This window comes from Panthera tigris, chromosome D2 (genome assembly GCF_018350195.1).
Source record: "Panthera tigris isolate Pti1 chromosome D2, P.tigris_Pti1_mat1.1, whole genome shotgun sequence".
Taxonomy (NCBI): Eukaryota; Metazoa; Chordata; class Mammalia; order Carnivora; family Felidae; genus Panthera; species Panthera tigris.
The window spans coordinates 51,243,627-51,315,715 of NC_056670.1; the positions used below are offsets into that span (position 1 = coordinate 51,243,627).

General features: G+C 42.1%; 1 protein-coding gene and 1 pseudogene across 1 annotated transcript; one reads left to right on the top strand and one right to left on the bottom strand.

Moving 5' to 3' along the window:
• Window positions 1-1,273: 1,273 nt before the first annotated feature.
• Window positions 1,274-5,957, bottom strand: PPP1R3C (protein phosphatase 1 regulatory subunit 3C). The gene is made up of 2 exons (XM_007080077.2): window positions 5,855-5,957; window positions 1,274-3,737 (listed from the first exon to the last, which is right to left on the bottom strand). The coding sequence occupies exons 1-2, from the start codon at window positions 5,866-5,868 to the stop codon at window positions 2,798-2,800; spliced, it is 954 nt and encodes a 317-aa protein (XP_007080139.1). The 5' UTR covers window positions 5,869-5,957; the 3' UTR covers window positions 1,274-2,797.
• Window positions 5,958-42,831: 36,874 nt separating this feature from the next.
• LOC122231754 lies at window positions 42,832-50,388 on the top strand (annotated as a pseudogene).
• Window positions 50,389-72,089: the final 21,701 nt, after the last annotated feature.

Below are 72,089 nucleotides of genomic sequence, written 5' to 3' on the forward strand. Positions count from 1 at the left end.
TTCTTTGTAAGAAGGGTTGTATTATTTTCTTGGTGAAGTTGTATCCTTTCTTATCCCAGTTATGCTAGATATTCACTGGGACCACCTCCCAGCTTAATGGGCACTTACCTTCGTTTCTGTCCCCTTAGCAGTTATTGATGTTAAAGACTAATGTTGGTCACCAGGGGATTAAAAAGTGACTTCAGGACAGGTCCAGCTTTGGTACACATTTACTGTCTGGGGTCCTGCTTTTGCTTTTTATTTAGGGGACAAAGTAGGCCTTTAAGGCCACCCTTCCTTTCTTCTTAGCTCAGCAATGCTTTTAAAATATTATTATTATTATTATTATTATTATATTAAAGTATAATTTAAAAAGCTTCTGTATCATTTTTAGGTGTTTTGTACCAGAGGAGTTTTGAGGGGAGTAATCTCGACTTTAATTTTTACATTTTCAAGGCCAAGGTCATCTTGATCATATTGTACAGGGTATAATTTTGAGCATGCTAGGAAGCACTTTTTTAGGTACTAGAAAAACTCCTAAAATTCTTCCAAAGGGAAGAGGTGAAATATCTTCCTATCTAGGCTAAGATCCTGGTTATAGACACTGTGTGTCAAACAAATTACACCTGCGGCCAGATAACAGCCTGCAGGCCTGTAGTTTACAACTTCTGATGAAAAAGAGGTTATAAAATTCGTTCTTCATAATTGGGCCTTTTCCATAGGTTGGTCATTTGTTTCACCTTAAGTTTAAGATAGCCCATGCAGAATCCTTTCTGGAATTTACACGAGAACTAGAACTACAACTAAGTTTCATAGACCTCCTGCCTCTCACTGCAAGGAGCCTAGCCTCTCCTTTTAGTCCAGGGCTGATGCCCACTGTGCCCTCTGTGCAGCTCCAAGCTTTGCCCCTTCAGGAAGGTGCTGGAGCTGATGAGGTAGAAGCCACTCCAGCTCTTCCCACGTGATCTCCTTCCCCATTTTAAAGCTGAGAAGCGGCCACCAAGAGAACCCTGCCCCAGCAGAGTGTGTGTGAAGAGCAGTAAGCACAAATGGGGACAGTCAGGGGGACAGTCACAGCAGCTGAAGTCACTGCCCCTGGACCCTAGCCCTAGTGGTCAAGTGGTAGGAAGTGACCTTACTATTGAGTCTGGAACCATGTGAATACCTTCAGGTGAATCCAATTCCCGGTCCAAACTATCTTTGCTCAGTTGTTCTAACACAAAACAGGAGAATCTCAGTTGAAGATTTCTTATTTGACTAGCTGTGACTTTGAGAGAGAAAACATACTCAGATCTTGTATCAAACACTTTTATTCTTCAAGTGAGAAGTTCACAAAGGATAGCTCTAGGAGAGTGAAATATTTAGAGTAGAAAAATTGTGGGTGCTAGCCAAACCTCAAATACTGTCACGGCAGAATTATTCCAATAGTACTTTTCCAGCATGGCAGATCGTGTGTTAAAATTAACTGCATTCTCTGAATACCTCTCAATGGACGTGCCCGATGACAGAAGCAAACATTCAAGGACTACTGTTGTTAGGATCTTACAGAGTGGATTTATGCACACCCCAAACAAGTATATTACAACACATCCAAACAATCCACATCCATTAAAAAAAATTTTTTTTTTTTACTTCAAAGAAATTGGTAGAAAGACTTAAAACAACAAGACAAATATAGGCAAGAAATACATTGCTACTTGCATGTGTAAGGTACTGGATTCTTGAATTGAGAATCAATGTCAGTCCTCATTTCCAACATCACATCGAAAAAGTGTGGCAGAAAAATGAGTCACCTTCAATATGAAGGATGCAAGTTGTGTATACTGATGACACTCCCAAAGATATGACAGTATTGCGAAAGGGAGGCCAGTATACAGAGTGGACTTTCTCACAAAGTCAAACACTCAAGAGTTATCAGATGACCCTTCAGATGTTTGGGAACAGCACAATATTCTGGCTTCATCAAGGCACTTGCAAAGAGCTGTCCTTGACACGACAGAATCCCCACAAGGTGTTAACCATTGATGATGGTGTGGGGTTTTGGTCAGGCAGCATTTTGTACTGAGAATCTGAGCGTGATGCCTTGGTCACAAACAAGATCACTCATAACATGAGGACTGCAAAGCCAGATTCGCTTAAACTTTCCCCAAATCATGCTTTCTTACAAATCATGTTTGAAAAGAAAGACTTCATTTAAAATCTTGATTCTCCCGAGTTATAATTCATTCACCTTTCTCCAATACCACCCAACACCCCTAAAGTTTGTTTGGTTTTTCTCCGCAAGAATACATAAGATGGAATCTCTCCTCCACCTCTACACATTATTTCCTTAGGAGAGAACTGTAAAACCAACTTAAAAATACAAAGTAACCTTACATTTTTCTCACCACAGCAAAATACCAGACCTCCCGCTCCTCCTCTGATGAGCTGCAGAGCCCTTTGTGTGCACTTTTTAGACATTCCTCATACCATTAACACAGCTTCCCATCACCATCAGCTGTCCTTTCTCAACCTTTCCTTGCCCAACATGAAAGCTAGTGAATTGAGAGGGAAGGAGAAAGGGCATTGGAACAGTATTGCTTTTATAAAAATAGGGTTCCGGGCTGTTACTTGATCCTCCAAAGCAAAATTGGGCAGTATCATCGTAGAGACCCCAACACTAAATTCTCAAGTGGCTATCTTTTTGTAGCCAGGTCTCGGAAGCTCAAAACTAAACCTACTGAAGGAAAGTAGCCAAGACTTCCTAATATTGAGCAATATAGACCTAGAATTACATGGGAAATATGCCAGGTCAGAGCCAGTCACCAAGGTTACTTAATCATCGGTAAGAGGCCAAGTTCTCCATTCTCCCCCAGCTCTGCCATTCTGGGAAGAGCCCACTGGCCAGCCTCGGACTGCCAAAAATGGATGACTCCGACTCAGTCTTGGGGGGCACCTGGTGGAATGCACAGTCCTGAGGTGCCATCTGTGTCTGCACTCCGTCAGGTTTCCATTGCACATGGACAATTCTATAATTCTGACCCTCGTTGTTGTCCCAGAAGACCTGCCCATTAGCATGGTAAGAAATGCAGAACTCAATTTTCTCCTCAGTTGGAATGATGGAGGGTAAGTCAATGGCAAACGAGAAGGTGTCACTATCTGAGCCACCATACACATTTTTCATGTAGACACAGTCCACATCAGTGTAGCTCTTCCAGGTATCAAAAGTGATACGAATCTGAACCTTCTTCTCAAAGCTCATGTTTTTCACTTTCACAGTCCCAGCCACTGTTCGCTCTTGCAAAGAGCAGTTCTCCAGACAGACAAAATTCTTCTGAAAGTGGTTCCGAAAACTTAAGTAATCCGTTGAAGGCTGGGGGAAATCTAAAATCAAGTTCTTCTCCTCATGGAGTTTTAAGCCAGAAGAGATATCATTAAGGTCCAAGAGATCAAACTGAAGATCCCACTCTGGTTCCTCTGGGAGGTCCGAGAAGACGTGGATGGCGGTGAGAGAGAGCCCCTTGGAGTCAGCAAACACAACCCGCTTCTTGGCTTGCTCGTGTGAACGCTTCCACTCATTCTGTGATTTGGCTTCCTGTTTTATATTGAGACACGGTTTCAGAGGCTTTAATTTGTTCACAAAATTTCTTCTCTGGAGGTCATCATAAGGGCCCAGGAAACTCTTCAGGGGTGGCGAATGAGCCAAGCAGAGCCTCATGGCCACATCCACTGGCATGACTGAACTTGTCAAAGGCCGTGGATCTAAAACCTGGATCATTCTGGAATACAAAAAGAAGAGGGGTTATCACCTGGATCTGGAATGCTCTTCCCTGGTCTCAAGTATGTGTGTGTGTGTATATATATATATATGTACATATATATATATATATACACACACACATATATATATATGTGTGTGTATATATATATATATATATACACACACACACACACACACATACTGTTTCTATATTGACTAAACTATACCAGCACAGTAAATATCAGGGATGTGCTATCATATGTAGTAAAATAAAACAGTATTAGACGATCAGATTTGCATCCCATGTTTGGCTGTGCCCTTGACTGACTACAAGGCCATGGGTTAACTGCCTAAAACACTTGAGCGTCTCAGTATCCCCATCTGAGAAATAAAGGGCTGGATATGATAATCTCTAATACAGCTCTCAGAACCATTTTCTCTGTTCTGAGCCAGTGGTTCTCAAACCTGTCTAGTCACAATGGCCTAGAGAGTTGGTTTTCTTTCTTTTTCTTTAATGTCAATTCCTGGGACTTACAGCCACTTGAGGCAGAACCCATCCACAGGGAGGGTAGATATTCTTAAAGCTTCCCAGGTGATTCTAATGACCATACAGGTTCCAGAACCATGGTTCCAGACTCTCTGCTCCCTCTGGCTGCTCTGCTAATTTTGCTGTTAAATTGATTACACTTCTCTGGAAAGGTAATCCCCTTGAAAAGAAAAAAAATTGCCATAAAATTCTCATGGAACAGTTTTGAAAGTGACAAGGCTGGAAAGAATGAAGTCAGAGGATTATCTGTGCACTTTGTCACGTTCTCCCTCATTATTCACAAGTAACAAACTGAAATGCAAGTCAGCAATTCATGCACTTAAAGAAGTGCATATCCCATAATCTATATTTCATATAGAGATATTCATGACAAATCCACATTTAGGTGGAAAAAACTGAAAATTGGACTTTTTAATATATATTATATATATGAACTTATAAAAAACTTAATAGGAAATACACCAAAAAGTTACTTATCTCTGTGCAGTAGGATCATTGGTGATCTATTTTCGTCTTTGTACTTTTTTGGTGTTTTCTAGTGTTTTGCAGTGGATATTTATAACTAGCAAGATAGTGAAGCTATTTAAAAATTTAAACATAACTATGCTCAGCAATATTAAATTAAGAAGTGGCCATCAAGTTTTTTCCTGGCCTTTCGCCCTCCGTACATATTGCCAAGCTTATGGATTCCCCACCCCCCATCCTTACAGGTAGGAGGCTTGTGTGTACTGTACATGACATTTCTCAATCTGGCTTCAATAACTCTTCACAGTAGCTCTAAGCACATAGGCAAATGGTCTTTAACACAAAATGGATAATAAAAGAACATTCACAGAATTTATTAGTCCTGGGATTTTTCTGGAAGGCCTACAAACTTAGAACAAACAAATCTAAGCTAAAGCTATACTTGCGAGTCTAATAATAGTTAACAGCAGGATTTTGGGAGAAGTCTTCTGCTAAGTGAGTTATGTCTGGAGGAGCTATTTAAAGTAGTTTTGTGGAAGGTTTTTTGTCTTGTAGTTTTGTTTTGTATTTTCACTTTTTGCACTTACAGAAAGACAGTTTTAGGATTTGGCAGTTTCCCTGGAATTTTAAATCCTGGCCAAGAGTTAAAAACTCATTTGCTCAAACTCCACAAGGCTGAGTTTACTATGGCAAACCGTGATAAGAAGGGTGGAGAAGGGCGAATGAAGGCAAAACATTCTACTGCAGTTCTCCCCCCAGGCTCAGCTATCCAACCAACGTCGTCAAGGTGCTGTTCCCACAAGCTGCCCCAGTGCTTTGGGACGTTTGTTCGGGATTAAGGGATAACAGTCGGAATCCAAAAGGGAATCAGAACCACAGCAGACTCACGTTAAGAGATTCTGTTTGGGGATGCTTACTACCAAAATGAGCTTTGCCTAAGAAGCACCGAGCGCATCTCCACACCTGCGAGGCTTCCCTGGGACCACAGTCAACTCAGCCATCAGCCAGCTAGCCATCCTCCGGGGTCTCCACTTGCAGTGATGCCCGAAGGACGACGCAGCCCAGCCTCCCTGCACCCGTGCGCTCCCCTCTGCTCTGAGGCGGGGAGTCTGCAGTGAACCTACCTGGTGCAGCTCATTAGGCAGAGAGGCGGCGGCGGACCGTGAAAGCCGGCTCTCCGCTGCCCGCGCAAGTTCGGACCCAGCTCCCAGGCCGTCCCAGTTCCGCCGGTAGCCCCGGCCGATTGCGGCTGCGGCGCGGGAGTGGCCGCTTATCTGCCCCGGACCACGTGAACCAGTCCCTCTCACCAATCACCGGGCGGCTGGCCCCGCGCCGCGACCAACCAGCACCCGGCTAGGGCGCGAGCCCTCGCCCAGGGAACGTGACCGCAGTGGCGCGTGGGGGAGTGCTCGGGGACTCGGCCAGCAGCTGGACCGAGCCCCGTAATGCGAACCCTGGGCGAGGGGGGCGTAGAGGCCGCACCGGGAAGCACGTAGCGGGTGCAAGCCAGGGAGGAGAGCAGCAAACCTCTCCCGGGCTGGGCGCCAGCTCGGCGGGACTGCCGGCAAGGGGATGCCTTTTTCGTCCTGAGGCGTCTGTGCACAGTTAAACCCAAGCACGCAGAGTTGTGGCTCCTTCCAAATGTATATAATACTAGAAATGTTTATATTGTTCACTGCTTGGCGCATCCACTCATTTTATCCCTCACCTTTAGCCAAAGCAATCAGAGGTTGGCTGCATGTTTTTTTAATTAGGGAAAATCTAAAAATGCACCACGGGAGCGGACTCAGGCTGCTAGGAATTACCAACTTCTCTAAACAAACGTTAATAAAGCACGCTAGACCCTTAGAACGGTGGCGTGGCATTTAATTAAAAGGCACTTTGTATTTAGATCTATTCTTCAGTTTTTCTCCTTGGACGAGAAAACTAAAGCCAGAAATGAAATGGTCTTTTTTACTCATGTGGCGAGTCCGCCACACAGCCAGTGTTCGATCCAAATCCCTCAACTCAGTTCTGACGTCCTTTGGCAGTGAGGTGGAAACCAAAATGTTAAAATATCACCCTGTAAATTTAATGACTCTCCCGAACCAGTTACTTTGTTTAGTTTGGGGAGTTTTTAGACCATCAGTTACAACCATAAAATTAAATTTCTAAGTCGAGTAGAAATTATTTTTATAAAACCCACCTCCTAGCTCTCCTCTATTAACTTTGATATACACTAGTCAATTAAAATGTACAAAATGTACAATGTACGATGTAAAAAAAATCCCTGTGTCTTTCAAATTACTGTCAAACACTGGAATTGTTAAAATAGTTACTAAAGAGAAAGACACCCATGCTGAGTATCACCAGGAAGGTACTTAAAGCTTGGGTTTGAATTTAAGAAGGAAACACCCAACTAGTAGCAGATCTAGCCCCTCAACTGAACCAAAACTAGCTGAAGGTGGCATAGTCCTTGGGTTTGACACTTACAAGCTACGTGAATCTTGGCAAGTTCCAGCCTCACCTTCCTCACGGTTCAAGGAGAGATAATGACATTGTTCCAAGGGTTACATAAGACTGTGATGAGAAAACTCAGCAGTGTCCAGCGCGTGTGTTCAACCCCTGGTAGTTCTCAGATCAGTACCCTCTCCCTCAGTTTTAGTTTTTATTCCATTGCCACAGGTGGCCAGTGGCTGAGTTCTTATATATTAATCAATAGCTCCTGCTTGTTGGGCCTGTACTAGGTGCCAAACACTCGTTTTAAGTGTTCCATGTGTCTTAGCTATTCATCTCCCAGAACAGCCCTAAATGGTGTGTTATTAATCCCATTCGAGAGATAAGGAAACTGAGGCACTGAGAGGTCAAGAAATCTACCCAGGATCTCATAAATAAGGCTGGGATTAGAACCTGACTGATGCCAGGGCAACAACCATTGCACCAGAGTGACTTCCTTTAATTCCCCATCAACAGTTAGAATGATGGGAGTGGAAGGTGCCTTAGGTATCACTGGCTTCAGTCTGTTTTTCTTTTCTTTTTCCAAAGTCTTCCTCTCCCCCCTCCCACCCCCATCCCACAGAGGAAGAATCTAAAACTCAGAGAAGCTGAGCTGTTTGCCAGGGACTGGTTAGGTCAGAGCCCAAACAGGAACATGGGCAGAGTTTGTGCCTCTACTCACGATGAAAACGTTGAACTAAAAAAGTGGGTATTGCCAATTAAAGTTATGGAGAAATATAAAATAATGACTGTATTGTGATCCCATTTTAGAGGGAAAATGTGCCTGCATAGAAAATAGAATATGTTCTACCCAAATGTTAACAGTGCTTATTTTTGGATGGTCAGATTATGAGTAATTAAAATTTTCTTGGGGCATCTGGGTGGCTCAGTCAGTTAAGTGTCCAACTTCGGCTCAAGTCATGATCTCGCGGTTCATGGGTTCAAGCCCCACATCGGGCTCTGTGCTGTCAGCTCAGAGCCTGGAGCCTGCTTTGGATTCTGTCTCTCTGTCTCTCTGTCTCCCTGTCTCTCTCACTCTCTGCCCCTCCCCCACTTGCACTCTGTCTCTCTCAAAAATAAATAAACATTAAAAAAATAAAATCAATAAAATGTTCTTTGTAATTTTGCTTCTTCGTATCTTTAAATTTTTCTACCATGAACAAGGACTTTTTCTATAACCAAGAAATCATTCTTAAAGGACTTTAAAACTTCCACATTCAACTAATCTATATAGCCTACCTACTAGGTCCCAAGAACCGTGTTGGAGGCTTTCACATGCTTATGCCATTTACTCACACAGTCCTTTTGAGTTTATGCTTGTTTCCATTCATGCTGCCTTCTCTCCTGCCCCCTGGTGCTGACTCATGCCATGAAATCTGCCTCTCTGAAGTCCTTAAAATAGAAATCAGGAAAACAGGCTTTCTCCAAAGAGGAGTCAAAACTCAGTAAGCCTCTAAACTGGATTCAGCTCACACCCCACTTTGCAAACATCCCTGTAAGAGAACAATCCGGGTGCAGGTGTGAAGGTGCAATTGTTGTTGCCGACACTAACAGTAATTAAAGAAACAGTGGTTAAAATGGTTAAAGAAAGTGCAAGACACCACCTCAGACATGTGTGGTATCACAGGTGAGGTGAAGAAGAAGGGAACAAATAAGACAGGATGCACTTGGCCTCTCTAATCTGTTGGGAAGAAGGATATAAAGTAAAAAGACCAGTAACCAGGTTGGCTAAGTGGAAAATGGGTCATATGAACATTATATACATTTGTTGTATGTACATTAGGACTTGAGAGAAAGGAGTGGCCTTTAGAGGCCAGGACGTGTATGGTGACTGCAGGGAGAATAATTTGGCTAGAAGTGTGCATTCTAGCTGGAGGGTACACTGGGGGACGGGTCAAAGGAAAGAGAACCTTAACTGTTAAAGTAAAAAGAAAATCTCCTAGACTGTCTTGAAGAAAATTAGAGATGTGAGTGCAAAGCAATTAAATGAGCAAATAATGAAATAACAATCTAAGTGTAAAGGAGAAATCATTCCTTGTGTTGATGGTGACATCTCCAGATTGCTTCAGGTTCTCCATATTCATTGAAGGATTAGAGCGAAGAAAACGTGTCAGAAAGGACTATGGGGGGTGGGGGGGACTTAAAGTCACCACTGAAGAGCATTTTGAATATGAATATTATGGAAGATGGGTGAGGGGATGAGTGGTACCGAGGAAGGATAGAAACTAGCCAAAATGTACTAAGTAGGAAATGTCAGCATAAGAAACCTCAAAATGAGAAGGAATATTCTGGGGGGAAAAAGATAGTAATGACATACTAGCCCTAGTAGCTAAAAAATGTATTATAAATTTAGTGTTTTTCAAATTTGGTATTGGTGCATGAATGAAGAATCCAATCAAAATAGGGGTGCTGCGTGGCTCAGTCAGCTGAGCGTCTGACTCTTGGTTTCAGCTGAACTCATGGTTTGTGGGTTTGAGCCCGGCATAGGGCTCTGTGCTGGCAGTGCGGATCGTGCTTGGGATTCTCTTTTTCTCCTTCTCTTGCCTCTCTCTCTCTGCCTTCATGTGTTCTCTTTCTCTCTCTTTCTCTCTCCTTCTCTCTCTCTTTCTCGCTCTCAAATACATAAATAAATAAGCTTAAAAAAAAAGAATCCGATCAAAATAAAGGGCATACAAATCAGAAAGGAAGAAATAAAATTGTACCTATTTGCAGATCACACAATGGTATATGTAGAAAGCCCCAAAGACTTCACCAAAAAAAACCCGTTAGAACTAATAAATGAATTCAGTAAAGTTGCAGGGGACAAAATCAATATGCAAAAATCTGTTGCATTTCTACACAATAACAGTAAGCTAACAATAATAACAAACTATCAGAAAGAGAAATTAAGAAAGTGTTCCCATTTATAATTGTATCAAAAAGAATAAGATACCTAAGAATAACTTTATCCAGAGAGATGAAAGAGCTGTACCGTGAAAACGGTAAGACACTAATGAAAGACACTGAAGAAGACACCACAAAATGGAAAGATATTCCATGCTCATGGATTGGAAGAACTCCTTTCATTAAAATGTTCATACTACCCAAAGCAACCTACAGATTCAATACAACCCCTATCAAAATTCCAATGGCATTTTTCACAGAAATAGGACAATCCTAAAATTAGTGTTGAACCGCAAAAAAACAGCAAATAGGCAAAGTAATCTTGAGAAAGAACAAAGGTGGAGGCATCACACTCCCTGATTTCAAACTACATTACAATATAGTAATTAAAACAGTATGGTACTGGCATAAAAACAGGCACATGGATCAATGGAACAGAATAGAGAGACGAGACATAAACCTACATATATATGGTCAATTAATTTATGACAAAGAAGCCAAGAATACACAATGGGGAAAGGACAGTGTCTACAGTAAATAGTGTTGGGAAAACTGGATGGCTGCATATGAAAGGATGAACTGGACCACCTTCTTATACCATGTACAAAAGTTAACTCAAAATGGATTGAAGACTTGAGTATAAGACCTGAAACCATAAAACTTCTAGAAGAAAAGATAGTAAGCCTCTTGACCTCAGTCTTGGAAATAATTTTTGGTTTTGGATTTGACACAAAAGCAAAGGCAACAAAAGCAAAAATAAACCAGTGAGACTACACCAACCTAAAAAGGTTCTGCACAGCAAAGGAAATGAATGACGTGAAATGAGAAGGAGCCTACCTAATGAGAGAAAATATTTGCAGATATGATGTGCATCTGATAATGGGTTAATATTCAAAATATATACAGAACTCTGACAACTCAATAAAAGTAAAAAAACAAAACAACAACAGCAAAATACTCTAAAAAATGGGCTGAGAATCTGAATAGACATTTTTTCAAAGAAGATGTCTGAATGGCCAAAAGGTACACAAAATGGTGCTCAACATCATCAGGGAAATGCAAATCAAAACCACAAGCAGCAGCTCATACCTGCTGGTGAGGATGTGGAGAAAAGAGAACTCTGTGCATTGTTGGTGGGAATGTGAATTGGTGCAGCCACTATGGAAAACAGTGTGGAAGTTCCTCAAGAAGTTAAAAATAGAACTACCATATAATTTGGCGATCCTACTTCCAAGTATTTATCTGAAGAAAATGAAAAGACTAACTCAAAAAGATATCTGCACCCTCATGTTCATTGCGGCAGTATTCACAATAGCCAAGGTAAGGGAACAACCAAAGTGCAGATGAATAAAGATGGATAAATAAATTATTTCACACGCGCACACACACACACAGTGGAATATTATTCAGCCATAAAAAGAATGAAATCCAGTCATTTGTGGCAATGTGGAGGGACCTTGAGGGTGTTATGTTAAGTGAAAAAAGTCCATAAGTCAGACAGAGAAAGACAAATACTGGATGATCTTGCTTTTATGTGGAATCAAAGAAAAAAAAAAAGCGGAGCTCATAGATTCAAAGAACAAATTGGTGGTTACCAAAGGTGAGGAGTGGGGGATGGGAGAAATCGATGAAAGGTGTCAAAAGGCACAAGCTTCCAGTTATAGAAATAAGTCATGGAGATGTAATGTACAACATGGTAACTATAGTTAATAATACTACATTGTATATTTGAAAGTTGCTGAAAGTAAATCTTAAAATTTCTCGTCAGAAGAAAAAACTTGTAACTATGTGTGGTGATGGATATTAACTAGACTTACTGTGGGCATTTTACAATATATACAAATATCAAATCATTATATTGTACACCTGAAACTAATATAATGTTATATGTCAATTATGCCTCAATTAAAAAATCAAAAGTAAATAATCATTTGGCACATGGCAAAAAAGAATCAGGTCAGTGAGATTAAAGAGTCCATAAATGGACCTACTTAACATATGTTACAGGTGGGCACGTCTAATAAAAGGAAGGGGAAGAATTGATTGTTCAATAACTGGGCAGCTAGCTGTCCATTTTGGAGGGGGTGGGAATGGAAGGACGTGTACAAGAAATTGTTTTTAGTTCATGCCCCTGTGGAAGGGGACTTCACAGTAACATGCACGAATAAGGCAGCTCCAAAGGAAATTCTGTAAGGGGACTACCAGCCTGATTCAACTTGCTCTGGGCACTGTCATTTTTGTGACTTGGAGAATTTTCTTTTTAACTCGGGGCTTATAGGAAAACACTGGGGCAAGGACTGAATCTACTCAGTAAGAGAACACTGATAGACTGTATACTCCTAAGTTCTATTCTTCCCTGTATCCACTTCCTCCTTTCTAAAAAGCTAGAGGGGTGCCTGGGTGGCTCATTCGGTTAAGCATCTGACTCTTGATTTCGACTTAAGTCAGTCATTATCTCACAGTTCATGAGATTGAGCCCCACATCGAGCTCTGTGCTGACAACTCTGAGCTGGCTTGGGACTCTCTCTGTCCCTCTCTCTCTGCCCATCCCCCATGTGCATGAATGCTCTCTCACTCTCTCAAATAAACACTTTTTAAAATTAAAAAAAAAATAAGCTGGATAAATCCCTCTGTGGACATGGCTGACTGGGTTCATCTATGCTGGGTGGGTCTGATGCTCTGTTTTCATTGCTCTGTTTGGGCTGGGGTGTGCAACCTTCCGTTTCGGTCCCATATTTTGCTAAATCTTAGCATTCTGAATCATTGTGACTCTGCATCTTGATTCTTTGCTTGCAAACTCAAAAAGCCCATGGGATGCAGCAGCTCTCTGTCTAACCACAATTTATTCACCAGGCTCATTTTGCCTAGAGACAGATATTTTTCTGCTCTGTCATCTAGTGTCTGGATTCAGCTATGAACTATGGTTATTGGAGTTTTAAAGTACTTTTGGCAGAAGTAATCCAAACTGAAAACAGATCCCTGATTTATAACATACCACAATACTTCCTTTCTTATATGTTAAATTAAACATCTCTTGCCATCTACTCCCCGACATACACACAAACACATCACATCACCCCACCCCCACCCCACTCTGGATATAATTCTAAATGACTACTAGCTCCAAGGGATATTCAAAACTCTGTACCCTTTTTAAAAATTGTTAAATGTTTTTATTTACTTGGGAGGGCGTGCAGAGAGAGAGGGAGACACAGAATCCAAAGCAGGCTCCAGGCTCTGAGCTCTCAGCACAGAGCCTAACATGGGGCTCGAACCCAAGAACCATGAGATCATGACCTGAGCTAAAGTTGGACACTTAACCAACTGAGGCTCCCAGGTGCCCCTATTCCCTTTTTTAACTAGAATGCTGTAGCATCTCCCCTACCCATGTATAGTCAAAGCAGATTTGGCCCAAGCTATGGCTTTTCATCTATCAGAGAATTATTTCTGTTTAGCTGCTATATGCCTAGGAAGTGGTGAAAAGTTCCAACTGTGGGGTGGGCGGCAGTTGGGAGAGAGTGAACAATTTCCCAGATCCTACTGAGTCAACTGTTCTTACCAGAGCTTTCATAGGTCATCTGAAGTGTAGTAAGTTCTCTAGAATGGCAGCCGCGACCTTGAAAACATGTTTCAAAGCCCACTTCCTCCAAGCCTTAGTTAATCTATTAGTAAGATATTAATTTTTTTTAATGAACAACTGTTAAACTGTTAAGTCACTTGGTAAAATTAGAAGTTATTTGAGACCACCAAGAGGAAGACAAAATATTCCAAAATTCCTTCATTTTTCCTATCAAAAAACCCTCTCCTGTCGTGGAAAGTGAGAATGTTGAGAAAAAAGCATTAGGTCTTGCTTTCTTGTACACACTGAGCTTTCATTGTTACCGAGTTTTGGAGCTCAATTAGTGATTAAAAGAGGTTTTTTTTTTCTTTCTGAAGAAAGGATTGAAGAAATAAAATTAACATTATAAGAACAAATCATGTATCCAGCATTATTAGGTCCTTTTCTATATTTTATGACAATCACTGGCTATAATATTGTTATAGTATAATTCTTCTTTTAAGTCGATTACTATTAGAGCAGAGGCCTACTGCTTAAAACAGGACAGTGACTAAGCATCATTTTCTCTTGTCTTACGTCCATCCTGTCTTACCCTCAAATCCAAAATTTTGATGCTATTTATGGAGTTAGTCTTCTCTGTGGCTAATATTGAAAGAGGTTCTTATTTTGCAGACTACAAACAGAAGTGCAAGATTTGATTGCAAAGATTACAATGGCACTTCTTGAGCAAAAACGTTTACATGTGATTAGTCCTTTAACTTTATAAAGGCCTCGTATATTTTATTTCATTTAATTCTCATTAAAACCTTGTGAAGCCACTCTCATTATTCCATCTTAAAGATGGGGAAACTGAGACTCACTAAGGCTGAATGATGATAGCAGGGTTTGAAACTACTAAGTAATGGGATTTAAGCTTCAATGCCAAGACCTAACCTCATGTGCCAACACCTCATCTGAGTAATTAGCTGGTTTGTTCACAGACATTAAACTAGGATCTGAACTTGAGTACTCTGTTGGGACACTTCTGTCTTCCTCACTCCCGTATTGCGTCCCTCACCAAATCCTGCCTGCTTTTGCCTTCTCAGTATGTCTCAAAATCCAAGTTCTCTTCTCCATCCTTTGGCCATTCACCCTCTCTCACTTGGATTGTCATATAAGAGCCTTCTGACCTGCCTTTCCCACCCTATACTGTCACTCAGACACATTCTTCTCACCTCCAACAGTGTATCTAAAATGAAGCTTTGATCACAAAATCCTACAATAGCTGCCTATAATCTAAATCTACCAAAATAAACCAACTCCTGATGTTCCCAGACACCATTTGTCATTCCCTAACCCTCTATGTGCTCTTACACTGTCCCTCTGCCCGGGTGCTCCCTGCACTCACCTGTGCTAGACTAATGTCTCTTCCTCTTTTGAGGTTCAGTCAGATGTCATTTCCCAGCAGTACCTCCCAAGCCCTCCTCTCCAGACTGCTTCATGGAACTACTTCTGTGTTTTTTTAAGACCCTGGGATTATCTTCATCATTTCACTTACTATCTTATTTTATAAAAATCTGGCTGGCTGGTTGGTTTTGTTTTTATTCTGCAATATCCTAGGGAAAGAGATCTCTGAATTATCTGCATTATTTTGACGGTGTTTTATTTTTTAAGTAATAATTATTACCCTTAGAATATTAACAGTTCTGTTGTGTAAAAATCAAAAAGAGAAAATAGGTTTCATTCTTTTAAAAAGTATAGTGGAATGATGACATTTTTCAATTTCTGTTTCATTCCTCTAAGATGATAAATGTTGCCTATGACAAATAAGTCTATAGAAGACTGAGGAAGAATTATCTGATGGGAACCCTGGTGGTTATTTTGAGAAGGAAGACAGTTCCAGATCTCACAGTTATTTTTTTTTTCAAAAGAGGAATATTTGCTTAGGGAAAGAACATCAGGGGAGATTTTAAAAGATAAGAAATGTTGAACACCATAGCAAAATATCTGAAAAAGCTGATAGTTTTTCTTTTATTTTTTCTTTTGTTTGTAATTAATTTTCTTCTTTTTTAATTTATTTATATTGAGATATAATTGACATAAAATGTCAATTGTGTAAGTGTAAGGTACACAGTTCACATATTGCAATATGATTACCAGGTAGCATTAGGTAACACATCCCATCACATCACTTAATTGTCATTTGTTTTTGCGGTGGAAACTATTAAAATCTAGTCTCGGTAACATAAAAATCTGTTTTGCATCTGTCTCCTCTGCTAGATTGTAAGCTCCTGGAGGGCAAGGACAACATCGTATTCATCTGTGTATCTCCAGGACTCGGCACCTAGCACTAACAACACATGCCCATTGGGTAAATTGGATGTGTTAATTAAGAAAAATGGTTGTTGCCTTCAGAATCCTCCACAAAACAGAGAACATAAGAAGATAGCGTTGAAATGATGTGAATTTGGCAAATAGGCAGGTGGCAAGAATATGAATTGTCAAAAAAAAGAGTCTAGCGAGGAGCACTGACAAAAATACTAAAAGAAGATAGTGTACCATTAAGTTGGCACTCAGAGGGAAAAGGTATTTCAAAAGTACCACAGAGCAGTGCCAACAAAACCACCTAATGTCCCGGTCTTAGGAGCCTCCACAAAAGTACGCGTTGTCCTGGGACATGGCAGATTTGTTTTCAGATCACAAGTCAGGCATCAGGACCAGGACAGATGTAGACTTGAGTTTTTTAAGGCAGTAACTCCTCAGGGATGCTTTTAATACCTGTAAAACCATTTGTCATCCTTTGATTCTCGTGCTACTTCTGGCTGTTGTCCAGCTTGCCCTTTTCTTTGCAGGACTTCAAATGTCTCCTTCCTCCTTTGCCTTCCAGTGTCTCCTGCTTTTGTCCTTCACTGTATTACTTATATAAAATTACCATTGACTTTAAAACCTCCTGGAAAATTCTGCTGACTATCGGACTCCCCTAATTGTGGAAAGTACGTAGGTCACGCAAGTCTCTACCGTCATATGCCACATTCTCTGTTTTTGCCATTTCCCCTGCCCAGAAGCCCTTCACCTGATCAAACCTTATCCATCCTTCAAGGTCCAGCTCAGATGTCCAGTGTTAAACCTCTCCCAGCCCTAGAGACAGAACAGAATTCCTTATTCTCTTCTCTGTGTTCCAGAGACAAATTGTTTAGACAGCTAGAATAGCTTTTGTAACACTGTTATTTATTTGTTTACATTACTTTTTTCCCTAATAGACTATGAACTGCTGAGGGCAGGTACCAAATGTTACCCATCTTTGTATCCCTTGCACTTACCAATGCCTAGAACATTGTAGACACTCCAAAGATATTTGTTGAAATATCCTGTAGTCTTATGGGCCCATTAAGGTGTCAGGTTCACACCTAAAATCAGCAAGACCTGTTCTGATCGAAGTTGGGTGACACGCAAAGAGAAATTTGAAGACAGAACAATGTTGGTATTTACTATTCAGTTATTCAACAAGTATTTACTGGGCTTCTATGGAGTTCACTGTACTCAGGACTGAAGATCCTATAATAAAAAATTTTAAAAAAAGACCAACTGGGTCCTATGTTCTCAGTCTAACAGAACAACTATTACTAAGCAAATAATTGTATAATTAATCATTATGCAATTTTAATATGCATATCAAAAGATAACTAGAGGGTGCTATGAGAGCATGTGACAGAGGGTGATGACCTAACCTGGGGTAAGTCAAGGGAAGATTCTTCTGTGGGTAGCTGATGCTCAGGCTGAGAGCAGAGGGAAGAGCAGGCATTGGCTAGGTGAAGGGGCGGGCCTGAAGAGACAGAAGGAAACAGCATATAAGGTACAAGGTACCTTAGAAAAAATATAAGAGCCCTCCAGATGCACTTGCCACACTCTTGTAACCAACTTTTTGCCTGGGAAAGCTCACCTGTATGGACTGCACCAGTGGGCTTCCATGCCCTCTGACTTTTGGTTGGGTTTGGTCAACAAGAGGCACTAAAAGGAAAGCAGAGGGTTTGAGGAGAATGAACCAAAGTGTTTATTCCCCAGCTTCCACCCTGGCAGGTGGCTGTGGTTGGTTGGCTTCGATCCTCTGCCAACAGCCATGATTTCTGTCAGGCAGTGAACCCCATGGATCTATTCCGTTGGCTCTGCGGTGGCTCTATCTGCTTGTCCTTTCAACCTAGAGGTGGGGAACAATTCCTGGAGTTATTGCTCCCCCCCAAGACTTCACTATTCCTTATTAGTTTCTTCAAATCCTCCCGCACCCATGTAAATAGCAGCTTTATTAGACACTCGTCAAATTACCCATTTTGATTTATGCTACTTTCCTGCCAGAATGCTGACTGATAGAGAGGGCAAATAAGAGGCTAGATCACACAGAAGGTTTTTAATTATGATAAGGGGTTTAGATTTTACCCTAAGTACCTGGGAAGTCATTGAGAGGTTTTAAGCAGGTAGACGACCAGGTTTGCATTGAAAAAAAATCACTCGAACAACTGCCGCATAGAGAGCGGATGGGAAGAGGCGCAGGAGTAGAAGCAAGGAGGCTAGTCAGGAGGCAGTTGCAGTCATGAAGATGGAAATGATGGGCCATGATGGAATAAGTTGAGAGTGACCACAGAGATCAGGACACAGAAATAGGAGGAACTAAGGGACAACAAAAATCCAGCAAGATTTTTAACATAGTGTATGTGACTGCATGGCCTCATTGACTACAGAGTAAACCCCAGACTCCTCATTCTGGCCTCCAAGACCGGCCACCTCTGGTCCCTGAACCCCCTTCTTCCCTTCATACACATTCTATGGCCCAGATGAAGTCACCTCCCAACCAGTCACAATGTACCTTGCACCTGGTGTACTCTTTCTGTCATGTTCTTGCTCTCACCCAAATCCTACCCATCCTCCAAGGCCCGGCTCAAAAGGTATTAATTAATTACAGGTAACAGTCTCTGAGAGCTTACTCCTTTTTGGTCACTGTGTTAAAAGCATTAGTTCACGTTATCCACCTATCTATGAAGCAGGGCTTTCATTCACCCCTTTTACAGATGAGGAGTCTGAGGCTCAGAGAAATTAAGTGCGCACAGTCATACCATGTTGGACTTGAACCCAGGCCTGGATGATTTCAAAATCCTGTGTTTGATTTCAATCTAAAAATGTTTCTCAAATTAAAATAATTAACTTTATTTATGACTCACTAAATGACAGGCAGTGTGCCGTGCACTCCCTTGAATTGTTTTACTTGATGCTTATAACAACCCTACCAGTTAAGAACCAGTTTTAATGTCATCTTTAGAGTATGAAACTAAAGCAGAGAAAGTAAGAAACTTGCTTAAATGCAACCTTCTCCACAAAAACTTGCCAGATACCCCCCCCACCACTCTTGAAAATCATTCCTCCCACCTCTGAAATTTGAGGCACCACAATAACATCACCCCTCCACTCCATTTACTGCTGCTTAGCATGTGTCATCTTTTTTTTATAATAAACTACTAGGGCAACCCGGGTCTGATTCACTGTCAATTCCCCAAAGCACCTGCCCATAGTTACCCCATTTCCTAACAGCTCCTTGCTCCAAGGAAGCACTTGTAAAAATATTTAACAAATGAACACTGGGATGCCTACAGCATACCAACAGGGAACTCAGGCAGTGCTGGGGGATGACAGTCTTCACTGGCATTTGTTTAGGCCACACTGCCAGACCCTCTGGCCAGGGTACTGCCAGTTATCTACCAGCCACCAGACTTTCTGAATCACATTTGCCTTAAAAACAGGGACTATGTAGATTGCAGAACAGCGCAAAAGAAATTAGATTTTTGTTTATTGTAAGTAGCTTGTTAGGTAGTAAAACTAATCATACTGGTGGAGGACTATGAGTTTTGAAAGCCATCACATTCAGTTCTGCTTTCTACTGCTCCTAACCCTAAGTCCAGTAATGACTTAACTTATCTGAGCTACAGACCCCTTATCTATAAAATAACAGTTGTAAGAACTGTCTGCATGGGACCATTGTGAGGAAAGTTAAATGAGATGAAATACATAAGCAAAGCCACTCTAGTAAGGTGACTGAGTGGTAAATGGTAGTTATAATTAAGTGTGAGAGTAGCGTGTTCCACTCACTACATTTTAGGAGGGTCATTGCCAAACAGGAAATTTAAGAGAGGACAAGAAATGTGTCCCCCATGCTGCCTAAGGGGCTAAAGGAGTTTGGCCTGTGAAGACTTAGAGAATGCACAAGATACGTTTTTGAAAATCTGAAGTTTACGTATGGGAGAGAGAACAGGCTTTTCTGTTGCTCCAAAGCTGAAATAGGACCAACATGATAAAGTCTCACCATTATGATAAAGTGACAAATACTGACTTAATATAAGAGAAACCTTTCTAACAACTGGGTTATCCAACAATGGACTGGAAAACTAGTGGGAGTTTGCTCATTGGACGTGCTCAGGCAAAGCCTGGAAGGTATGTCAGAGATGCTAAAGGCAGCATGCTTCTACCTGGGAAGATGGCCTCAGCGGCAAGGGAGTTTCATTCCAATGCAAAAATTCTGTTATTCTATTATCCAGAAACTCAAATATGCATTGGAAATTTGGGTAAGGAACGATTTAAGGATTCTGTCCACTAGATTGTTAATTCTGGAGTGACACAAATTAATCTATTAGCTGCAATGATTTAGTTCTACCCACAGCCTTGTGGGCTCCTATCCCTGAATACCTACAAAGATGAGTCAGGGCTGTCATCTTGGCATCTCTCCAGACAATAGACTCATAGTTTCCTAAAGTTAGATGGGACCTGTGAGGTATTCTGATCCAGTTTCAGATCAGATACCTTTGATCAAGAGAATAATCTCCCATTCCTTAATCAATTTTCAGTGCACAAAGAAAAACAATCCTAAACTTTGAAAATAAACACATAAGCTGATTCCCATGAAAACTCAAACTTCAGGCACCACCACACCAAGTATAAACTCTCTTTAACCCATTCATTCATAAAACATTTATTTAATCCCTGTTCTGGGCAGGACCAAGGCCAAGTATGACTGGATATTCAAAATGAAATATTTTCAGATCCTGCCCTTTAGAATTTCATGGAGATGAGATATGTACATAAATTAGTACATTAAAAAGTGGGAAGTAAGGGTTGCGGTAAGAGTGATCCAAATAGAATGATCTGGAGTGTATGGAGGGAAAATGGCTCCCTTCAGCTTAGGTGATAGGAAGAACCTCTCCTGAAGTGTGCGGATCAGGTCATGAAGGAAGCGCAGGAGTTGGCAAAGATGCGAAGGATATTTCGACGGAGGAACCAAAGGGAATAAAGCATGGAGGTGGAGAAATGTATGTGTATTAAGTAGTTCAGTTAAGATAGGAGAGGAAAATGGGAATGAAATCAAATCACCAAGGATCTGGATTCTATTGTGGACAATAGCATGCCTTTGAACACCTTGAGCAGGGAGCACATATACATTTGCTACTGTCTATATTACTCATTTGATCCTTATAGCAACCCTATGAGCAGGAATTACCATAACCCCATTTTACAGATAAAGCTCACACTCATCCTCATGCCAAGGATTTATCATAATGACTTGAAAACATAACAAATCCATTAAGCCAAATCCCAAATTAAAGAGCGGAATTATTTTATAGAGAACAATTTCTCGGCCATATGTTTGAAATCTAGATTAGGTAAAGGATCATGGTGCACACATTTCAACTAACAATGGGGTTGGTGTATGTGAAAAGGAGACCATAGTCCTTGAGTAGGTCTCCTTAGGACAGACATCTTACTTCAACACCAACTAGTGCCCCATGTCTCTGTTCTAAGGTGGTCCAGATCAAATGATCAAAGGTCTCTTCCTCTTTTCCGAAAAGATAGGTGAACAGACCAGCCAAAGTCTTGTTAGGTATCAGTTCCAAGAATAAAATTGGTCATTAATGGTTTTCACAACCATATTTTGTAAGAGATTCAAGCTAATTTTACCTTCAGACCATCTATGTTAGGCATATAATCAATAAGAAGCAAGTTAACCAAAATGTTTACATTTAACATTTTGTGAGTTACTTCAGGGAACTTTTTTTTTTAATGTTTATTTATTTGTTAGAGAGAGAGAGAGCAAGTGGAGAAGGGGCAGAGGTTCTGAGGTAGGCTCTGCGCTGATAGCAGCAAGCCTGATGCAGGGCTCAGACTCAAACCATGAGATAATGACCTGAGCCAAAGTTGGATGCTCAACTAACTGAGCCACCCAGGTGCCCCTACCTCAGGGAACTTTAAATATAAAGACCAATCTCCTGGGCCATTCAGAATTCACGTCTAGATAGTCTCACGCCACAACCCATGGGAATGTGCTCAGTTAATTCACATTTCTATCACCCAAGATTCTGGTGGAACCTAAATGAAAATTGAGTGTGTGAGTGGCTTGCATCAATTGAATTAAATGGGGCTCCCAGGAAATGAAGTCCATCGGTGTCAATGAATAGAACTTAGGCACATGCAGGCGTGGATAGTGGGCATCGTGGTAAGTGGGATGATGAGTGTGAGGACCCACAAGGCCAAATCACAATAGGGAAGGGAATTGTGGGGCCCCCAGGAGAAAATCCACTATAAGAAAAAAGACTGGCTTGGTATGTTGAACTTGGCAACAGAACTTGAGCTGAGAAAGAAAAAAGGGTTTTCAGGTACAGCAGGGAAGCTGTTACTTGAACCTACCTCTACTCAGTATCCTACCCTGGAGGAAATACATAGCAATCAAAGAGCCGTGGCACCAACCTACCTTGCTATGAGACCCTGTAATAGAACCTAACTCCAAGGAGAAGTCATTTCCCATCCATCCATCTTTTTTTTTATTTTTATTTATTTATTTGGGGGGGGGGGGTGCAGAGAGAGAGGGAGAAAGAATCCCAAGCAGGTTCCGCCCCACCAGCACAGAGCCTGACACCATGTTCAGTCGCACCAACAGTGAGATCATGACCATAGCCAAAATCAAGAGTCAGGTGCTTAACAGACTGAGCCACCCAGGCACCCCCCCCCCCAACTCCATCCCTCTTTGAGTGAAATGGTGAGTGCATGCCCTGAGCTAGAGAGCAATGGTGGCAAGGTTCTGTTGTGACCAGCTGGGATAGCTGGCAGAGTACCCAGAGCAAGCAGTAGAGGCAACAACCCTAGGAAGTCATGGAGCTGGCCTGGGAAGGTAAAATCTTATGGCAAACCATAAGAGACTCTTAAATACAGAGAACAAACTGAGGGTTGATAGAGGGGAGGGTTGGGGGGAGGTGTTAAGTGGGTAATGGGCATTAAGGAGGGCACTTTTTGGGATGAGCACTGGATGTCATATGTAAGCAATGGATCACTGGGTTCTATGTTAACTAACTTCAGAATAAATAAATAAGTACATAAATAAATAAATAGAGTCAGACACTTAACTGACTGAGCCACCCAGGCACCCCAAGTCTTATTTCTTTTTATTTTGGTGTAGTCCCAATAATTTGTTTTTACTTTTGTTTCCCTTGCCTCGGGAGACATATCTAGTAAGAAGTTGCTATGGCTGATGTCAAAAAGGTTACTTCCTGTGTTTTCTTCTTCGATTTTAATGTTTTCCTGTCTCACATTTGGATCTTTCATCCATTTTGAATTTATTTTTGTGTATAAGAAAGTGGTCCAGTTTCATTCTTTTGCATGTTTCTGTCCAATTTTCCCAACATCATTGTTGAAGAGACTGTCTTTTTTTCCACTGGATATTCTTTCCTGCTTTGTCGAAGATTAATTGACCATATAGTTGTGGGTTCATTTCTGGGTTTTCTGTACTGTTCCATTGATCTATGTGTCTGTTTTTGTGCCAGTACCATAGTGTCTTGATCACTACAGCTTTGTAATATAACTTGAAGTCCAGAATTGTGATGCCTCCAGACCTGCTTTTCTTTCTCAAGATTGGTTTGGCTATTTGTGTCTTTTGTGATTCCATACAAATTTTAGGATTGTTTATTCTAGCTCTGTGGGAAAATATTGTTGATATTTTAATAGGGATTGCATTAAATGTGTAGATTGCTTTAGGTAGTGTAGATGTTGTAACAATATTTGTTCTTCCAGTCCATGAGCGTGGAATGTCTTTCCATTTCTTTGTGTCATTTTCAATCTCTTTCATCAGTGCTTTATAGTTTTCAGAGTATAGATCTTTTACCTCTTTGGTTAGGTTTATTCCTTGGTATCTTATGGTTTTGGTGCAATTGTAAATGGGATTGATTCTTTCATTTCTCTTCCTGCTGCTTCATCATTGATGCATAGAAATGCAACTGATTTCTGTATGTTGATTTTGTATCCTGCAACTTTGCTGAATTCTTAGCAATTTTTTGGTGGAGTCTTTTGGGTTTTGGGTGGAATCCAATTTTTTGGGTGGAGTGTTGAGCAACTTTGCTGAAAATCTTAGCAATTTTTTGGTGGAGTCTTTTGGGTTTTCTATTTAGAGTATCATGCCATCTGCAAATAATGAAAGTTTGACTTCTTCCTTGCTGATTTGGATGCCTTTTATTTCTTTGTGTTGTCTGATTGCTGAGGCTAAGAGTTCCAGTACTATGTTGAATAACAGTGGTGAGAGTGGGCATCCCTATCTAGTTCCTGACCATAGAGGAAAAGCTCTCAGTTTTTCCCCATCGAGGATGATATTAGCTGTGGGTTGTACATATACAGCCTTTTTTATATTGAGATGTGTTCCCTCTAACCCTACTTTGTTGAGGGTTTTTATCATGAATGGATGTTGTACTTTGTCAAATGCTTCTTCTGCATCTATTGAAAGGATCATAGGGTTCTTATCCTTTCTTTTGTTAATGTGGTATATCACATTGATTGATTTGTGAATATTGAACCACCCTTGCAGCCCAGGAATAAATTCCACTTAATCATGGTGAATGCTTCTTTTAATGTACTTTTGGATTCAATTTGTTAGTATTTTATTGAGAATTTTTGTATCCATGTTTCTCAGGGACATTAGCCTATAGTTCTCTTTTTTAGTGGAGTCTTTGGTTTTGCCATCAAGGTAATACTGGCCTCATAGAATGAATTTGGAAGTTTTCCTTCCTTTTCTATATTTTGTAATAGTTTGAGAAGAATAGGTATTAAATCTTTAAATATTTGGTAGAGTTTGCCTATGAAGCCATCTGAGTTTCTTTATGTTTATTATTAATTGATTTATATATTTGGGTGCTTTCAAGCTGGGGGCATATTTACGATTGTCAGATCTTCTTGATGGCTAGACCCCTTAATTGTGATAGAATGTCCTACTTCATCTCTTAATACAGTCTTTATTTTAAAATCTAGTTTATCTGCTATAGGGATTGCTACTCCAGCTTTCTTTTGATGTCCATTTGCATATAAATGTTTCTGCATCCCTTCACTCTCAATCTGCAGGTGTCTTTAGGTCTAAAATGAGTCTCTTGTAGCTAGCATATAGATGGGACTTGTTGGGTTTTTTTGTTTTTTGTTTTTTGTTTTTTTATTCATTCTGACACCTTATGTCTTGATTGGAGTGTTTAGTCCATTTACAGTGAGAATGATTATTGATAGATATGTATTTATTGCCATTTTATTACTTGTTTTATGGTTGTTTCTGGAGATTTTTTCTGTTCATTTCTTGTCTTTTGTCATTTTTGGTCTTTCCTTTCCACTCAGAGTCCCCTTTAATATTTCTTGCAGGGCTGGTTTAGTAGTCACAAACTCCTTTAGTTTTTGTTTGTCTGGAAAACTCTTTATCTCTCCTCCTATCCTGCCAGAGTCCAGCTCCAGCAGATCTAGGGGTTCCCAAAGGATGAACGACGTCGGAGAAAAAGTGAAAAAAATAAATAAATAAAATAAAAATTAAAATGGACACAGACAACAGCAGTGTGTTGAACTGGCCACTTTATTGTGGCAAACGTGGCATTATATTTGTTAGCAATTTCCTTGTAGCGTACATCATCTATGTTTTCTAGCATTACCTAATTCTAAAAATGTTCCTATGTGTAATCACCCTTTAAGGAATAACATGGTTATTTTCTCATAACGTTTCCTCCTGCCCTTTGCTTATTGATTAATTTCTTACATTATTTTCATTATGTATCTACATTTATCTATAATCTATAAAACATTTGCTTTGCTGTTTTCATGAAAGGTCATCTATCTCTCAACACCTCAAGTGGAACAGTTACAGGGACATGACCTCTTAGTTGTTTCTCTGAACCATTTGTGGCCTGAGGAACAAAAGTGTTCGCCTCGGTCCAAGGAGCCAGGAGGGGGCCAAGAGGGCCTTAGAAACCCACGCCTTATACATTCTCAGAGAGGCAATGCACCTAGGAACTAATGAACCATTCTGTACCTTAACCGACTAGGTTCAGTCATCATCTGGAATGCCTCCTGGGGGCCAATTGGGCCTAGGGGTTGGAGTAACTTGTGCCCATAGATACACTCCTTTGTTGCCAGAGTGGGCTTTCAAATCTATTTGTTCCTTCCTTGGCTGAGAAATATATGAGGCTATCCTTCCTTTAGGTAGAGGAGTCTTTATAGGGGGTGGCAAAGGCTAAATGTAGGGCTGCACAATTTCCTTGTGGAACCTTATTTCTTTCCCCAATAGTTCTTTTCCCAGGGGGCTGTCCAGGGCAATTCCCCAACAGACAATTCCCCAGGTACTTTTATTAAGGCCAAATTACATAAAAGCAGGAGTACAAGAAGCTTCACTGTCGGTGGGCTGCCCTGCAGTCCCGATGCATCCACCGCCCGGGCCCTGCCATCAAGCTGGTTGGATAGCTCGCCTTCCAGCACTATCCTGAATGACAGTCTTGCTGGATAGAGAATTCTTGGCTGTAGATTATTCCCATTCAGCATGTTGAATAAACTCTGGCTTGACAAGTTTCTGTTGAGAGATCTGCAGTTAGCCTCATGGGTCTTCCCGTGTAAGTTATGGAACTCTTTTGTCTTGCTGCTTTTAGGATTTTTTTTCTTTACTGCTGTATTGTGCAAATTTAATTACAGTATGTCTGGGTATTGGCCTGCTTTTGTTGATTTTGATGGGAGTTCTCTGTGCCTCATGGAGCTGGATGTCTGTTTTCTTCCCCAGATCAGGGAAGTTTTCAGCTATTATTTCCTCAAATTTTCTGTTTCTTTTTCTCTCTCTTCTTCTGGGACTCCTATGATATAAACATTACTACATTTGATGGAGTCATTGAGTTCCCTAAGTCTATTCTCATGTTCTATCATTCTTCTTTCTCTCTTTTGTTCAGCTTCCTTATTTTCCATTATTTTGTCTTCTATATCACTTATTCATTCCTCTACTTCTTCCAGTCTGCTGTTCATTACATCCAGTCTGTTTCATAATCAGTTATTATATTTTTCATTTTTGACTGCTTATTTTTTAACTCATTCACTTTTGTGGTAAGGATGTCCCTGAAGTCTTCCATGCTTTTTTCAAGCCCAGCAAGCATCTTTATGGTTGTTGCCTTAAATTCTCCATCAGGCATATTACTTATATCTGTTTCTATTACATCTTTGGCCATGCCCTTTTCTTAATTGTTTCATTTGGGATAAATTCCTCCATCTTGTCATTTTGTCTACATCCCTGTCTTCTTCTGTGTATTAGAAAAGCTTGTTCTATTTCCTTCTCCTGAGAGTAATGGCTTTATGAAGAAGATGCCATATAACAGTCAGGGCCTGGAGCTTCAGAGAGTGTCTCTGGTGTGTGCTGCATATACTCTGCTGCTATGTTTTAGCTGCTCTATCCTTTAAGCCAATCATCTCCAGAGACTCTCCTTGCTTACAGTGGGCACTGTTTGGACCTTGGCCCAAAGGTGGCAAGTTTTAACTGGATGGGCTCTGGTTTGCTTGTTAAATGAGACCTGATGCTACTTCAACTAGAACTGAAGGCTTGCAGAACTCTCTGGTTGGAAGACATGGTTCATGCAGGGGTTTCTGCTGGGTTTCTAGAGAAGGGTCCCCCTGCGCTGGGATTGAGGCAAGTTTGGCCAAGAAGGGCAGTCACACCAGAGCGCAAGAGCATGGGAGTTGCATCAAGCAGGTTAGGCAGCCAGCGTCCAGGCAAGCCACTCTCAGCAGGTGGTTCTGCATCTATGCCAAGGGACAGGAGGAGGGCAATGGTGCCCACAGGCTCTTTTGTCCCCAGAGAGGTGTCTCTGTGAATACCACCTTTCATAGATGCACTCCAAGAAGAATGAACAGTCTTCCCACTGTGTGCCCTAGGCGATGCTCAGATTTCTGCCTCCATGCCACCTGCCCCAGTTGCTTGCCTACTTTCTCTCCGGAAGTAGGGCAGCACCCTGGCTCTATCCCAGCCAAGCTCACCAACCTTTAAAATTCCAGTCTTGGGATGTCTGGGTGGCTCAGTCAATTAAGCATCCAACTCTTGATTTCAGTTCAGGTCATGATCTCACAGTCGCAAGATTGAGCCCCATGTGGAGCCCCGCGCTGAGCAAGGAGCTGGCTTGGGGTTTTCACTCTCTGTCTCTGCCTGTCACCTGTTCCTGTGAACTTTCTCCCACCTCCCCCCCAAAATAATTAAATAAATAAAACATTCTTTAAAAACCTCCAGTCTTTAAGTCCCACTGGTTGCAAAACCCACGAAAATCAACCTCTCTTGTTTTCCCAGCCAGTGGCTTCAGGGAAGTGTTTTCCTTATGGATTCCCCTGTGCACTCCTCTCTTTCTTTCTGCTTTTCTCCACCACCAAGGCTCCCTCCCCACTGCAGGACCTGTGATTTATTTCTCCCCTAAACTAAGTCTCCACACTTCCTACCTTCCTCAGTGTGACCTCTTTTCTCCCTCTAGTTGTGCAGTTTGTTCTGCCAGTCCTCAGGTCGATTTCTTGGGTATTCAGAATGATTTTATAGTTATCTAGTTGTGTTCAAGGGACTAAACAAGCCTAGGGTCTTCCTACTACACTGCCACCTTACCTCCCTTCCTATCATGTTACTCTTTGGTAACCTTTGGGGACCTACATTTTTCACTCCATATATTATTGCTAAGATTCATCCATATTCTTATGTGTAACGGTGAGTCATTTTGAATGCCATATAATAGTACATTATGTGAATAAACCATAAACTATGTATTCATTCTCAAGTTAATGGTCATTTGGGTTTTTTCCAGCTTTCTGTTATGAATATTCTTATACATGTTTCCTGATATATCTTTGAAAGAGTTTCTTTTGTACATTCAATATTTTAATTAAAGTTTTAATTAGAAATAGCTACTGATTGTATCAAAACCTTTTCTTGGCATTTACTGATGACTTCATAGTTTTTCCTTAATTTGTTGCTGTAGGGAATTATATTGTTGGATTTCCTAATGGCAAAACTTTCTGGGATTCCTAAAACATAACTTAGTGTCTATTATTCTTTCAACACCATTACTAGACTTATTACGTTCTGTGAGTCCAGTTTATTGAGGTATAATTTGGATATAGTAAAATTCATCCTACCGAAGTACACAATTTGATGAGTTTTGACAAATATCTTCAGTCACGTAACCACCACCACAATCAACATAGAAACTTTAACATCACACCAAAGTATTTCCTTATGCCCTTTTGCAGTCAGTCTTCTGTCCCACCCAAATCCCTGGCAACCACTGGTCTGATTTCCATCCTTCTAGTTTCACCTTTTCCAGAATGTCGTGTTATAAATTAAGTTCATACAGCATGTAGGCTTTTGTGAATGGTTTTATCACTTGACATAATGTTTTTGAAATTCATCCATGATGCTGCATATATCAGTAGTTTGTTTCTTTGCTACTATTCATCTCTAGGTGTACCACAATTTGTTTATCCACTCACTAGTGGATGGACTTTCAGGTTTTTGTTTTCAGTTTTTGACTACTAGGAATATATCTGCTATAAAAATTTGCGTATGCCTTTGTGTGAACAAATGCTTTCATTCCTTGAGTAAATACATAAGTGTGAGTTTTCTGGGTCATATGACAAGTGTATTTTAACAATCTAAAACTGCCAAACCCTTTCCCAAAATCCCTGCACTATTTTGCATTCCCAGCAGAAAGGTATGAGAGTTCCAGTGGCTCTACATCTTTGGCAGCATTTGGTACTGTCAGTGGTCTGTTTGACTTTTTGTTATTGAGCTATAAGAGTTATTCATATATTCTGAATACAGGTCCATTATTAGGTATATATGTTGCAAATATTTTTTCTCCCTGCACGTGCCTCGCTTTTCATTGATTTAATGTTGTCTCTCAGAGGGCAGAAGTTTTCTATGTTGACAAAACACATTTTAATTTTTCAGTTCATTTCAATTTTTTCTTTTATGGTTCATGTTTTTTAAATGTCCTGTTTATGCAATCTTTGCTTAACCCACCATTACAAAGATTTTTCTCTGTGTATCTATGCTTTCTTCTAGAGGTTTTTATAGCTTTAGCTCTTATATTTATGTCGATAATGTGTTTCAATTTAGTATGTTTATAGATGTGAGGTAAGGGCCAAGGTTTTATTGTTGTTGTTACTGTTGTTAGTCTTTTGTTTCTGCTTTCACATAGACTTCCAACTGCTTTGGCCCCATTTATTTAAAAGTCTCTCCTTTCTCCATTGAATTTCCTTTGCACCTGTGTCAAAATTCAATTGATCATAAATATGTTTGGGTCTATTTCTGGAGTCTCTATTCTATTCCATTGTTCTGTAAGACTATTCTTTTGCCATTATCACACTTTCTTGATAAGTGGTAAATCTAAAATTAGGTACTGTGAGTCCTCAACTTTGTTCTTACTTTTCAGGTGGGCTTCTAAATTTTTATTTAGAATCTTTTCATGTATATGCATAAGTTGAACTACAGAAATATTTTGTGCTATATTTATCAGATTTTAGTATTAAAGTTATGGTTGTTTCATAATATTATTGAGGAACTTTCCATACCTTTCTAGAGAATGAAATAATTTGGTTAACCTATTAAAGAGATTAAATTAACTCTTGCTTGAAAGTTAGATGGAATTCAGTTGCAAAACTAAACTATTTCAATAAGTATTTTTCCTTAAAGGAAGAATTTAATAATTTTTTTCATTTCTTCTATAGTTTTTGGCTTTCTGTCTTTTCTTGTACCAATTTTGCTCACTTATATTTTGCCAGAAAATCATTCATATTGTTTAGACTTTCAGATTTACTGAAATTTATCAATTTATAATTTATTAACACAATTTGAATTTATGAATGTTCTTATAAACATAGGAAACTGAGGTGCAGAGAGATCAAGTAACATGCCCAAGGTCACACAGCTAATAAGCAGTAGAGGCAGGATTTGAACCCAAGGCATCCAAGCACCTGCACTTAACCACTAGAAACCCAGGGAATACTGATACAGAGTGACCTTTAAATTCTGCGAATCATCTGATAAAGTCTTTCATGATACCCTTAGGGACAAGATGAAGAAATGTTAGCTACAAATTTTTGCCAAACAGCCTTACTCAAAGAGAATGCTCCATCTTTACCTCTCCTTTACAAATCCAGCAAGAGAGACAATAAATGGCTTGACGTAGAGATCCAGAGACGTGGAGGAGAACATAAAATATGGTTCCTAAATTTGCAAATGATGCGAAAGTGCATCTGCTAGCTTAATGGCAAAACGGAATTAAAGAAATCTTCTCCGCTGCATTCTAGTTGATCACACAGGTGTAAACTGAACAGATTTTAGGCCCCACAAGAACAAAGACCAAATATATTTTTATTCATCCATGTACACAAAGCTCCCAGAAGAACTGTAACTGCTTAGTAAATATTTTTTTAATATCTATTGAAAGAAAAATATATGACTGCACTGCAACAAGTGCACAAGTTTAGAATGAAGGCGACATGGTTAAACGTTGAGACAAGTAGGGGAAAAGTTCCCGTTTGCCACAAGCTCCCTGTGAATCGACATGCAATGGGCAGGATGTGGCCTGAGAAAACTTAAAACTAGATGTGGTTCTAAGGCAAGTCACTGAAACTCACAGCAAAACAAAGTTAATAATAATTCAAAAGATTATTTGAAGGGTAAGATCATTCGTATGAGAAAGAAAAATTGTTGCAAACAACAAATATCCATTATCAAATATTATTGTAATTAAATTATAAATCCCTACAGCAAATTAAGAATCACCTTGAGCTTCTCTATAATTTATCAATTTTTTGAGATGAAGATTAAGAGAGATAGATATGAAGTGTCTCACGGGATGTCTGGAGCGTATTAAACATTTTATAAATCATCACATAAATGGATTAGCCTTTCAAACACAGGAGACTGTACATATGAGCATATGCGTAACCACACATACATACATAATCACATGTATGGAAGTATTTATGTCAAACTGTAAAGAAGTTTCCCCTAGTTATTGCTACCATTATCACTATTCTGGATACAGGAGACACAATGAAGAATTAGATGGACAAAATACCACCCTTGATTTTTGGTTATTTACTCCTCTCCCATGTACAAGAATCACTTTTTTATTATAAAAGGAAAACCAAACTATAAAGACAATAAAGAGATAGCAGTTGCCAGGGATTGGGGTGGGGGTGGATAGTTGGAACACGGGATTTTTAGGACAGTGAATTACATCATCATTTGGCAAAACCTATATAGAATGTACAACACAAAGAGTGGATTCTAATGTAAACTGTGGATTTAAGTTACTAATAATGTATCAATATTGCTTCATCAATTGCAACAAATGTGAGATTGTGAGGGGGAAAAAAACAGATTTGTGGAGAGGCTTGAGGAAGGGAAGGAAGAGAAAGGTTTAAGCCAAGTGTTCCAAGAGAGAGTAGACCAAGTTTAATTCCATCTCAGTCATTAACTACTAATTGGGCAAATGATTAAATCTCTCAGAAGCAGTTTCTGCTTTCATAAATTGAAGGTTCTTTTCCTGCAGGTTCGTTGTGAGGACCAGATTTAAAAAGTGTCAAGTGCCTCCCCTAAGAGACTGTGGGTACTTAATACATTTTAACTGTTCCTGAAAGGAAAGGTGTCCTAAACCAGTGCTTTTCAAATGCTAATGTACAGATGAATCACTGGGGTGTCTTGCTGAATGCAGACTCAGATTCAGTACACCAGAGTCTGTGCTTCTGCATTGCTGACAAGCTCCAGATGATGCTGATGCTGGTTGAAAGTCCTAGAGTCTTCCAACAGTGGGAATCTTTGACAGGGAATATTTAAGAATCAATTTAACAACTGATATCTATTTTCAGAAGAATTGTGACTCAGAACTACACAGAATTTGCAAGATGGAAGAAATAGCTATCCCTTAGAGGATGAAACTTGAATCTAAAATTAACTGAACCAGGTCAGTGTTGCACCAGATGAAATTTAATTAACAGTGGGTTGTGGTTGCTATCCAGGGAAGCCAAACCTCAGATGGATACAAAATTGTGCATAAAGAAGAAAGTAAAAGATCCAGTGGTCGAGTCCTCTCACTGATCTCCTTCCCAAAGGCCCACCCAAAATATCCATCAATAGAAACACCTCCTATGAAAAAATCAAGGCATTTAGAGGAAACAAATTGCAGTAATCTACATGTGTCTTTCCCCCAGATGCAGTGTCCCCAGCCTCAGCCAATCAGAAGCAACACCTGGACCATTCGCTCCCACCCCTGGGGTTTCAGAGAGTTCATGGAAAGTGGGAGATGCCCAAGCATCTGTTATTTCTAGAACAGAAATACGTGGTGGTTTGAGGGGCGCCTGGGTGGCTCAGTCAGCTAAGCGTCCAGCTCTTGATTTCAGCTCAGGTCATGATCTCCCAGTTCGTGAGTTCGAGCCCCACATCAGACTGCGCTGACAGCACAGAGCCTGCTTGGAATTCTGTCTCCCTCTCTCTCTGCCCCTCCCCCACTTGCTCTCTGTCTCTCTCCAAATAAATAAAAATAAATTAAAAAAAAATAAAAAATAAAAAAGTTTGAGAAACCTTGCCTTACTGCATTCATCTCCTTAGACTTCCCAGCAGAGAGGACTTAGCTGAACATGGTGGGCAGAGGTTCAGTTGTGAGTAGAGCAATTTACTCACCCTATTTGAGCCTGACTTTTGTCATCTGTAAACCAAGAATCACAATAGCATCTATGTAAAGTGTAAGGTCGCTATAGAGACTAGATAAAGTAATGGATGTAATGGCCACTTGTAATCTGAATACAAATGCGTTTTCAGTAAATACATTCCTTGTGTCAAATCTTCACTAAACAAAGCCATTAAGATGCCCCTTGGGCTTGTTAGTGTGAGATTTTACCCGTTTAGCAAGGAGGAGTTGGTAAACCAAATTTCAAGTTGACAGAAAACCTTGCTATAAGCACACCTTTGCTTTTCTTGTTTGAGCCACCTGGGAAAAGAATCCAACCTTCCAGATCTGCTATCTCATCTGTAAAACTTAGGACGGTAACTCCTTGCTCCCCTCTCAGAGAGGTGGGGTTGCTTCCTAAATGATGAAATCTGAAAGTGTCTTGGAAACTATAAAACTCCACACACATTGTTGATGCCTGCCTGTGCAAGAGCTAGAAAGGGCAAGGCATCAGTTTTCAGATCCAGTAATATCCCACTCCTACCTCACCTGAACCCTACTCCCAAAAGGTATAATCTGCTGACAGGAGAGCCTGAGTCTGAGGCATGACTCCATCAGCAATTCAAGAAAGGCAAGAGTACTCAGTTTCTGGGGTAATTGCCAGTTCCCTGGCGTGGAGTTAGGGGGTGCCGCTCAGCAAGCAAAGAGGTTGGCCCACCATCTGCGTGCCTGGCATATTGGCAGTTTCCCAAGTTTAGTGATGGGTAGTGTGCCACACGTTCTCCCCACTGCTGCTGGTGGCAACTGTCATTATACATCGTATTTCAAGAGTGGAATTGTAGATTAGATTAGAAGAACTGGGTTCAGATATCTGCAGAGTCAAGCACAGACTGATTCAGGGATTAGGAATGGAGAAAGGCTTTACAGGATAAAACTGTTCACATGGTTTAAAGTGGAAAAGTGAGAACAGCTGACTGGGAAATAAAAACCGTCACTCAGAGATGGGAATCCGGGTGGGGAGACACAAGATAGGGCACAGGTGATGAGGGAGCATAAGGTAAGCTGAGGGCAAAGCACAAAGTAGCACATCACCACCACCACCCCCAGGTGGAATATGTGTGACATTCCTCAGGCACTCCTGGCTGCCCAAGAACAAAGGAAAGGACAGAAAACAAATGGTTAAACTGATAGAACCTCCATCAGTTTACAAGTATCTTTAGTAATATTACAAGAAAAGGGCAAATTTATCAATGGCCTAATCTCCAGGAACGCCTACTGTCTTAAGGGTAATGCGTTACTAGAAGGAAAAACAACCTTAGCTTGACAATACCAAGGTCTCCAGTAACCTGTGAGTCTCCTTTAGCATGTGGAAATCCCTTTAAGAAACTTCCTCTCGACTTTACCTCCCCTAACTCCACAGTATATAAGCAGTCACTCTTCACAACCCCAGTGCAGCTCTTTCTGCCCATGGGTCTCGTCCCCATACTTTAACCGCCTTTTTATACCAAAGACATTTTCAAGAATTCTTGGCCGTCAGCTCTGAACCCCACCCTGACTCCAAAACCCCATCATTTGGCACCTAAACCGTGGGACTTCAAGTCTTTTCAATTGGACTCTGAGCCAGTGCAAACTTGGTGAGTACTTTCTCTTTTCTTCCTTTACTCTCGTTTCAGGGGCTTTTCGAGAAGTATGGTCTTATTGGAACACTTTCACGTTGATTGCTCAGGCTGCAATCCTCTAACCCGTGGCTACCCTACAGGGAGGAAGAAGCCTGCCTTTTGGCTGGAAGTTAGTACCCTGGCTGGAATGGTAATAAGACCCAGAAACTTTCTGCCTTCTCTTTATTCCTATCCTTATACAAAGGATAAGGGTCTCTGGGTGTGAGACCTCCACTGAGAGCCAGCTGAAACCCAGTACCCTATTGAATTAAAACCCAACCAGGGACTATTTCCTAGGGAAATTGGCTATAAAGACTATATGTGTTGGAATGTCGCTTAGATCATGATGGATTTCTAGCTTTATTGTTTTGTCACTGTCCTTTACTAACTACTTAAATTACAAAATTGGGTAATCCCTCCCACCCCTTGTAAAACTTTTCCACTGTTTTCATGTGTTAAAAACAGTGCTTTCTTCACAGCCTTCTCAGCAAGGCAAACTAGGTCCATACGCTGGCACCCACCTGTAGCCTAGGATGCAATTGGGAAGGGGGGGAACGCTAGCATCCCTTCTACAGGGACCCTTACGCAGCTGATCAGTGATCATAGTGATTTCGTTTGAGGGATGCCTCAGGTCGCTTTAACACCTCAGGAACCTCTGACATATCCTGCTTGTGGGACGCCACCTAGTAGTCAGGGGCTTGGGGGGGATTTTCATGTATCCTGCTTGTGGGACTCCACCCAGGGGTTGGGGGTGGGGGGAATTTTCATGGTAATGGACCTTCTCCACTTTCTGTCTCTCAGAGGAGCATGGGAGCTTCTCTTCATCCCCAAGGGCTCTCCCTTGGGATGCCTTTTTAACCCACTGGAAACCATTCAGATTGCAAAATTTAGAAAAGGGCTGATTTCTTCTAACTCTGCATGGCCTCAGTAAACAGGGAAAATGGACAGAGGTACCCTAGGTCCAGACCTTCACGGCTCTAAATCAGGACCCAGACCAAAAGGCCTCTTGCAGAAGGTGTTTGCCCAAATGTGTTTGACTAGTGAACTCCCCACTAACATATTGGATGTCTAAATAGGCCTCTAAATAAATCCAAGTTGCTGGAGGAAACACAGGCCATCCCTGACAAAGGGGATGCTACCTCTGTTCCTCTTCCTAGTAGATGTGAGGGCCTCTGCATCATTCATTTCCCAGGTTAATGGCTATGATGATTGGAACCAACTGTGCTTAGTCTACCTCAGGACAGGGACTTTAAGGAATGTTCCCAAGCAGCTGCCAAAACTCCCTTTGTTTCAGGGAAATCCCATGTCTTCTCCAGCCTGACCTAGTCTCCACATTTCCATTTTGGTGGAAAAAAAAAAATACCAGGGGTGCCTGGATGGTTTAGTCAGTTAGGTGACCGGCTTCAGCTCAGGTCATGATCTCACAATTCATGGGTTTGAGCCCGGTGTTGGGCTCGGTGCTGACACCTTAGATCGTGGAGCCTGCTGCGGATTCTGTGTCTCCCTCTCTCTCTGCCCCTCCCCTGCTCATGCTTTGTCTCTCTCTCAAAAATAAATATTAAAAAAGAAAAAAGAAAACATGGCATCTGCTCCTCTGTTTGAGTTGACAAGGGTTATTTTTACTATTGTTGTTATTAATCTATTTATTTTTGAGAGATAGTGAGTGGGAGAAGGGAAAGGGAGGGAGAGAGAATCCCAAGCAGGCTCACTGTCAGCACAGAGTCCGATGTGGGACTTGAACTCACAAACCGTAAGATAATGACCCAAGCTGAAACCAAGAGTTGACCCTTAACTGACTGAGCCACCAAGGCGCTCCCCTCCCCCACCTCAGCTGACAAGGTTTAGAATCGGGAACTGTGTAATGCCCCCAATTTCGAATCCAAGAGACCACCAAGGAGCCGATACCGATGCAAACGCACGAGGGTTTATTTGCAAGCTCGAGCTTGGGCCCAAGTATATCCGACACAGCAGAGCAGGGACTTGGACCCCTAAGTTAAGGGGCGTAGCAGTTTTATAGGGGCCAGTGGCCAATGAGATTGTAACACACACAGAAAGTTGCATAGTCCTGTCAGTCCACACGCAGGTGGCCAATTGAATTACAATTTACCCTATAGTAACTGTTTGAACTAGCCTATCACTCTGGTCAGAATTGGCGCGCAAGTGTGGCAGGCAAAAGGCGGGGTTTACATTCTTTGGCGGTTAGGGGTTCTGTATTGACTAGGGTGGAGGAGTGTCTTAAGCAATAAGTAGGTCATGTGGGGGTTATACATGAGATGGTGGGTGTAGCACAAAATGGAGTTAGTCTTGCTCTGCTTGTCCAGGGGTAGGGGATTTTTGTTAAATTCCTTGGGTCCCACAAACTGGTTCTCTGCCTTCTAGCACTTCACCTCTTTTGCCTTCCCCTCCCCACCTCCTGTTTCTGTACCACCTTGGGTGCGGTCTACAGAACTGGCTTCTACACCATCGTTGGTGTCTCCGACACCTCCTCCCACTCTCACTGTCAAGGAGCGAAGAGCACCCCCTTGGACCACCCACTTCCGATTCCCCACGGGTGTTCCAGGTAAAAACTAATGGGAACAAATCGATTGACTTTTAAGTGGATGCAGGTGGATCATATTCGATGTTTAAGCTAGTTTAAATTTGTTGGTTTGAGGTAGACCTGTTCATCAGCATTAAATAAACTTTTTACTCTATCTAGGTTTGCTGAATGTCAAATAAGCTCATGTTCTCTCTGCTCCAATTTGTAGGCAAAAAGATGACTTAAAATAATGGTTCATTTTGTATGTCTCAAAGTTTTCATGGGTAATTGTGAAGATAACTTTCAGTCTTTGGTAATCTAAAACTTTGAAGTTTTGCTTGGTGGTAAATGGGATTGAATTCATTGGAAATCTATGTCTTCTCCAAATCGAATGGAATGCTAAAGCATTGGTTACTGAACGTAGGTTTGCACTTTTCTTATTGTAGAGAAACGAAGGATATTCGGATCTGTTGGAAAAACCTGCTTTGTGCTCGATTAATTCATAAATTTGCCATCAAAAAATTCTGGTGTAACAATTCACAATTGGTTACTACTTAGTTTTCACTGGAGACTAAGGTTTCTAAGAGTTAAAATTCTGCTAAATGTAGTTAAGACTGATGGAAATGAGAAAAGCAATTCTGTATGTTAAAAAACAAAACAAGGAAGGAGATGTGTAAGAAAGATACAAGGAATGGAAATAAATTTTTACTAAAGGTAAAAGAAAATAATTTTGTCCTAACTGAGCCTGGTTACTTGGAGAGAAATGGCTTGCGCCAAAATTTGAAAACAAAGGAAAGTTGTAGAAGGTTCGTGAAGGGAAATCTTTGGAAAGGAGTTTTATGTGTGGTCAGGATGGACTAAGGTTGAAATGTATGGATTTTAAAAGTATACTGGGGGGTGCCTGGGTGGCTCAGTCGGTTAAGCGGCCGACTTCGGCTCAGGTCATGATCTCACGGTCCGTGAGTTTGAGCCCCGCGTCGGGCTCTGTGCTAACAGCTCAGAGCCTGGAGCCTGTTTCAGATTCTGTGTCTCCCTCTCTCTGACCCTCCCCCATTCATGCTCTGTCTCTCTCTGTCTCAAAAATAAATAAACGTTAGAAAAAAATTTAAAAAAAAAAAAGTATACTGGGATAAGTATCTTTTATTCTCTGTTCAAAATACAAAGTTTTCTTGGATTGTTGTTCTGCTCTTAATAAGTGTAAACAAAGGTCTTTTCTCTTTTGTCTGCCCACAAAGCCAAAGCTTATGTTTGTCTTTTTCAGGTGTTTGATTACTTCATTAAAACTTCTCAATATTAAAGGAGCTTCGCTTTGCTAACAACCATATAACCCTACATATTTGCCTTTGGGATCTCTTATTGCCATCTTGGTGAAGTAAGTTAGTTTTAAGTTACATAATGATCTGTAAACCTATTTAGGATGTGCTTTATAACTTTCTAAAGTTTTAACAAACTTCCAAGACTTAAATTGTAAATGAAGTCTTTTTGACCATTTAGGCCTTTTTGTTTGGTATGCTAAGTTACTTGGAAAAGCACTGTCAAAGAATGGTAAACCGTAGGTTGTATTGTAGGGGTAAATGCTAGAACTGCTCAAATACATATGCAATACCTAAAGTTTTAATGTTTTGGTGTAGTCATCACTTGATATTCAGATAATTGAAGTAGTCTGTATCACAGAAATAGCTGGATTACCTCGTCAATTGCACCATAATGAACTCTCATCAGATTGTTAACCATGCCCGTTTCTGAGATTTTGTCATTTATAATTCTGATGCTTTTACAAAACATGTTTTATCTTCAAGGAGATTTAAAAAAGGGCATTTAGGACAAATACAGGTATTTAACATCTTTAAACATCTTTAAAACTAGAATGGGCAAAACTCCTTTATAACAGGACTCCATTGGAAATCCTGGTTATTTCACCAAGGCTTTGGCTGGAATGTCCTATTTGAGAGCAACATGCATAGACTCGGATATGGCCATACAGCTCTGACTTTACGAAACATGGAGCCATAAAGCCACTTGGAAATGTTGGCCTGATACCTTGCTTACCAAGTTACAAGAAGCCTTACCAGGTGAGTGAGGAATGTCACCTCCTGGAAGGCACAGGAACTTCAGGATATCTTGAGGACCTCCTCAAGAGGAATTCATCCAAATCAACAAGTATTGCAGGGATGCCTGATGGCAAGTGCTTGGCTTGGCTTGTGGCCTGGAGAGGCTACTAAACGTTCAATCTTGAGATTCCTTATAAAAAGTTCCAGCAAACGGGGCGCCTGGGTGGCTCAGTCGGTTGGGCGTCCGACTTCAGCTCAGGTTACGATCTCGCAGTCCGTGAGTTCGAGCCCCGCGTCGGGCTCTGGGCTGATGGCTCGGAGCCTGGAGCCTGCTTCTGATTCTGTGTCTCCCTCTCTCTCTGCCCCTCCCCCGTTCATGCTCTGTCTCTCTCTGTCTCAAAAATAAATAAACGTAAAAAAAAAATTAAAAAAATAAAAATAAAAAATAAAAAAAATAGAAAGTTCCAGCAAAGCAAATTATAAAAGATCTATATAACCAATCACTGTTCTTGATGAACTTATGTAAATAATAAGGCTAACTTAAAATTGTACTTGTTTTACAAACAAATTAGTCTTGATTTGGCTATCTCAAAAATAGGGATGATTCTAGAGAGGAAAACTATGCCTCAATAATACACCTTTATGGATACTAAATTCTAGTGTTCTGATTGTCTTTAAATGTTGTTGTTTGCCTAAGCTGAACAACTTGAGGTAGATTTCAGAAAAATTGTCACAATATTTCATGTATAGACCATCCTCTGCGTATATAAAAAGCCTTTCTCACTGTAGAGACCTATCAATAGATAAAGGCTATAGTGCTTTATTATTCACTTGAGGCCAGGTTCACTCATAAATCTCTAAGTGAATATGCAAACCATATCCTCCCTACACCTGATCTGCCAGTTACTAGAAACCCACCCCATATCAACCCAGGAGATGTGGTTTAATGGAGGTCTAATACAGCAGGGAATTTAACTCCAAAATGGAAGGGCCCCTACCAGGTCATATTATGTACTGTCCACTGCAGTAAAATTACAGGGGCACTCTTCACGGGCTCCTATATGTAGAATAAAACCTCTACCTCCTTCACAGGAGCCAACTAATGCGCCTTCTCATTCCTGTAAGCCTATAGAAGACCTCAAACTTCCCTTCAAACAAAATTGATGGTCGTACCTTTCTTTTTCATTCTTTTTCCCAATTTATACTAACAATTCTTTCTTAACAGCGGGACATTCAAAAGGATCACCACAGACATTTGAATTACAAGCCAGAAAGACCCATCTGATTCCTACTGCCTGTTCCCACTCCATCTGAGGATGCTTCAAGCCTGACCTCTAAAAATCTTCTTGCTGGTACCACTGGCAGACACTGGACTCCTTCACTGCAATAACTTCAAGCCAACAGACGAGCCTTTCTATTCAAGAAGGTCCGTACAACAATGTTTTCTACATTGGATTCAGGTGCCTCTGCCTTGGTCAGTCTGGGAAGGTAGAGTGGAATTACAAATGTTGACCCGTAGGTAGGGACATCTCTAGGCTCCTATTCAGCAGGAAGAAGCTACAGAAGATGAGACCTTCCATGTTCTTTAACCTTAAAGATTTAGGGGTCAAAATTGTTCAGGGGGGATATGATGAGGGAGCATAAGGCACATATGGCTAATGGCTACCTCATTGGACACAGCACTTCCAGATCACTTGGATTTGTCTTTGATCTTATCAAGAAGTTATCAGCATCAACCACTTTTAATGATTAAACTTGATGGCACAGGGGAAAATAATCAAAGTCCCAAGACTTCCTGCTCTAGCTGCCCCTAAAATGGCTCTCTGTGGCAAAGAATGATAATTGGCATCGAATGTTCATTCTCCCCCTCTTCTGTAGTAATAGTAATTTTAGCTAGACACATGGCTATCCAGAATAAATACTACATTTTCCCTTGCAGCTATCAGAAGCCATGAAACTACTCTTTGGGCAATGAGATGTAAACATCAATTCATGCAGGACCTTTCAGGGACTTTAAGAATCAGCTGGCTTCACCCTTTTATTGTCTTTTTTCCTATTGACTGGAATGAAAAACCAGGTGGCCGGAATTCTAGTCACCATCTTGTACCATGAGGTGATCTTGGAAATGGAGACCATACCATAGAAGCACTTACTTTAATAGGCCTTACTTATATTAAGTATTTACCTCCATTAATGCTCACAACAACCCCCAGATATACACAAGGAGATTTAAAAGAAGTGATTGTCCAAGATCACAGTGCTAGGAGATGGTGAACTCAGGATTTGAACCCCAGTCTGGGTGGCTGTACAAACCATGTCCTTTACTGGATGGATCCCCTGGCGTGAAGTCTAGGCTGCACACAAGAGAGTGGGGAATGGGGCACAATTCTGGTTTAACCAAGTCAGCAGAAGCTCTGAACTCTAACTCCTTATACCCTTATCCCAGCAAGGTTCAATCATTCAGGGAAAATGTGAGGGTCATCTGTGTTCACATCACTCACTCTGTAAGGCATTCTCAGAGAATGAGGCCATATCACTTAAACCCAGTTCCCTAAAATTCAACTCCCTTTTGAGGGCTTTTGTACCTGTCTGCCTGTCCTTTTTGTCCTCATTTTAGCAATCTAAGAATTTGAAAATTAGAATTTAGAATTATGGAATCGAGAGTGCCTTTGAGTGACAGGAAGTGGAAGAAAACTTTTATTTATTTTTAATGTTTGTTTATTTTGAGAGGGAGTTAGCAGGGGAGAGTCAGAGAAGGGAGAGAGAGAATCCCAAGAAGGCTCCATCCTCAGTGCAGAGCCCGACAGAGGGCTGGATCCCACGACCCTGAGATCACGACCTGAGCCTAAATCAAGAGTCAGTCGCTCAACTGACTGAGCTACCCACGCGCCCCAAGAAGTGGGAGGAAACTTTTAAAAGAGCAATCTTGAGCCAGAAGTCAGAAGAATTTTCTTTGCATCAACTCTTTTCAGACTATGCAGAACACAAAAGGCAAAGTGTGGAACTCCACAGAGAAGTCAGGGGAAGAATATGTGACTGTCAAATTCAAACTCATGTTGGTGGAAATGAGAGGAACAGTGGGCTTGAGTGAGTCAAGCATCTCAGCTTTATCAAGAACCTCATTGAAGGGGACAAAACAAGAAAGATCTGTGGCAGATAACCAAGTTTCCTATCCACCGGAGAATGCACAATGCAACAACAGCCTAAAACTGGAAGAAGATACCTATTCCTCCATTACCCTCTAAACTACCACTAGTCAACCTACTTCACAGAGACACTGTGTGGGCCTGGTACCATCAGTTAAAGCTGAGCACCAGAGACAGACACTAGAAGCACATAAGTAACTCTGTGAATATACTTACCCAAATCAGAAGAATATTCCTGTCACAGCCAAGGAGGCCAACATCTAGACAAGGTCCCATGGAAAATCAAAGGTGAACAAGGGGAAAGCTCAAAAATATGATTTGAGGGGACTGATCCTCCAGAAGCAGGTCCTTCTTCTGAGGAGGGGGTGCCAGAGCTTTTAGAGTTACCACTCTTCTAGAGGGAGTTAATACCATTGTAGTAACCAGTCCAGCCCAGAGGCTGGGTTGGCCTCCTGGACCAGAATTGCAGCCAGGGCCAGCAATATGGAGGCAGTAGAATCATGACAAGACTTGTAGTGTCTCATGGTGTATGGTCCATGGGAGAAGTCTCTCTGAAGACATGGACAGTTGGGTTCACCTGCAGCTTTATAGTGGACGAGCCTGGATTCCAGAAAAACCAGGGAAAATGAGTACTTGCTTTTCCTTGCCTTCCTGCAATTTGCCAATATGGTATGCACCATGTGTTCAAAGGAAAAATGTGCTAATAAAAAGCCTCCTGTGAGATTAGAATATCAAGGGAAAGAGCATATTTGTGTAAGTGAGTGTGGAAAGGGGACTACAGTTAGCTCCACTGACAGCCGTACTTTAGTCCCTTCATCATAGTCCATGCTTTCTGCTTACAGGGCTGGTAGACCAGTGGGTTGCCCGTAGACCCTCCCCCCCACCCCTCCAAAGGTGCCTGCTTTGGGTGGGATATGTGTGTTAGGATACAGGCAGACCCTTAGGTTTCAAAAATGGGAAAACTGGGGCACCTGGGTGACCCAGTCCGTTGAGCATCCAACTCTTGATTTCAGCTCAGGTCAGGGTTGTGGGATGGAGCCCCACATCAGGCTCCTTGCTGAACATGGAGCCTGCTTGACATTTTCTCTCTCTCTCTCTCTGCCTCTACTTCTCCCTCTACCCCTGCCTCTACCTGCCCCCCCCCCCCGACTCAGCTCTCCTCTCTTAAAAAAGGACATTTCACAAGTTATCACTCATCCCAGTTAATAAACATCATTTATTAACAAAACATTAATAACATAATTTGTTAAATGAAAACCTTGTTTGTAACTACCAAATATCCACCTTTGAAGTCCCTGACAGCTTGTAAGTGAGATGGTCTTCAGCTGAGCATATTGCAAGGATTTGAGTAAAGAAACAGCCAGCATTGGTTTCTGTGCATTTTCCTCTTCAGAACACAGACTACCTTAGGACTTGTTCCTTCTGGTTTTAAGTGTAATGGCTCTGAACTGTTGAGTATTTTAAGCCAAAGAGTAAGCTGTTATTCTCTCTCTTGCCCTCCCCAAAACACAGAATTCTTAACTTGGAAAATGTTGTTTTTGTTTTTTCTTAGCAACCTGAGACGTCTCTGGTTTAGCACTGGCTAAAAACACAGGGCGCTTTGCCAGTGTTATTTCCACTTGCAACCGTTTTGTAGAGTTCTGCTGCTTAAAAATGTTTAAGGCTGCTTCTCAATCCTAAATACATAATATGTTGAATTTAAAATTTGTATGTAAGTCATCAGCTGTTGTATTTAGGAGACCGAATTCATCGCATGCAAAGTATGGTTAATGTTCCAAACTCAAAGTAGGATTAAAGCCAAAAAGCTTGATTTTCATGCTTGTGCATGACTCCCTTTTAATTTCTTGTGTACTTCCTAAATGTTTAGTCCTGGGAGTGTTGGAAAAGGCTGGATGTTTTTCACTTGTCCTTTCACAGCAGTTTCCAACGTTGTTTTATTACTAAGAGCAGAGGATTTCTGTGCTCTCCTCACCCCCACCAATCAGAGGAAGTTATAAAAGTACTGCCCTGGAAGGAGTGGTGGAGGTGGGAAGTCTGTAACCATCATGATACTACTGATCTGGGTTAGAATCCTCAATAAACATTTCAGATAAAAAGCAAGTTTTATTGAGGAGCAAGTGTCTCTCTACTGATTGCTCATTAGCAGTCAGAATTTTCACCATAAATAACACACAAACTTTATTCCTTTTAAAAAAATGATGGAGGGGTGCCTGGGTGGCTCAGTCGGTTAAGCGGCCGACTTCGGCTCAGGTCATGATCTCGCGGTCCGTGAGTTCAAGCCCCGCGTCGGGCTCTGTGCTGACAGCTCAGAGCCTGGAGCCTGTTTCAGATTCTGTGTCTCCCTCTCTCTCTGCCCCTCCCCTGTTCATGCTCTGTCTCTCTCTGTCTCAAAAATAAATAAACGTTAAAAAAAAAATTTTTTTTTAAATGATGGAATCATTTGGGGTCTTGGCTTATGAGCTGGTCACCCATGGAGATTTCTGGAACTAGCCCAGATGTGTTACCCATTTTCAGCAGCGCCACAAAATAAAACTAAAGGCAGCTAATGACAATTGAGCAGCTCTTTACAGATCTTGCGTTAAGTACTTACCTCCTTTTATGCTCACAACAACCCCCAAACCATGAGTTTCCTGAGAGTAAGGGTTGTGTTGTCATGGTCACTGCCGAACTACCATCTCTTATCTCTCTACCTGGAATATACCAGGTCTATACCTTCTTGTTGAATGAATGAAAGTGTATAAGATACTTCTTAGTGCCATTTAACATTCGGTCAGCCTCCCCTACCTCTTGTTCCAGCCACTGCATAGAGCAGCACTACAGTAGCCTCTGAACATCTTCACACAGGCTCAAAAAACCTGCCTCACCTGCACTCCACACTTCCTGCTTCTTGCCTCGGGGCTTCCCTTGGACACACAGGTCTGTGCGCCATGAAAGTCCACCATGTATGTGTAATGTGGAAATGTGGGAGAGTTATTACCTCCAGGGACATACCTTTAACCAATGGGAGACAGGAGTCAATGAATAAATTCTTCCTGTTCTTTTCTCCAGTGGACTATTTGGATACCAAATTTATTTCACTTTTAGAGGACAATCATGATGGTCCCTTGGGATCAAACCATTAGCATGGACCAACTCAGTAACCTCCCCTCCATACTTTATAACAGTCCCTCTCTCTGTCTTCCTGCCCCACTTCTTTGTCTCCATCTTGCTCACTGGGCTCACAATCCCTAGTAGAGAAATAGCCTATAAGTCCTCTATCTCAGGCCCTTCTTTCTGGAGAGCCCCGACTAAGACAAAGTAGGTGAATCTGCCCTTGAATACTTTGTCCAAAAACATTATCCAGATGAATTATTGTGCACTAGACCATCTTATTTTAATTGCTAAATTCCAGTCAAAAGGAATGAGGGATGCCTTCTTCCAGAATGATGGAACCCACCACCCTGGATACCAACGGTAGCTATTTGTGTGAGCTGTGAGAACGTGGCGCTGAGGCAGTAGGGCCCCCCTTCTGACTCCTGTAAGTCTTATTTCGCTGCAAGAAGCACAGCCTCCAGAGGACTCGCTGAGGACAGGAGGATGTGATATTGCTGTGTCAGGGTCCATCTCGGAATGCTGAAAACAAATGTTTGCAGTAAATGGTAAATGGCACAGCGATGCCTTCCAACTATGTCTGGAAAATTACACAAATCTCTGGGAGCTGACCAGTTCTACTAAAAAGCAGCAAACCTAAAAAGGAGCTGATAGCAGAATCAACTAGCACTAATAATAAAATAATAGATGTGATTTTTTTTTTTCTGACATCCGTTGAATATTTACTCTGTGCCAGGCCAGGGTTTATCACATTAGATCTTTACAAAAGCCCTTTAATGACATCACTCTTAATTTTCAAGTATCTGGAGGGCTTCAACGTCGTTAACTCACCCAAGTTCTCACTGCTGTATAAAGTAGATGCCGGCCAACTTGCAGACTTCTTTTATATAAGAGAGGAATAAATCTTCTGTCTCAGCCAGTGTTGTGTTGATGATTTCTGTTATATGTAGTTGAGATTAATCGTAAATGTTATAGTTACCTAATTATAGAAGATTTCTGGTACTACTTTTGGTTCAACCCCCAGTGCAAAAACTAGGGAGATATACCTTAGTGGACATTCTAAAAAATTGTAGTCATAAGATACTCTTTCCATTGTGCAGCAGAGAAAGGAAAATCAGCAATGATCTGATACAGGGAAGGTGTATCAGAGAAAAAAGTCCCACAAGATACTTTCTCAGTGTTCTAAGGCCTTTTACAGGTATAAAGACTGTATCTCCCCCATCCCTGGCCCCAGAATTGATACACAGGAAGTTATAAATATGAACGTACCTACAGAGATTTTCAGTAGGACTCTAGGAAATAATGATATTTCACTCATTTATTCATTTAAAACCATTTATTAAGCCCCAGGAAGCTACAGAGATGAAATGGTGAGACGGGGCCTCAGAAGGCCAGGTCTGTGAAAGAGGCTCCCCCCGGGCGCCACCGGGCGCGCTCCGCTGTGCCAGTGTGGCGCTCAGGGAGTCACAGAGGAGGGGTCTGATCCAGCGTTGAGAGAGGAAGGAAGGCTTCCTGGAGGAGGTGATGCCCAGAGGAAGGAAGGCTTCCTGGAGGAGGTGATGCCCGAGTGAGTCCTGATCGTTGAGTAGGTGTTCCAGGAGGATAAATCTGGGTAAGGGTTAGCAAGAAAGGCAAGGAGAGAGCCCCAGGGGCACCGGGCGAACACCGAGCAGCGTGGTGTGGTAGGACACACGGGGAGGAGTGAGAAGAGATGAGGCCGCTGCCGCATAAAGGAGCCACGTCATGAAGGCCCAACACCAACGTGTCTAGGTCACCTGGAAAGCTATGCCGAGCACAGAATGCATTTAACCATTTAGAACCATTGTAGTTTAGAAAGATGCTTTGCTCTGGGTCACCGCACTGACCTTCCTGCTCTAATACTGTGAATCAAGGAACTGGTATGATTTTTTTTTTCTTAATTTTTTTTTTAACGTGTATTTAGTATTGAGAGACAGCATGAGCAGGGGAGGGGCAGAGAGAGGGGGAGACACAGAATCGGAAGCAGGCTCCAGGCTCTGAGCTGTCGGCACAGAGCCCGACGCGGGGCTTGAACTCACAAACTGCGAGATCATGACCTGAGCCGAAGTCAGACGCTTAACCGACTGAGCCACCCAGGCGCCCCATTTTTTTTTTAATTATAATTCAAAAAGCAACCCTTGGCCTTATTCGGGAAGGTAATTTGGAGTGCTGAATGTTCACACTTGATTCTGTCCTCTTAGGACACGCCTGGTGGATCTACCTAAGTCCAGAAGAGAGATGTATACCATTCGTTTGAGATACCAGTTCAAGCAGAAGCCAGGAGTGGGGACTGGAGGTAAGGCTCAAGATTCAAGACGAGGGCTCAGTGATAATATCAGCTAGATGGCTTCAGGGAGGACCCAACAGGTGCCTGTGCTCACCCCGTATATGGTCCTTCTAAGGGAATTTTCTTCATATTTGAACATTCTCTGCAGAGTCCAGAGGCTTTCTAGGGGACGGGACCTGGGTTGGCCCCTGATGGCTCCCGGTATAATAAAGAAGCCCCCGCACCTTTCTCTACGACCCTCCACATGCATTGGCCACAGGTGGCAAGTCCATCCTCGGCAATTCCACGCCTTCTTTACACGGTAAAGAGCAGGAAGCCGGGTGCCGGGCAGGGACGGAGCTTGTTTTGTTCATTGTTGTGTCCTCAGTCCCTAGCACAGGACTGAGCACATGGTAGGTACCCAAAAAATACTTACAAAATAGTCAATTGTGCCTTTGCAGGTAAAATAAAAACAGCAAATGCATTTCATATTTGCTATGTATTCTAAGCATTTTACGGGATATTTTATTCTCAAAACAATGTTATAATGGAAGTACTATTATTCCCTTTTTACAGATGATAAAAACTAAGAACAGAGAGGTTAAGTACTTGCCTGCGGTCACACAGCTATAAGTATAAATTCTGCAAAAGTACAAACTTTTGGAAGTACAAACTCTTAGAAGTACAAACTTCCAATTTGAAGATAAATAAGTACTAGGGATGTAATGTACATGATGACTACACTTAACACTCCTCTGTTAAAAGAAATTAATACGTGTTACGTGAATGCTAGCATTTATGGTTCCTTTGAGAACCCATTATATTTTCAATTTGGGGTACTTGTAGGTTTTAGTTGTTAATTAGGAGGCATTATTAACAGATAAAGATACATTTGCTCATTTTCGGGGTATAAATGGCAATCCAGAAGCTGAAAGAAGGGAGTGATGCCTGAGTGGGGAGAACCTGAAAACCCACCACCCCAGTCCCATTAATCTTCAAACCCAAACACCCAGCCTTGGGCTATCTGGTTAAGCCCGCAAACCCTGTTCGCCCCAGTCACTGAGGTCTCAGTCACATTAGCCAGCTTTCTGCTCTTCAGACAAGCCAAGCACATGCCCCCTCAAAGACTGTGCATATGCTGATCCCTCTTCTTTTTTTTTTTTTTTTCAACGTTTTTTTATTTATTTTTGGGACAGAGAGAGACAGAGCATGAACGGGGGAGGGGCAGAGAGAGAGGGAGACACAGAATCGGAAACAGGCTCCAGGCTCCGAGCCATCAGCCCAGAGCCTGACGCGGGGCTCGAACTCACGGACCGCGAGATCGTGACCTGGCTGAAGTCGGACGCTTAACCGACTGCGCCACCCAGGCGCCCCTGCTGATCCCTCTTCTGCAAATACTCTGCCCCCAGGTTTTCTCCTGGCTGGATAATTGCTCACTGTTCAGGTCTCAGCTTATGTGTCACTCCTTTTTGAGGCCATCCTCAAGTACCCAGTCTAAAGAACTACCCTCCAACCCTTACCCCCATCCCATTAACCTGCTTTATTTTCTTTTTAGCACTTGCCAGAAATAGTCATTTTTGTTTGCTCGCTATTTCCTTACTTATTTCATCTTCCCAACTTGGGAATATAAAACCCATGAGGTAGATCAGGGAGGTTGGCAGCATAGAGGCAGAGTGCAGTTCCTATTTTTCCAATGACAAATGATTCCACAAATTACCTGTCTTTGCCAAATTGTGGCCATTGCTAAGTCAAATGGGGAGAAGAACCTCGAATCTCCGTGCACCCACCTCTCGGTGCCTGAATCATGCAGGATAAAATGCCCGGACCCCAGAGATCCTGCATCAAAGCCCCATTGATGACACTCAGTTGCCGGCAAAGGCCCCCTTGCCAGTGTGAGAAATCAAATTGGGAGCTTTGGGCATGAGGTAGATGACGGTGAACAGGTGACAGCGGAGACCAAGAGGAGGTTTCACAGCACCGAGGATGTTGGAAGTCTGTGTGACTGCTGCTGAGGTTGCTGGGGAAACAGTTGGTGCCGCCTCTGGATGCCATCAGGGAGGATTTCCTGTTGCTGTTCCAGTTTTATATCCGAGGCTGTAGCATAAGATTTCACTTGGGAAAAATGTTTCTTTGGCTTAAAAAAGACATGGTTTGGAAGCCCTTCCTTTAGACCATTTCCCCTCATTGTATACAAAGGAACAGTGCTGGGAGGAAAAAAATGTTTTCGCTAAGCTCTTTCTCAGTATTCAGAATGAGAGTTTGAAATATTGTCCTTGCCAGGTAGACATTTGAAAACTTCAGGGCCAAGCCCCTCTCCTGCAGGCCCAGGGAGTTGAGCGCAGTCACCCCTCTGTCTACCCTTCTCTCCTCACCAGATGGCAGGTAGCACCCATTGCCTGCTCCAGGCAAAACATGTTAGAAACGTAGAGCGCTCAGACATGCCACTGACCTTTATCTATACTTCATGTAAGATGGTAGAAAGAGAGCAGGGCGCCTGGGAGGCTCAGTCATTTGAGCATCCAGCTTCAGCTCAGGTCTTGATCTCACGGTTCGTGAGTTCGAGCCTCGCGTCGGGCTCGCTGCTGTTGGCCAGTCAGTGGAGAGCCCGCTTCAGATCTTCTGTCCCCCTCTTTCTGCCCCTCCCCCGCTTGCACTCTCCCCGAAATACATAAATATACTTTTTTTTTAATTTTTTTAATGTTTATTTATTTTTGAGAGAGAGACAGAGCATGAGCGGGGGCGGGGCAGAGAGAGAAGGAGACACAGAATCCGAAGCAGGCTTCAGGCTCTGAGCTGTCAGCACAGAGTCCAACTCAGGGCTCGAACTCACCAACCGTGAGATCATGACCCGAGTCGAAGTCGGATGCTCAACCAACTGAGCCACCCAGGCGCCCCAATAAATACACTTTTTTTAAAAAAGGCAGGAAGAGAAACCAGGGAAATAATTGCCCTAGAAAGAACTCAGTCGATGGGCATCCCACACCCAAACTCTGCCAAGCGCCCACACTTCCTGGGGGTAAGGTAATGGCTTGCCACCAGCTAATGGTGCACATCAGCATCTCAGAAGCTTTGCCGAAAGTCTGCTCGCAGCCATTGGGCTCACTGGGAATGTTTAGCCGAAAATAAATGTCTTCCTCTCACTTGCAAAGTGCTGCTTCGCCTGCTGCTGGGGGGAGAGTGGTGGGAGAGAGGCGAGGATTTTGCAGCACTGCTCCCCAGCCACACAGGCCCGGAAGCCCAGAGCAGCCACCCCCACCTCTGCGTTGTGACTGCCACCTCGCCGCTGCTAGGCGAGGGATAATTGGTAGCGCTGGAACATGGCCAGGATTTGACAGAATGAAGAGCAGGCGTCTAAACACAGGGCATTGGCTCCGGCACTTGAGCTGTGACTGCGGGGTAGGTTTCAAAGTCGTGGTACATTCACAAGGACCTCGGAGGTCAGGACACCCTGCCCGTTACCCAGCTCCCCCTTACTCAACTTCCGTGCCACTTTTATGCCACCCTTCCTACATACCAGCCTCTTGCTGGGGCAGCAACACAAAGGTGTTAGGTGACAGTAGAGTCCTATGAGTGTACAAGTGGGGACTGTACCCCACCCTCGAGCTGGAAGGTGACAGCCACAACTATATTTGGGGATGGAGATTAGCACAGGCTTCGGTTGGGACCGCGAGTACTGGCACAGGAGCTCTTTGCATCGCTCAGGGAGCCTATTAGCAAAGCCGAACTTGCTCCCTGCCAGCTGGCAACACAATCACTTTGAACTTCAGCCAGGGAGAGAACAGCCTCTGATGGTTAAAGAGCCACGCCCTTGTGGTTGGCCAAAAGATTGAATCCGACAGCCTGTGTGTCTGTGTCTTTTGCTGGGAGTCAGTCACTAAATTGTCATCATGGATGTCCAGCCACAGCACTAATCCCAAAGCTGGAGGTGTACCCTCCAGGGGAGGGACCCGTCCCTCAGATGGCAGGTTTTAAGTGGAGTATCCACCACTCGCAGGAGCAGGGCAAGCCTCCCAGTTCACGAGAGGTACCAAGAGACCATGTGGCCCAGGTCTCAAGTTTCGAATTTTGAAATTCTCTGCAAAAGAAATTGTATATGCAGTCACCGAGACTCCCTGACGGTGGGTGAAGGAAAATGACATTCAGGGTAAAACTTTAAATTAGCTGCTTCTTACCAGATGCCACTGCTTGGAGTCTATTAAAATAACAATAATGACAGACACTCATGTAATGTATACTGTTCCAAGAGTCCAAGGCTCTTCTAAGACTTGTATTTAACCCTCAAAAATACCCTATGAGGATGTAATACTATGCCCATTTTTATAGATTAGAAACTGAGTTCAGAAAGACCAAATAACGTGCCCAAAATCACACAGCTCATAAGACCACACAGCTAATTAAGTGTTGGGTCAGGGTTTAAATTCGGGCTGTCTGGACTCCAGAGTCCGTGTGCTTACCTACCACACTATGAAGTAATTGTTTTTAAAAAATAAATTTTACGGGTAAAAGTAGTCACCTCTTAACATGGAAACACTTGACATTTCACCATTTTTTGATGTCCCAGGAATCTCTAAAAATGGAAGAACCTCAGGCTCTCTAAGGCCTCGGGTCAGTCTAGCAACAGCTGGTCTTCTTCATGAGGAGTGCTCCTACTCTAGAGAACGGTAATTCAAGTTCTGGGTGAGGGTATTGCAGACGCCATGCGTGGGCCTCCCTCTATGCTACAGAGTCAACCGAGTTATTCTTGGTTTGGCCATGTCCACTTCTCAATTCAAGGCTCTCAAACTAAGAATCACAAGAGCTTCCCTATACCTAATAACTGGTGATGCAAAGACCCCCAAGGGCTCTCATTTTGTCCCAGCCCCTCCAACAGAATGGCGGTGTCAGGCACCCAGACAAGGTGCTGGGAGGCATTACTGTGAGCTCTAAACGACCTACAAAAGGAAAAGGTAGTTCTTCAAAGCTGGCAGTTGAGTTGGGATACCTAACAGACTCCTCGGTGTGCTAGAGAACAGTGTGTACAATTAGTATTTGATGTATGGGCGGTAGGATTTATTCACTCAAAGCCCATCTACTGACCCTCCCTGGGAAGGCACTGTGCTAGGCACTGTGGGAACGGAGATGAATGAGACATGAGAACCCAGAACAGGGGCAGCAAACACACAAGCAAATCGCTCTATTACAGTGTGGTTGGCAGAGCAGATCATGGCAGGTCTGAGTGCTGTGAGACCCTGTTTCGTTCTGTAGAGGGATTTGTGGAAAGCTCCTTAGGGGAGCTGACATTTGCAGGCAGCCCCTAAGGACAAGCAGATGTTGACTTAGCCAAGCAGAAAGCTGAGTGAAGGACAGAGAGGCCCCAAATGCCATCTGGCCTATTGTCATCTTTCTACCTCTGAGCGAATTTCCCGTTAAGTCGTTGATTTAATTAATGTTTGCTGAGCACCGACTATGTGACTATAATGCTTGACTATAATGGTTAAAAACTGGGGAGACTACCTAGAATTCTTCGTAAACATTTTAAAAAGATAATGATTTAGCGTTTTCTCAACTAACTCTAATGCATGTTTATCTTCAGAAACTAAACTCAGCGGGGGCCACAGGGCAAATGCGGAATTGCACGCGCACACACACAACCACCCACCTTGAGGATGGGGACTGTGAAGAATTCTCAAAACATTTCCAAACTTTTTTAAAAGTTTATTTACTTATTTTGAGAGAGAGACAGAGCACAGGGGAGGGGCAGAGAGAGGGGGAGAGAGAGAATCCCAACTAGGCTCCGTGCTGTCAGCAAGGAGCCCCGTGTGGGGCTTGATCTCACAAACTGTGAGATCATGACCTGAGCAGAAATCAGTTGGATACTTAACTACATGAGCCACCCAGGCGCCCCTAAGATTTCCATCTTTGAACTTGATTCTCTTCCTACTCTGACCTCTTGGATTACATATGTTGGCTTGGTATCCTTTTGGAAGATTGTTAGCAACAGATCCCACTCCAGCAGGGCCTTGGGACATGCCCGACCCCCATAAGGTGGCTGTGATCAGAGAAAAAGATGTCTCCACTTAAAAAGCACGGTGAGGCCGTCATGCCATCATTGGGGATGTTGGACACCAATCTGACTCTTTGTTCTCTATCCCTTTATTGTCCTCAAATACTACAGAAAAAAAAATATGCTTGAAAGGGGAGGCCAACTAGCTGCTACCCTCCAGTCAAGCATCCAAGCTTGGAGCAAGGCTAAAAGAACTTTAAATGAAATGTAGAGTTTTAACTAACACCCATAACTGGATACTTTTTATTTCTGAAATGACATCATGTTTGTGACAACAAGTAACTGGAAAACAGTTAATTATCTACACGTGACTAGAAAAGTCTGGAGACCTGCCCTCAGCATAGCTGGACATACCTGCCCTCAGCACAGCTGGGGACAGAGGGAGCTACCAACTCTACAGAACAGGTTCAAGCAGGTGATAGGGAAAACAATGAAGTTCATTTCCCCTTGTTCTCTCCAAAGCTCTGCTCTTACAATGTATGCTTACCTAGTTTCCCCAGGAATTCTCAATATTTTGCCAGCGCAGCAGTTTGAAAGATGTCATCAGCACGGTGACTACCTGGGCTCAAATGCCGTTTCTGTACTTACAAGTTTTGTATAAAATTAGGCAGGATGTGTATCCTGTGTGTGCCTCGATTTACTTCTCAGCAAAATGTGGTTAATCCTAGGATCTACCTCATGAAGCTGTTATGAAGACTCAATAGTTTCAAGAGCTTAGAACAGGGTCTGGCATATGGTAAGTGTCAATCATTGATAGCCAATATCATCATCCTAATCATCAAAGACCTTGAAATTAATCAGAGTTTTGCTCATTCACCACTAAAGAAAAAGAGAAACAGGTTAGTAAGCATATGGAATCTTGCTCCATTTACAGCGAGGTTAATGCCACTAGGAGTGAGTCCTTTGCAGGGGCAGCAACATCTTTTCCAGATTCTGCCTCGAGGACCCAGTTCAATGCTTGATCATAGTTGTTGCCAAGAAAGGTTTGTTGAGCAAATGAATGAAGGAGTAGACCCAGTTCAATGCTTGATCATAGTCATTGCCAAGAAAGGTTTGTTGAGCCAATGGATGAAGGAGTGAAAAAGTGAATGCCTCCTCTTGCCTATGGTCTGGCCACCTTGATCTGGCTGCCTTGGGGCCAAGTAAGTGGTAAGAATGTCTCATCTTTCCTTACCCTCAAGCAAGGAGCCTCCTGAATCCTCTGGGGCTCTTCAGAAACTCTTCCCAGCATGATTTCCCCACTCTATCTAACCTCTGATGCCTAAGAGGAGACTGATTGTCCTAAGCAGTGAATGTCAAACTTCAGTGGGTATCAGAATCACCTAGAGTACTTTATAAAACACAGATTGCTGGGCCCACCCCAAAGTTTCTTATTTACAAAGTCTGGGCCAAGAATTTGCATTTCTAATAATTTCCAGGTGATGCTGATATTGCTGGTCCTGGAACCACACCCTAAGAAACATTGTTCTAAAGCATGGATTTGATTATATTACCCACTGCTTAAAAATCTCAGAGAGTTCCCTTAAAAAGTCCATGGACTAAAGCTACTAAATAAAGTCCACATTCCTTAGTCATGGGCCTTTCCAACTTATCCCCAATCCAAATTTCTGGCCTCATTTCCTGCACACTGAGCTACTTGGTATTTCATGAACTCTCCAATGGCCCTGCCTCTGCACTGTTCCCACTGCCTGGAATTCCTTTCTCTTCTTTGCTGACAAAGTCCTCCTTGAAGACATGATCCAAATAACAGCCTCTGTGTCACCGTCTGTCAGTCCCTCCAGGCTTGCTGTGTGGCCATAGCCCACTGTACATGGCCCTACTATTGCCCTTGTGCATTGTCTTTTAGGCCTGTTATGTTAGCGATTATGTTACTGAACTGTCATTGCCCCTCTAGCCATGACAATGTATTATTTCTATTTGATGCTCCAGGCCCAGCACAATGCTTGCCAAAAGGGCTAGTTTAGTATGTATTCACATATGATGAATAAGTGAATTCCAGACCAGTTTCCCCCGTTGATATCTGTAGCCTGATCCACAGATGTTTAATGTATTAATCAGCTATTGAAGTAGTAATGCTGCATAACAAACACATTCTCCCTCCCTCTCTCTCCCTCCCTCTCTCTCTCTACCCCTGCCTCAAAAAAAAAAAAGAAAAAGTATTTCTTTTTCTTGCTTAGCTAGGGCAGCTCCACTTCAGACAGCAATTTGGCTGAGCTGGGCTACAGGCTGCAGGTTGGGTTCAGATTTTCTCTACATGTCTCCTTGTTCTTGGACCAGGACCTATGTGGACGTGTTCTTCTCCTAGTAGATCACAAGACATAGAGGTCAAGCCAAATCATGCAAGCACATTAATAGACTCTGGTCGTATCATGTCTGCTAACATTACATTGGCCAAAACAAGTCACATAGCCAAGACCAACATCAACAATAGGAGATATACTCTACCATCCACAGTGTCAACAAAGCCAATGGCAAGATGTATGGACTTATAATTCCATAACAGGGAGCCAAATGAGAATTGGGAAAGAAGAACTGGGAATAATAATCCAACCTACCAAATGTACCTTTTCCCATTTTGGGGTCTTACCCATCTGTTTATTCTGTTCAGATGATAGTACAGCATCTCAGACACCAGGTAGGTCTGTTACCCTGGACTTCTGGGGAGAGTATCTCTGGAGCTCAACTTCTGCATCCACAAGATGGACCAAGCCAAGCAATGGCCCAGAAAACCACAGGTATTTGCCCTTTTGATAAGAAATGGAAAAATCACATCCCATATATTTCCATTACCTTTAGGAAAATGATTGGCACTACTTACACTAAATTGTTTTGGGTTTGGGATTTTGAGTTACTGGTTTATTTAAATTTGTGTTTATACTGTATCGTGTTTAGGATATGGCTAATTATTTTGAAATCTCACTGGAACTCCAGCCATGCCTTCAGTTGATCAAGTACTTAAAAAGTCATCTAAAATAGTAGATTATCCAAAATAATGTGCCATGTTATGACTTAAGGGTTATTCAAGGTGGTCTGATGATTTACAGACTGTGGTGTGGTCAGGCCCAGCTGGAAGTGTCCATTAGGATGGCAGAGAGAATTAAGAAATCAAAGGTCTCAGATAAGCATGTGTTCTTGTCCCCAGGGCCACAAGGGGGAAACTTTCCTATTACTATATATAACGTACTATATGTAACGGTTATGTCTTTTTTTTACAGAGTGCTGGAGATTTAATCTGGGCAGAGGGCACTGTGACCCACTCTCTGATGGTCAGGGCAGACCTACTGACTTCCTAGGGTGGTAACTGGAGCCAGTGAACTCATTCTTGCCTCACTGCTTCATCCTTGAAATTTTGTTTGCTATAGACCTAGGACTGGAAACCCCAGAAGAGCTGGACTCAGCCATTGAATTTTTTAAATTACCATTTTCAGGGTCATTAGATTCATCAGTGGAAACCCCCATAGTTAGAGAAATACCACCCCAGCCTGTTGCATTAGAAAATATGATTTCAATACTTCTTTAATAAAATGCTACAGGCCGTGACATTTATCTTTATCAGTCCAATTTTTCCATTCCTATTGGTAATATCCTTGAGCCAGAGGCCTCATTCACTATGATTTTACTTAGCACTTAATCCAAAAGCTGACAAGCAGCCCTGCCTAAACCAGCAGAAGAGGACAGTGGAAGGGGGCCCTCAAGAGGACAGTTCCCATTGAGATGGGAGAAAAGGCAGCAAGCCCCCACACATATATTCTACTGCTAAGAATCACATTACATGATCGGTCTTCTACAAGGCAATGACCTCTAAAAGTTTGCTGTGTCCCTTCTCTCTGAGCTATTCAGAGACATGTAGCAGCACGTAGCACACCTCCAGTCAGTGAACCTTGCCTCTCCCCACTACACAGCCTCCCACCTGCTTTCGAAAGCCAGCCAAGAAATCATCCAGTATCCACACAGATTGCCAAAGAACAGAGGCAGACTCTACATGAGAGCAGACAGCACAGTCCAAAGAACGCCAGAGTTAGGAAACAGGAGTTGTGGCCCTACCACTGACTGTATGGTGACCCCAGGCAGGCCCCTTTGTCCTGCTGCACCTCAGTCCCCTTTCTGATCTCCTCTTCAAAGTAAGCTTTCTCACATTCTACTCTATGTGAGCCCGTTCTTTGACTCTTTCACAATTTGTAAGTATTTTCTTTTTACTTGCTCTTAGTCTGTACTGTCCACTAGAATATAAACTCTTTTTGGCCATCTGACCCCCATTGTGTACCTACCACCAGACACATTATCAGCACTCAGTAAATAGTCATTTAAGGAATGAATGATATCCAGTGATCTGGTTCTAATATTCTATGGCTTTTCATTCAGTCAAAGCAAAAATAAAAACAATTAACAATTATATAGAAGGAAAAATAGCTCCTTCTGTAGTTCTCGGGGTAGGTGGGTAGATGGATGACTAAGTGGAAAATCCCCTTATAATGTCTTTTCTAACCTCACAGAGGATAATTTATTATTTTATTTATTTGTGTTCTTATTTTTTAATTTTTTAATGTTCATTTATTTTTGAGAAAGAGAGAGAGAGCAAGAGGTGGAGGGGCAGAGAGAGGGAGACACAGAATTGGAAGCAGGCTCCAGGCTCCAAGCTGTCAGGACAGAGCCCAGTGCAGGGCTCGAGCTCATGAACTGCAAGATCACTAAGCCAAAGTCGGACACTTAACTGACTGAACCATCCAGATGCCCCTATATTTGTGCTTTTAAGGTTTACTTATTTTTGAGAGAGAGAGACAGAATGCTAGAAGGAGGAAGGCAGAGAGAGAGGGAGACACAGAATCGGAAGCAGGCCTCAGGCCCTGAGCTGTCAGCACAGAGCCCAATGCAGGGCTCAAACTCACGGACCACGAGATTGTGGCCTGAGCCAAAGTCGGATGCTTAACCAATTGAGGCACTCAGGCACCCCTATATTTGTGTTTTTGAAATACCCTGGGTAATTATTGTGAGCACAGAAATTGGAAAGTCTTATCTTTTGGGCACTTTCTTGTCTTTCTAGTAACTCTTACCTGATATGAAACCATTTTAATGAACTTTTAGGTATGTGGTCTAGCTTACTAACCAAGTCTAAAGTTAAAGTTTTCCACTTTCATTTTGTTTGGAATTTTTGCATGATTCCTGCCCGGTCTCTTAACTCCAGAGATCTTCAGATCCAATGAAACCTAAAAGTGTAAAACAAGAATATCCCTACAAACTGGAGTAGTTTAGTTTTCCCTGTGTTAGCAGAAACCACCTGGGCAAAGCCACTGTAATTGACTGCCATTAGCCTGTTTTTCAATATAATATCTAATTAAGATGGGGCTGATGGTTGGTCGGTGGTCCTGGTGTCCATCCTTAGGCCACTCCATAGCCCTTCAGCTGACATCATACTGAGCCATCCCAAGCTAATGGACAGACCACAGACAACTGCAGTTTTCCTCCACCCCCCACGCTCTTATCTCTTCTGTTATTTGGTGACTTTGGCCAGAGTTTTTATCTGCTCTTTGCTTATTTGCTTTCCAAGTAGATAAGATGATGTATACAGCACTTGCAGTTTGTCGTTGCTCCTGACACAGAGGTGGCGAGCCCAGGCTCCTTGAAATAGCTCCTCCAGAAACATACATTTGATCCTCTGCACCGGCCTCCAGATAACTTCTGGCCAGAACAAACACATCCACACAATATCAGATGTTTATGGCAAAAGTTAAGGCCAATCCGGGTGGTTTTGTTTAGAGCTTTGCCCTATGTGGTCAAACTGCTATGTTTCCAGGCTTATTTCCCATCTTCCTTCACTGTCATCAGAGCCAACTTTGCCTTGTTCCTCATGCAGGCTTTGTGCTTTCTTGAATCCTTGCCTCCTGAATGTTCATCCCTTAAGACTTTTTGAAGCCCAGGGCCATGAAGTTTTCATAAGGCTTCAGGAATCCAGGTAAGCAACCTGGGCCCCCAGCTTCGGCTGAGGCCCTGTTATGGAGTAAACATTTGTGTCCCCCAAAATTCCTATGTTGAAATCCTAACCCCTAATGTGAATGGTAGTAGGAGGTGGGACCTTTGGGAGATAATTAGTTCATGAGAATAGAGCCCTCATGAATGGGATTAGTGCCTTCATAAGAAGACACATGAGAGTTTTTTGCTCCCCATTTGCAGACACAACAAGAAGATGGCCATCTGCAAACCAGGAAGCAGGCCTTCAGACACTGGGTCTGCCAGCACCTTGACCTTGGACCTCCCAGCCTCCGGAACTGTGAGAAATAAATGTTGATTGTTGAAGCCACCCAATCTGCGGTATTTGTTGCAGACAAGGCTGCTTAGGGTGCTAGTGGAGGCAGCGTTGGTGTGAGAATGGATGAGTAAATTCAACCAAGCTCCTTTCCCACCAGAAACCCCGGTATCTGTGCCTGCTCATCCCATAGAGCCTCTGCCAGACCTTCATGGAACCAAGCAAAAGGCAGCTTTGCTCCAGGCCAAGTGGTAGGCAATGGGCCAGGCCCTGCTACCTTGAAGCGGTTGGATCACAGAGAGGCCCTGCCCAAGTCTGTACCCCTCCCAGAATCTTTGCCAGGGCAGACTTTTGTGGGGGCGTGTTGGCCCGGAGCCTAGCATAGCTTTCACATGTGGGTCTCCTTGTAGGAATCAACAATTACCAACCTCTTGGTTCTGTGGATGGAGACACTAAGAAGCTCTGCTCTCAGCCTGCCTGGACAGTCGTAGCCCAAAGACCCACACAATTTCTAACTCTTGCAGGAATCCAGACAAATGGGGCTGGTGACTGTATGGGAAGGGAAGCCTGTGCTTTAGCTGTGGCAGTGCTGGAGGAAGGGCAGAGCTTAACCCAGGACCAGGGTCAGTTCTCCTCTAGGGCCCCCACTGCCTCATCAAATAAGCATGAACTGCCCTCAAAGCAACTCCTTCTTTAGGCAGAGAGACAGAACTGACCTGGATTCTGCTCATTCTCCTCTCCTCGATCCCCTGGTGCCTCTGTGGATCCTCAGGACAATGTCCAGCCCCAGCCGCCTGTTCCTCAAGGCCAAAGGGAAGGCAGCATCCCAAAACCTGGGCTTGGGACTGAAACCACTAGGGCTGCCCAAGGGAGAAATTTGCAAATGTCCAGGCCCGAGAAATCAGATGACTCAAAAAGGAACCCAAGGAGATAGGCCATTGACTTAGAGATTTACCTGTGCTTACAAGCAGAAAACAGAGGCTCCATAACCACAAACAGGGAAAAAGAAAGCAGAAACCTGTAGGACAGTGAGAGTTAGACATGGAGCAAACAGAGAGGGAGGCTGGCCCAAGTGGGCAGTGTGGGTGGTTCATGGCAAACCCTACAGAGGCCCGACATCTCTCTGTGTGAAATTCCGGTATGTTTCCATTGGCTCAGGTCAGGGTCCTAAATGGGCAGCTTCTCTGGACAAAAGGACCCCGTAAGCCACTCTTGAGAAAACAACTTTCAATTTTGAATACTGATTAAGCACCACTGTATACTGGAAGCTGTGCCAGGACTGGGGAACCGCTGTGGGTAAGACTGGCCTATTCCTGTCCTCATAGCTTGCATGTAGCAGAAAGACATGACACATAGACATGGTGCTGGTAGTTACAGGTACAATGAGCACTGCAAGGAAGTCCAGTTAGCAAAGAAAAGAGCATTTTTCAACCCTTCTTCACTCAATTCCTTAATGAGGAAGATTTGAAAATAGGTGTCAGACTTCAGAGCTCTCCAGCCCTAGTCTCCTGAGAGGTTGAAAAAAAAAGTTATTTCGGACACCCAGGTTAAGCACCCAACTTCAGCTCAGGTCATGCTCTCACGGTTTGTGAGCTTGAGCCCACATCCAGCTCTGCCGACAGTGCAGGGCCTGCTTCACAACCTCTGTCTCCCTCTCTCTGCCCCTCCCCCAGCTCTCTCTCACTCTCTCTCCTCTCAAAAATAAATAAACATTCTTTAAAAAGTTATTTTAAGGGGACTCTTTTATGCTAGTGAGTTCATGATGGTTTACCCGAAACATTTCCCAAGGTGCTCAAAAATTCATTGCAGTTTTCTCATCTTTGAATATCTAAATCCCTCCTGAACTTTACCTGTTTACTGCTTGATTCTGTTATAGCATTGCTGAGTACGTTACCTCTTATTAATTCATTCATTGCCTCTCAGTATTTTTCTGTTTGGGAGAACCCTCACCACCTCACTGGATCTTCTAGAAATTACTCTCTTCCCCTCACCACTTAGTTTCCTCCCCTGGATTTTTGCCAGCCCCATTAGGTCATTCTTGGGGGGGGGGGGCGGTCAGAAATGGTAGAAAAGCCAGTTTTGTTGCCAGCACCCTTGGCCAGAATCTGCCCACCTCCTCCCCTGGCCAAGAGCAGCCCCTTCCCTGCTTGCTCCTGCAGGCCCAAGAAGGTCATGGCCAGTACCTGCCCCTGCAGGCTGGAAGCCCTCATTAACAATGTCTTTCTTGGGCCTAGGCTTCTTAGTATACAAAGCTCTTTCACGGATATTTTCCCATTTGATACAACATTGAGAGGTAGTCAAGATAGATGCTAGCATCCCTATGTTACATAAAGAGAACAAAGGTTCACGAAGCTTAAATTAATTGTTCAACATCAGAAAACTACCAGTGACAGATGCAGAAATTGAACTTAGGTCTCCTGAGTTCTACCTGTTTGGTCTACCCCCATTCTTCAACCCTGAGACTATATGCCCCAGCTCCTAATATCTGCCTCAGATCTCCTCCCCGTTTTGGTGCAAACCTTGGATTTTAAGCATATGAAGCTCCAGATAAGAACCATTTCCTGCAGCAGCCTCAGTCTGTGTGACCCTCACCTGGGGGGCTGACCTTCCCAATACCTCTTCTGCCCCTGGTCCTTGGCTTCCCAAGGAAGGAGGTGATGTCGAACCATTTCTAACTGCTGATGCTGTGAATCCCGTTTTCTGCCTCGCGCTAAGCTGTGCCCTGATATCGGTAAATGTTTGGCAAATTTGTAGGAACTCTGCTGCCTGCTTATTTTTCAGCTCACTGTTGCATTTTGCCCTCTGACTCATATGCTCTTTAAGACTTAATTTTGGGCCAAATTTCTGGCAAATAATCCCACCCCTTCCAATTTAGAGACTTCAATATAATCTATTTCTTACTAATGTCAGAATTGTGGCCAAGGAGTACTTAGTGTGTACACAGAATGCTAGAGTCTCCCTATCTAAGCCTGTGATCAAGGCTTTGACAGAGATAAGGGGACCCACAGGTGCTTAGCCCAAAAGGAAGTTAGGGTGGAGGAGAAAAGAGATGGGTCAGAGAAGGCTTCCAAGGAAAAAACAGTACCTGGGCCAGTGTTTAAAAATGAGTAGCCAAGAAGGTTGGCAAGGGGAGGATGATCCAGGCAGAGGGTGTGATATGTGCAAGCACATAAAGCATGAGAGTTTATGGCACTTTGGGAACCATGAGGAGTTTTGCATAGCCAGAGGGCACATTGAGATGAGACAGTGCTGGGAGAGGAGTCTGGAAGTGGATGTGGGCCAGGTAAGGGAGGGCCTTCTATGCCATGCCAAGGTGACTAGGCTTCATACAGAAGAGGATGGGCAGCCACTGAAGAGTTTCAATGTAATATGATCATACTTGTAGAAACACTCTGGCCACCTAAGGAGAATGGATCGGGCAGAAGCTAAATCTATTGAAAGAATGCTGCTTTCATCTGGGTGAGAAATAACAGAATTATCAAAGGATGCATAGAAACGTAGAATATCAATACTGAAAATGATCTTGCAGACGGGTCATCTTGGCCAAATGCTCTGTTTTGGAGATGAAGTTGGGGGGCAGGGGGCACCACTCTGCTACCATCAGTGCCTCACTTGGACCAGTTATTAGTCCCCTCTTCTATGAGTGTGTTTGTTTCCTGCCATAACAAAATACCACAGAGTGGGTGGCTTAAACAACAGAGATTTATTTTCTCACAATGCTGAAGGCTAGAAGTCCACGATCAAAGTGTCCACAAGTTTGATTTCTTTTGAGGCCCCTCTCCTTGGTTTGCGGATGGCCACCTTCTTACTGTGTCCTCATGTGGTCTCTCTGTGCTTGTCTGTGTCCTAATCTCTTCTTACAAGGGCTCACCTTAATGTACCTATTTTAACTTAAATACCACTTTAAAGGCCCTATTTCCAAGTACAGTAACATAAGGTATTAGGAGTTACAGTTTCAATATATGAAGTGAGGGGAAAGGGACACAGTTCAGCCATAACAATGAGTAACAAGAGAGTGTATTCATAGATGCATAGGGAAAGGAATGTTATGACAGTTGCCTGAATATCAAAGGATGAATTCACCGCAGAAATAGGGAGAAAAGGCAATCCAGGCAGAAGGAATAAATGAGCAGCATCCCTTCTGGGATGTCAAAGTTCCTTGGGTCATAGAACCTACATCACGAGCAGAGTCTCATGTCCATTCTGATGCTCACTCACCATGCTCCTGCTCCAACACACAGCACATAGTTTACCACGTACCTCCTCAGTGGATCACCTTTGGCTTGTTTGTACATCCCGCACAGTCAGTGGAAACAAAAGTGAGGGTCTCTTCCAGATCAGTGAGGAACGTATTAAGTTGCCTCATCATTTAGCACTGCTCCGTAAAAGAATCCCAAACTAAATTAATACTCTGCAGCTGTGTCCATTGTGGGATTCTATGCAGTTGTTACATTGTGATGGTCCCAATGACAACGAGGAAAGGCTTGCATTGAAGTAAGGAAACACAACACAAAGTTGCATTATAACTTTACTGCTGTTAAAATAAGACTGAAAGACATTTCAAGAAGATGCCAATAACAATTGTCTATGAGAATGATGGGACTGACATATCTAGCTCTCCAAATTTTCTATGAAGTTATATGAAAAATACATTTGATGATGTTTAGACCTCATTCCACAATATAGTTACTTTTTTACATACCCTTTGTTCCTAGTACAGCGTAATAAAATACTCCGGGTGCTTTAAGTCTCTAATGAAGTTCACTACCAAGACAAAACATGTCTTCTCTCCCATAATTATCAGTTTCCAAAAAAAATCAGTTGCTGAGTCTTTAAAAATAGAATTTAGGGCATGTTATGAAATTTCTTTATGTTCACCCATTTACAAAATAAACTTATTCTAGAACACTTGAAAAATAGAGACAAGCACTTGGGGAAAAAAAAAAAAGTTGCCTAATCTGACTCTACTAACATTTTGGTGACCAACTTTTTTAATGTATAAATATTTAATGGAATCAAACTACTTTATAACTTGCTTTTCACTTATCAGTACATCCTAGACATTTCCCCCATATATCCATTATTCTTACATATCATTTTTATGACTGCTTACTATATATCTTTGTATGGATATATCTTACTTTATTAACCAAGTCCCTTTTGATGGAGAAGTAGATGGGATTTTTTTCCTTTCAGTCATAGATTAGACTGGAATGAACCATAATGATAAATCAAAGCATATGTCCATGAATATTTCCATAGAATAAATTTCTAGCAGTGAAAATGCTAAGTCAAACACACTTAAGACTTAGGATGTATATTGTCTGATTACCTTCCATAAATGTACTGATTCCCCTTTCAGCCTATATTTCTCTCCAGTGTTGGATATCATAATTTTTAAAAACCTTATCCAATTTGAATAAGGGTAAAATGGCATCTCATTACTCTATGTCAAAGTCTTTTTGAATCTCAAAATTTTGCTCATAGATCTGCCTATGTCCATTCAGACTTAACCCCTCAAAAAACACATTTCTCCAACATTCCATACTTGTTTGTCTAGTGTCTATTACATCCTAAGCTCTGTACTAAGTACCTTTTCATAATGAATTGTATTTATTTCATGTTTACTGACCTATACTTTATCTCTGATTTTTCTACATTGCCGAGAATTACAGTGAAAATAACCTAACAGCCCATAATTTTCCCATGGGCACACCTGGAACTTCCTAATAGATGTTTTATGTTGCTAATCCACTGGTTATCTGATGACTTTTAGTAATTTTAAGACTTATGTTTTAACCAATGGTTGCACAGTTTTACCTCCAGAAACAGCTGGGCGGATGCCATATGCTCAAATGGTCTATTTACATCTAAATTGCCATTCTGTTCTAGAACATTTTGTGCGTGTATTATCATTTGGCATACGCCATCTGGCTTGGCAGCTACCAAAAGCAATAATTGTCCAGTATTTTGTCTAAGGTGCCATTGGTGGTGTATCTCAGAGACACTAGACAATAGCCACGTATGAAATGTGCCAGTAAAAGGAAGGAAGATCAAATTTAAGGTACAAAAAAAAAAAATAGTAACGATACTATGGAATCTCCCTAAAATCCAGTACCATCTTCATTTATTAGTCAGGAGTCAATGGATTTAATTCAGTAATAGGAAAGTGTTTTCAGTGTTTAGAGTATATATTAATCAGGTTTCTCTCAGGAAAGTGGAACTTATGCCAGATGGTTCATTGGAGATAAGTTAATACAGGGAACCCATTATAAGGATGTTAGAACAATTGAGAGGCTGAATAGAGGACAGTGGGATAACCTAGAGATTCAGAACCGTGGAAAGTTGCTACACCATGTTATCAAAACCCAGAAGCCAGAGCAACACAGCAGAAACTAGAAACTCAAGATATCACCTGAAGCAGAGAAAGGGGGGATGCAAGACCCTGGATTCTCCCTTTCTTTTTTCTCCAATCTCTCTCATGGGTTCCCCACAAGTGAAATGTAGACAGAAGCCACTTGGCAAAGAAACTTGGGGAAAGGCACTCTACAGGGGCAGCCCTGGTGGGATTTGAGAAGAGGGCAGGAAGTAGATGTGGTCTCTCAGGTCAGATAAGCAAATGAGTGGCCCAGTGTACCAGCAAAGAGCTGGAATTTGCCATGCAGAGGGTACTTCTATCTCATGGAAGAAAGCCCAGTGCCTCAGTTTCCCCAGAAGTCCAAATTTCTTGCCCTTAAACTCCAGTCTCCCCATGAATAGGTCCCCCCCACTTATACTTCTCACTCTTAATCTGTTTGCACTTCAACCAGTGCTACTCACATTTCATCATCTTTGCCCATGGAGACCGACCTAGACTTTGACCAACTTTGCACTCTGTGCCTCTTCAGAGCTCTGGACTTTGGGCCCACATCCAGACTTCTGACCTTCGCCTAACCCCATGGATCTGTCTGCACTTCCTAATTCCAGTTGTTCTCTCCCCAAATCAATGAAACCACAACTAGAGGTTTATATGTTTTAAAGTTACAATGGTAACTCATGTCATAACTAAAAAACCATGTGTATCTATCAGATATTAGGAGGAGCAAGGAGGAAATATGGGAATGGAGTGAGCTAAATCCTCATCTGATGCAGGAGGCTAATAGATAACATTTAAAGTTGGGAAATGGGAAACCAATTTGACAATAAATTTCATATATTAAAAAAAAAAAGAAACAAGAAAAAAAAATAAAGTTGGGAAATGAAATTGGAATTATTTGAGTGTGTAAGTTAGAGACATAACAGAATTAAAAACAAACTATTAAAAGGAATAAAATGGTTGCCCATGGGCAGTGCAGCTGCTGAGGAAAGGGTGAAACAAGAGTCCACTACTTTTCATTATAAACACTTCAGTAATCTTTGATTCTTTTTAACCATCATAGATTCTATATTCAGATTTTACACTTGCTGTTCCCTCTATCTGGAATACTCTTGTCCCACATATCCACATGGTTGGCTCCCTCATTTCCTTTGGACCTTCCCTGAACACCCTATTTAAAATGGCTACTTCCCCCCATTCTGTGCTTTATTTTTCTCCATACTGCCTCTTAACATTCTATATAATTTTCTCATTCATTTTGCTGCTTCTCTGTCTGCCCCAATTGCAATGCAATCTTCATAAGCGTCGGGGCCTTGTTTCATGGTAAATGCCAGCACCTGGAACAGAGACTGGCACCGTTGACTGTATGAATTGTGTGTGTGTGTGTGTGTGTGTGTGTGTGTGTGTGTGTTACTAGGTGGGGAAAAAAATTTAATGACCAAAAAGTGTTTTAGAGAAATCCTCACCTTTCTTTTGCGTGTCTGATTTTGTTTTGTTATTTTTCACATTGAGATAGTTCGTGGAGGATTAACTATACCTGAGGTTTTCCAAGTGGGTTGCTCTAAGATCCTTTGTACACTTGTCTTTCAGAGATTCCTTGAAGTTCAGCCTAACGAAGCATCAGGCTGGTCCAAGTGTAGGGAACTGACATCGCTGGGAAAAAGGAAAAGCAACTCCCTGGCAGAACACTTCCTTCCCCATGAGGATGCAGGTCCCCTAGGGTGTCACCCAAGAAAAGAAACTTTAAAATGAGGGCAAACTCCATTGAGAAATTGCACAACCGAAAGAACACAATGTCTTAACGAGTACTTTGTTTTGTTTGTTTCTTTCCTTAAAATAAAATTTTTAATTATTTAAATTTAAGAAGCTAAAGAATTAAAGGTTAGACAGCCTGACTAACATACAGGTCTTTTAGATATGAGAGTGTAAAAACTGCATCATTTGAGGACTTTAAATGTATTGTAGTCAGTGGCTCAGTCAGTTAAGCATCCAACTTCGGCTCAGGTCATGATCTCACGGTTTTGTGGGTTCGAGCCCCACATCAGGCTCTGTGCTGACAGCTCAGAGCCTGGAGCCTGCTTCGGATTCTGTGTCTCCCTCTCTCTCTCTGCTCCTCCCCTACTCGTACTCTGTCTGTCTCTCTCTCTCTCTCTCTTTCAAAAATAAATAAAAACATTTTTTAAAATGTGTTAATGTATTGTAGTCAGCGTACTCTTACCCAATTTCTTCTGAAAAGACCAGCAATTTCTCACAAAGGAATTCACCAGTATTAATAACCCCAGAAACACCCACTCTCTTCAGTCCCATCAGAGGACTTCACTTTGAACTTTGCTGATGAGTCTTTCCACTAATGTGACTGAATGCATCACTGATACAGTCAAGTAGAGAAGACCCAGAATGCAGAGTAAGACATTCCAGTCTGTTTCAAGACCAACCCTATCACTTATAATGGTGTGACTGTGGAAGGGCCTCCCTGTTCTGAGGACTGATCCTTTCAAGCTTCAATTTCCTCATCTTTGGCAGGAGTAATGGAACCCATTTCACAGGGTTACAAGGATTAGATGGAATAAGGTACGTGAAATGCTCCCCACAATGCTTACAGTATAGTAAGTATTCAATAAGAAATGGTTATTTTTATGATTATTATCATTTTTGGGTAGCTATGATATTTTGTAAAGTTAGGAAATATCTCTCAAAAACAAATAAATATTAGACTTCAAAGTTTATGTCATATGTATCACCTCATCAATATATTCCTTGCAAATTGCCAGTCCTTAGAATCAATTGAATAAATGTATTTAAGCTTTAATTACACATCTCTTCCAGAATAGATTATACCTTTACCTTTGACTCAAAACAATTTCACCCAGTGTTGGTAGACTTGTACTTTGTTGGAAAAGCAAGTATTATAGTCCCATATGTTCTGCTGCTAGTTCTCATGCTGTGTCCCCTAAAATTCTACACTTTAGGATGATTAACAGATCGGCATCTACTGACTACTATTTTCTGGGCAGTGGTTAGATTTTAAGATGACCAACATCTATGTTTGGATTTCATCAGGTAGGGCAAACATAACTTAGGAGCTTGATGTGATCAGAAATTTCTAAGGGGAATAAGCTTGCCCTCCTGGGGGGAAATAGGAACAGGTTTCCAGCCAAGTCACTGACTAGACAGAGTCCCAGGTGCCCCAGAATTAGAATTGCCGGATAAAATAAGAATGCCCAGTAAAATCTCAATTTCAGACCAACAATAAATCAGTTTTAGCATAAGTATATCCCACTATTCCATTATTATCTGAAATTCAAATAGGGGTGTCTGGGTGGCTCAGTTGGTTAATGTCTGTCTTCCGCTCAGGTCATGATCTCAAGGTTCATGAGTTCAAGCTCTGCGTTGGGCTCTGTGCTGACAGCTCAGAGCCTGGAGCCTGCTTTGGATTCTGTGTCTCCCTCTCTCTCTCTACCTCTCCCACTCTCACTCTGTCTCTGTCTCTCTCTCTCTCAAAAATAAACATTAAAAAATTTTGAAATTCAAATATAACAGGCACTCCGTTTTTATTTGCACCCAAATAAAACTTTATTATCTTTAAAGGTAACAACATAGATGACTTCCTTTTATTTTATTTTATTTTATTTTATTTTATTTTATTTTATTTTCCTTATTTTTTTAGACTATGCTCTGGGATGCCTGGGTGGCTCAGTCACCCACAGCATAGAGATAACCGCTAACCTCCCCCACTCTCCATCCCCCATATTATCTTCCCTAGTAAATTCTGACTTTCTTGAAGTGAGCCATTCATCTTTTGGTCCCTGTGCTGGCACAGCTTACTTGTTCAATGACTGTATCTCAAGTGAAAGAGTTAAGGAATTAATGAAACATTTAAATCTTTGAGGACTCGGTGTGGGTCAGACTGTCAAATTGCAACACCAGTCCTGCTTCCCTGAGCCCGACAGGAGCTTGACCCCAGCTTCTAATCATGTAACTTGTCCTGATCCCAAGCATCCCTGTGGACAGAATAAAGAAAGGCAGATGATCCAAATTGCACAACCTGTGTACTTCAAGGGCGTTCATCAATAGCACCGATGCTGGTCCACAGTGCTGGAGACTCAATAAGGAATAGAAGGGTCTGGATAGAACTGGAGAAGGGGCCAACACTCTGTCCCATTGTTGCCGCCCAGAAGTACCCATTCTCAGCACAGCCAAATAATCCAGCTTATTTCAAATGCAGCCAGAAATCCATGCATTCCTGTGAAATCCCCCAGTTTTTAATTATAGACACTAAATTAAAAAATTATTAATCTTCTGGCCAAATAAAACACATCTGCAGGCTGGATGTGGCTCCAGCCCACAGTTCACATCTCTGGACCTTGAGATTCAAATTTTATGTCTGTAGAGTTGCTGATCAGTTCATGAGCAATTTTGATTGACGGTACCGCTGTAAATAAGTTGAAGGCATCACACCACTTTTGCGGCTATTTAGCTCAACTGGTTTTAAAGTAGTGCTGAGGGGATCAAGAACAAAGTAGCACCCATCCGGTTTTTACAACCGGCACGTTTCACTCTGTCTTGACCAGTCCTTCCACCTACTTGGTTACACAAAGACAAGAAAGGAAAAAAGAAAGAGAATATGGATGGTGCAGCATGAATCCACCCCAACTCCTGGAAAGTTGACCTGGAATGTAATCTTTGGATACCAGGAAATAGGGCGCCTGGCTGGCTCAGTCAGTAGAGCATGTGACTTTTGATCTTGGGGTTGTGAGCTCAATCCCCACCTTGGGTGTGGAGCCTACTTTATTTTTTTTTAAGTTTATTTATTTTAAGGGGAGGGGGGCAGAGGGAGAGAGAGAGAGAGAGAGAGAGAGAGAGAGAGAATCCCAAGCACTGATAGTGCGGAGCCTGATGTGGGGCTCAGTCTCACGAACCGTGAGATCATGACCTGAGCCAAAATCAAGAGTTGAACACTTAACTGACTGAGCCACCCAGGCATCCCAGCACATAGTTTAAAAAATAAGTAAATTAAAATAAAGTAAAATTAAATTAAATTAAATTAAAGGAAATCATCTATGTTGATTTAAAG